Consider the following 72,089-nt stretch of genomic DNA (forward strand, 5'->3'; position numbering starts at 1 on the left):
GGGGGATGCAGGGACACCGGAGCTACCGGGAGGGAATCAGGGGACCACATTTCTCTCTCCTCAGATGTGCAATCACATCAGAAGAGAGAGAAATTAAATGGGAATTCAGACTTTTTTGGCGGTCGCCGTTATTCAATATATAATGGCGATCTCAACACTGGGGTCAGTAAAAAACCCCGGTTGCTGAGACCACAGAGAAATTCCGACTCTTGGGGATGCTAACAACTTATTTCTCAATGTCGTTAAAAAGCGGATCTGAGGCATAAGTACCCTTAACTGCCGCTGTTAAAAGGTGTATCATGGTCGTTAGGAGGTTAACCTCTCTACATGCTCCTGTGAACTAAACACACCCCCTCCCCTCATCAAACTTGTCCCCCCACTCCCACGGTCATCATACAGCAGCACTATCATAGCCAAAGTAATAACAAAAACATTAGTGGAAATGCGATGATTTACCGAACTGTGACCGACTTTGAGTAAAAATGCTCATGAAAGCAAACACGAATCTGAATGTGCTACATTTGTGCTGAATTTGAGATTGGCAAATGCTTTCCTAACGTGTACGCTCATCTTTACTCTTAAGCACCCATGTCTAGGGTTGAGCGACTTTTATTTTTATAGGATCGGGTCGGGTTTCACGAAACCCGACTTTCTCAAAAGTCGGATCGAGTGAAATCGGCCGATCCTATAAAAAAGTAGTTTTTTTTTACTGACCCCAGTGTTGAGATCGCCATTATATATTGAATAACGGCGACCGCCAAAAACGCGAAACCCAATGCAGTGCAATGGGATACTATGGTTCCCAGGGTCTGAAGGAGAGGAAACTCTCCTTCAGGCCCTGGGATCCATATTTACGTGTAAAATAAAGAATTAAAATAAAAAAAATTGATATACTCACCCTCTGACGCTTCCTGGTAGTAACCGGCATCTTCCGTTCCTAAAAATGGCGCTTGAAAGACCTTTCAAATGCTTCACGGCTTGTGATTGGTCGCGGCGGCCCACGTGACCGCTGAGCGACCAATCACAAGCCGGTGACGTAATTCTCAGGTCCTGTTCTGGTTCTCAGGTACATGAGAAGGTCCTTCACGCGTTCATTCTTAAGAAGGAAGGCTGCCGGAAAGAAGCAGGGCGCGTACGAGGGTGAATATATACCTAATAGGAATATACTCACCCTCGGCTTCTTTCCGGCAGCCTTCCTTCTTAAGAATGAACGCGTGAAGGACCTTCCGATGATGTCACGGCTTTGTGATTGGTCGCGGCGGCCCACGTGACCGCTCAGCGACCAATCACAAGCCGTGACGTAATTCTCATGTACCAGAACAGGACCTAGAATTACGTCACCGGCTTGTGATTGGTCGCTCAGCGGTCACGTGGGCCGCCGCGACCAATCACAAGCCGTGAAGCATTCGAAAGGTCTTTCAAGCGCCATTTTTAGGAACGGAAGATGCCGGTTACCAGCGGCGATGTCCAGGCTGCGTCGGAGAGGCGAGCATATCAATATTTTTTATTTTAATTCTTTATTTTACACTTAAATGTGGATTCTGATACCGATTTCCGATATCGCAAACATATCGGAACTCGGTATCGGAATCCCGATACCAGATTCAGAAGATCGCCGACCTCATGGCCGACCCCACACAGGGGTCGGGTCGGGTTTCATGAAACCCGACTTTGCCAAAAGTCGGCGACTTCTGAAAATGGTCGACCCGTTTCGCTCAACCCTACCCATGTCTGCTATAGTACTGTGTATAAAAACAAATTTTTCTACTATGCACCCATGTCACTGATAGTATTGTGCATAAAAAATAATGTCCTACTCTTAGGCACAAATGTCTGAGATAGTGTAAAGAAATGCAGGAGAGCAATAGTATCTAATCCAGGTTTAAAGTTAGATTAATTAAAGGTAAAATTATTCACCTTGCAAGGTTGTGTGACACACAACACTTAAGGGGCCTAGAGACCAGATGCAGCAGCTTTCATAGAATATTAATAAAAGTAACCGGATTGGATGTGTTTCTATGCTCTCTGAAGTTACGACACAAGTTGTAGAAGAAAAATAGATAAAACTGCAGGTTTATTGTTGTTTGAGAGTCCATTGACTCCTTTCTCAGGACAACCATACAATAACTTCAGAGAGCGCAGAAACACTTCCAATCCGGTTACTTTCACGTCTGAGATAGGACTGTGGGTAAAAACAAATTTTTCTAATCTGCAACCGTATTTGTGGGAGTACTTTGCCTAAAATCCAAAAATAAGGAGTGAATCAAATAAGGGACATGGACGTGGCCATTAAGTTCTTATTTTTTTCCATCTTGTTGTGTTTCTTTTCTTATATCAGTATCATCTGCTGGAAATGAGTGGTCATTATGGTGATATATACCTCTCTCCCACAGTCTATTTATGAATAAGTTTATTCCATATACTCTTTGACAGATTCTTGTTGTGTCATATTGGTATCATCTGCAGCAAATGCATGTTCATTCTTATCACATTTCTTTCACAGTCCAAATCTGGATTGCTTTCTTCTATAGATTCTTTGAAAGTAACATCTGTAGTGATAACATTTATTTATTTTACTCACTTATATCGTGCCAATAATTCTGCTGTACTTTGCAGACATTATCAGCACTGTCCCCATTGGGGCTTCCGTTCTAAATTCAGTTTGTCTTTGAAGTGTGGGAGGGAACTGGAATACCTGGAGGAAACCCTCTCAAACACAGCGTGAAAATACAAACTCCTTGCAGATGTTGTCCCTGGTGGGATCTGAACTCAGGACCCACTGTCAGGCTGCATTGCTAACCACTGAGCCACTGTGCAAGCAAAATTAACTCATTTACTGACCATTTGCAATTTCACTGTACCATCCATGTGTGTGCTGTAATTATATCGATCAGAGCTACATATAAATCAATGCAGAACAACTCCCAATAACGCATATATAATCAGATAACTGGAGTCAGGAGAACTGTTTGTAAGTAAAAGGATATAATGTTTATTAAATACAAATCTTATAACAATACCACAATCTGAATAAATTAATACAAAAAATTGCTTGCAGTTACAAGAAAAGGGTCACTCTCTATATGCAAAGGATCCATGTAAAATCTCCCAACATCCACACTATTGTGGTATGTCCGACCAGAGGTTCAAGTTCACAAAATTGTATATGCTACTATGCAAGGTAGCCACCATTCCTTATTAGTGTTAGAAAGGAGGGGGCTGGAATAGGCAGAGATAAATGGAGGCCCCCCATGACCGTGCTTGGGTCATGGGCTCCCCTTTTTAAAAATAATTGTTTTGCAGGGATTGGTCGTTCCTGTGGGGTGGGAGGGGTTTGTAGGGTGTGGGGGGGTGGGGGCTATATAGGTAAAAGTGCGGGAAAAGTAGGCACATTGCCAGTTAGGAACCCCTGAGAAGAGAGAGCGCACCCCCCCCGCAAATTGTGTCTACCTCACAGTCCTGCAGCGGTGGTCATGGAGTCGGTGGATTCGCTGGTGGGGCGACTCAGGGAGGCAGCCAGGTCCAGGAGAGGAGGGTGGTTGGAGGAGCAGCTCTCAGCGCTGCTCGGCACAGCAGGAGCACCGGAGTCCAGCAGCAGGAGAGGCCGGCGCACGAGGCCCCCACAGCGTCTCTCACCAGAGGTGAGCGCGCGCGGTCGGCGCAGGCTTAGGAGCCCCTCCGGGGACCCTGCGGTGGCTGGGTGCAGCGGTGCGGCGTCCCCCCGCTGTGCCCCCTCCGGCAGGAATCCTCCTTGCCGGCCGGCTGGCGCTGCTACGAGGAGTGGTGCGCAGCGAGGAAGAGCTGCGCCGGAAGTGAGGGCTCCAGCAGTGCGGTCCATGGCACGGAGGAGCGGAAGAGCAGCGGTGGCAAGACCGGAACCCAGGAGCAGCGTCAGGGCGGCCAGGCAAGATGGGAGCGGTTCTGAGGTGGCAGTCTCCGGCGCCAGGGAGGAAGATGCGGTGAGCGGTGGGCGTTCGACGGCAGGAGCAGGACCGTGCAGTGGGCGCACAGGACGTCGGCGGGCGGCGGACGCCGCAGGGCAGGCGGCGTCTGAGCTAAGGACAGCGACAGACAAGCTTCGGTCAGGAAGAGCGGCGGGCAGTGGGGCTCCGCTGCCTGGCAGGAGGAGTGGTCGGGTGCCAGAGAGGGAGCAGAGACCTTCAGAGCAACTACGGTCCAGGTCTGGGAGAAGGTCGGTTGATGGAAGTGCAGCTGACGCTCCGGTCCCCCCTGGTGACGTGGAGGCCAGGGGCGCGGGCTGGGAGCAGCACGATGGTGCAGAAGAATCGTTTTCCGATGGTGAGCTGGACGTTGGGGAAGATCGGCGGGATGCAGGACGCACGGCTGGCAGTTACACAGCACCTGTGCAGCTCGGTGAGTATCACCCTATGTCTAATGTGTCGCCCGGAGGGGTTTTTTGTGGGGAGGTTATAGCGGATCAGGCGGCAGGTGGGCGCGCGTCTGATATTAGGGGGAGCGGTGGTTTGTCGGAGCCTGCATTGAGGGATGTATTGGCGAGTGTTTCGCAACTTTTGAGCAGTTTACAGAGCGGGGCGGGTAGAGAGACGGGGGTATCACCGGCCAGGGCATGGACCCCTGGGTCTGGGGTTGTGGGCCCGTCCTTAATTGATGCGGGAAGTTTGTTAACGGGCGAGCAGTCGCCATCGGCGTCTGGTGTGTCAGTATCCGTGCAAACGGAGAAGAATAAAGGGGACACTGTGAAGTTGGACGATAGAGCTAAAGGCGAGGTGTACGTTTGCTTTGAGGGGCCGTTGGGGGCTCATTTAAAAAAGGAGGTTAAAGAAAAGATCTGGCGCGATGATTATGTGGAGATTTTTTCCTTACTCCCGCTAGAGAAATTTAATCTTGATAAAGGGAAAAAGGATGATAGTAAGAAAGAGGAAGAGGAGAAGAGGAGATGGCGGCTTATACCGCAGACGTTTGTTAACTGGTTACAAGCGTTTGCAATACTGGCAAGTGTGATAGGTGAGAAGGCCCCTGAGAATTGTTCAGGCTTATTTTGTTATCTGGATGCGATTGGGGAGGCGCAACGTACATATGGGGGACAAGCATGGTTGCGCTATGACGAACAGTTCAGGCAGAGGAAGGCGGTTCGGCCTGAGATACGTTGGGATCAAAAGGACATAGGGCTCTGGTTAAAACTGATGGCTCCAAGCAGGTACGGGCAGTCCTTTCATGGGAGCGGGAGTAATGCCGGACAGCAGGCAGGACATAGCAGCAGTGGTCAGGGAGGACAGGGATCTAAAGAGAAAACGGGAACATGCTGGCAATTTAATGAGGGCCAGTGTAAATTCGGCAACACCTGCAAATTTAAACATGTGTGTTCCCATTGCAACGGAGTTTCACACGGGGCTTCCAAGTGCTTCAAAAAAGCAAGAGGCAAATCGGCAGTGGGTGCCGGTCAAGGGGGTGACGCCGGTGAGGCTGGAAAAGATGGCCCCCTTTCTAAGTAGGTATACGGATCGGGAGAAGGCTAGTGTGATTACTCAGGGTTTTGCTGACGGTTTTCGTATCCCTCCCCCTGAACATGTTGTTCCGTTTGGGATTAAAAATTTGAGGTCGGCTGTGGTTCATGCAGGTGTGGTGGATGACAAGTTAAAAAAAGAGGTGGAGTTAGGGCGAATTGCTGGGCCGTTTCCTTGTTTACCGGTTGAGGGGATGATCATTTCCCCGTTGGGGGTGGTCCCCAAAAAAGAGCCGAATAAATTTCGTCTGATTCACCACTTGTCATACCTGAAGGGGTTGTCTGTGAATGATGGCATTTCACAGGAGTTATGTTCAGTTGTTTATACGTCATTTGATATGGAAGTTCATTGGGTGCGTTGTTACGGGAGGGGAGCTCTGTTGCCTAAGACGGACGTGGAGTCTGCTTTTCGTTTGCTGCCTATTCATCCGGACAGTATACCGTTGTTGGGTATGTTTTGGAATGGTGGTTACTACGTGGATAGATGTCTACCGATGGGTTGTGCTATTTCGTGTTCCTTGTTTGAGACTTTCAGTACCTTTCTGGAATGGGTTGTTAGAGAGGTGGCTGGTGTTTCATCGGTCATTCATTATTTGGATGATTTTTTGTTCATAGGTCCTCCGGATTCGAATGTGTGTAGGAATTTGTTGGCGGCCATGGAGTGGGTGGCGGGTCATTTTGGGGTTCCCCTTGCGAAGGAAAAAACCGAAGGCCCTTGTACGGTCTTGAGTTTTCTTGGGATTTTGATAGACTCAGAAAACATGGAATGCCGGTTGCCTGATGATAAATTGTTGGCTCTGAAGCAAGAGGTTGGCCGCATGTTCAGGCTCAAGAAGGTCACATTAAAAGATTTGCAGTCTTTGCTTGGTCGGCTGAACTTTGCGTGTAGAATTATGCCCATGGGACGCATATTTTGTCGGAGGTTGTCCAGGGCGACGGCGGGGGTGCGTGCTCCGCATCATTTCATTCGACTGAGTCGGGAGCATAAGGACGACTTGTTGGTTTGGCACGATTTTTTGGTGCATTATAACGGTCGCTCTTTGATGCAGCAGCAGGTGGTCAACAATTTTGACAGTGAAATTTACACGGATGCAGCAGGCAGTGTAGGTTATGGGGCCTATTGCGCTGGTCAGTGGAGTGTTGGAGCGTGGCCAGACTCCTGGCGCGCGAGTGGTTTCACAAAGAATCTGGCGTTGTTGGAGTTGTTTCCCATTGTTGTGGCAGTCTTTATTTGGGGGGACGCTTTTGCTAATCGCAGGATTAGATTCCATTGTGACAACATGAGTGTGGTGTCGGTGATCAATTCGCTGTCGGCATCGTCTCCGCCGGTGATAAAATTGGTAAGAGAACTTGTTTTAAGGTGCTTGAGGATCAATACGTGGATTTCAGCGGTGCATGTTCCGGGCGTTCAAAATTCGTTAGCGGATGCATTATCTCGTTTACAGTTGGAGCGTTTCCGGGAGCTGGCACCAGAGGCGGACGCGGCAGGAGCAGTATGCCCTTCTCACTTGTGGCGGATTCCTATGGAGGAGCGGGACGGTTGATTTGGGCCTCGGTTACGAGTCAGACTTGGGCGGCATATGAAGCTTCCTGGCAGGTTTGGCAGAGTTCGGTTTTGGAGCAGTGGGACTTGGAGTCTGATGAGGACAAGTTGTTAGCCGTTTTGTTCTTGGTCGAAAGAGCGGCTGAGGCAGGTTGGTCGGTTTCTAAGGTTAATAAGTTCGTGACTGGGTTAGCGTTTGGCTTTAAGCTGGAGGGCTCGGTAGATGTGACGAAGAATTTTCTGGTGCGTCAAGCATTAAAAGGTTATCGTAGGGATATTAGAACGGTTGATGGGCGCAGGCCTATATCATTTCAGGTCCTGGAACGTTTGGGTGGTGTTTTGGCAGGTTTGTGCAGCTCTCATTTTGAAGCGGTGTTGTTTCGGTTGGCTTTTTCTCTGGCCTTTTTCGGGGCATTACGAGTTGGGGAGTTGGTGTCACGCAGCAGGGTTACTGCTGGTGGTTTATTGGCCCAAGATGTGGATTTTTGGACGGGAGGCATTGTATTTTGGATCCGGCGTTCCAAGACGGATCAAATGGGGGTTGGCAAACGGGTGGTGTTAGGAAGAGTTCCGGGGTCATTCATGTGCCCGGAACAATGTTTACGGGATTATTGGAGTTTATGGGCCGGTCGTTCTGGCCCACTGTTGTGCCATCAGGACGGATTTTTCTTGTCCCGTTTTCAATTTATTGCGATTCTACATATAAGTTTGAAGGCCTTGGGTTTTTCGCGGGGCGAATTCGGATCACATTCTTTCAGGATAGGGGCAGCGTCGGAGGCGGATGGCTTAGGTTTGGGGCCTGATGTTATAAAACGTATTGGTCGCTGGAGTTCAAGCCGTTATCGGTCTTATATTCGGCACTAAAGGATTGTTTGTGTAATTGGCATTTTTTGTTAACGGTTACTGTTATTATATATTGCAGGTCATGATCCTTATTTGGTCTGGATATTCGGACACTCCTTTGTTTATTGGGGGGCGCTTCGGGCGGACGCCAGGCCAGACGGTAGGCAATTGGGTTTCTGCCGTAAGGAAGTGTTAATTCGGTGGCTTGGTTTCCGGGGTATGGCTCGGAGTAGGGCGATTCATTATTTTTCTCGTGCCGCCCGCTTGAATGGAGCACCAGATATTGTGGTGTTTCATTTGGGTGGGAATGATTTGGGGTCAAAACCGGTGAAGGACTTGATACGGGATATTCGTTCCGATTTTCTACGGTTGTGGATGTCATTTCCCAAGGTTATGACGGTGTGGTTGGATATTGTCCCTCGTAAGAAATGGAGGGGTGCGCGTTCCGTCAAGGGGATCAACAGGGCGCGAGTGAAGCTAAATAGGGCTATTACCAAGTTTGTATCCAGAAATGGAGGAATATGTGTTCGGCATTTCGAGTTGGAGTCAGGTGTTGGTGAATTTTGGAGGGATGATGGGGTACACCTGAACGAGATTGGCATTGATTTATGGGCCTTGTCTATTCAAGAAGGAATTGAGAAAGCATTGTTGGCTTTGGGGCACTCGCAGGCATGAGGTGTTCAGGGCTGCGAGTTTGTGGCGGGGGGTGGGGTTCTTGGAGTTTATGCGGATTCAGCGGCTAAGGAATTTGAAGGAAATTCCGGACAGTTAAACGGGTTTGGTGTTCTGGCATTTTTGGTTACAGGCTCTGGACGGGGTGTTTACCCTGGGAGCTGGTGGTGGTTAATTTCTTCCCAAAACGGGAATTATGGTGCCCTCGAGCTGGTGGTACGGCTGGGGGTAAATTGAGGTGTTCTTATGTTTTTTGGTTTTGCCAAAAATATTTTAAGCCAGAATTTTCCCGTTGGGCTCCAAGAACCCTCCCTTCTAATTTTGCATAAAATTATGCTAATGTTTAATAAAATGTTTTTGTTGTTTGTTAATAAACTGGCCGCTGTGGCCATAATTATCCAAAATTGAAATTGGTGTTACGTTTTTATTTGTATTATTGATTGGTTATCAAAAAATGGTGGGTGAGGTTGGGATATTAGGGGGAGCCATATTGACCATACACGGTCAAGGAGGGGGCTGGAATAGGCAGAGATAAATGGAGGCCCCCCCATGACCGTGCTTGGGTCATGGGCTCCCCTTTTTAAAAATAATTGTTTTGCAGGGATTGGTCGTTCCTGTGGGGTGGGAGGGGTTTGTAGGGTGTGGGGGGGTGGGGGCTATATAGGTAAAAGTGCAGGAAAAGTAGGCACATTGCCAGTTAGGAACCCCTGAGAAGAGACCCACCCGCCCTCTCTCTTTTTTATAGTGTTTACAGGGTCAGTGGTAGATGGGGTTGGCGGGGTATTTTGAGTTAGAGCAGGGATCGTTAGTAGGTCAAGTTTTTTAAGGTTGTTAATTTTCTTGTCACAGTGGCTGTTGCGGGGGGTGGGGTTCTTGGAGTTTATGCGGATTCAGCGGCTAAGGAATTTGAAGGAAATTCCGGACAGTTAAACGGGTTTGGTGTTCTGGCATTTTTGGTTACAGGCTCTGGATGGGGTGTTTACCCTGGGAGCTGGTGGTGGTTAATTTCTTCCCAAAACGGGAATTATGGTGCCCTCGAGCTGGTGGTACGGCTGGGGGTAAATTGAGGTGTTCTTATGTTTTTTGGTTTTGCCAAAAATATTTTAAGCCAGAATTTTCCCGTTGGGCTCCAAGAACCCTCCCTTCTAATTTTGCATAAAATTATGCTAATGTTTAATAAAATGTTTTTGTTGTTTGTTAATAAACTGGCCGCTGTGGCCATAATTATCCAAAATTGAAATTGGTGTTACGTTTTTATTTGTATTATTGATTGGTTATCAAAAAATGGTGGGTGAGGTTGGGATATTAGGGGGAGCCATATTGACCATACACGGTCAAGCATAAAAATAGTTACAAGATTGAACCTCACCCATGATAGTCGTAGTGTGGATGTGGAAGCACCAGCCCCTATGCACGTTTCGCGTAGGCTTCTTCGGGGGGCGGTATAGAGTGTGTCATAATGGAGTCATTAAATAAGGCACCCACACCTCATGTGAATCACCGGACCTATAGAGCGGCGCATGTACACGCGACACAGGCGCCGGAAATTGCATCACCACTCGGCTTCCCGAGTGACGCGCGAGGACAGGGAACCATAACCATGGTAACCATGTCCAGCGCGCCTCACCCAATGGGCACTGACAGCGATGCTCCGGAATGCCGACGTCACGGGCATGCGCACAAGTCCGTGATCAACAGAAAGAGCGCGGGGATAAGTGTCGAATGTCATGTGAAATAAGATGCTGAGTATGTGTATAAAGTGCAGAGTGCTGTGCAAAAATTAAGGTGAACTATTCATAATAGATTATAAGATAAGACAAATACCACTTATATATATTCTGTATAAATAATGGCCAGCATTAAGCCCAACACATCAATTATATAAAATTAGACATAGACACTTACATAATACCATCAGCTCAAAAAAAGCGAACACATACATAATTAATTACACAATATAAATGTCCCGTGACAATTCTTGATCAGTGGAAATAAGGTAGTCAATCAAATTCCCGCATCAACACTCGTTCTTTCAGTGGGATAGGTGTCAAAAGTGGATATGGTCCCTTTCTATGTAGCTAGAAGTACAATGAAAGATAAAAATTAAAACATAAATTAAAACATAAAAAGACACACAACTAGTGTTGAGCATTCCGATACCGCAAGTATCGGGTATCGGCCGATACTTGCGGGTATCGGAATTCCGATACCGAGATCCGATACTTTTGTGGTATCGGATATCGGTATCGAAACAACATTAATGTGTAAAAGAAATAATTAAAATAAAAAATATTGCTATACTCACCTCTCCGATGCAGCCTGGACCTCACCGAGGGAACCGGCAGCGTTCTTTGCTTAAAATGCGCGCGTTTACTTCCTTCCGTGACGTCACGGCTTGTGATTGGTCGCGTGCCGCCCATGTGGCCGCGACGCGACCAATCACAGCAAGCCGTGACGTAATTTTCAGGTCCTCAATGCCTAATTCTAGGCATTCAGGATTTTAAAATTACGTTCCGGCTTGTGATTGGTCGCGTCGCGGTCACATGGGCGACGCGACCAATCACAAGCCGTGACGTCACGGGAGGCAGGAGACGCGCGCATTTTAAAATTACGTCACGGCTTGTGATTGGTTGCATGCCGCCCATGTGACCGCGACACGACCAATCACAGCAAGCCGTGACGTAATTTCAGGTCCTGAATGCCTAATTCTGCATTCAGGACCTGAAAATTACGTCACGGCTTGCTGTGATTGGTCGCGTCGCGGTCACATGGGCGGCACGCAACCAATCACAAGCCGTGACGTAATTTTAAAATGCGCGCGTCTCCTGCCTCCCGTGACGTCACGGCTTGTGATTGGTCACGTCGCCCATGTGACCGCGACGCGACCAATCACAAGCCGGAACGTAATTTTAAAATCCTGAATGCCTAGAATTAGGCATTGAGGACCTGAAAATTACGTCACGGCTTGCTGTGATTGGTCGCGTCGCGGCCACATGGGCGGCACGCGACCAATCACAAGCCGTGACATCACGGAAGGAAGTAAACGCGCGCATTTTAAGCAAAGAACGCTGCCGGTTCCCTCGGTGAGGTCCAGGCTGCGTCGGAGAGGTGAGTATAGCAATATTTTTTATTTTTATTCTTTCTTTTACACATTAATATGGATCCCAGGGCCTGAAGGAGAGTTTCCTCTCCTTCAGACCCTGGGAACCATCAGGGATACCGTCCGATACTTGAGTCCCGTTGACTTGTATTGGTATCGGGTATCGGTATCGGATTAGATCCGATACTTTGCCGGTATCGGCCGATACTTTCCGATACCGATACTTTCAAGTATCGGACGGTATTGCTCAACACTACACACAACCTTAAAAACTAAATCCAGAAACATTCGTTATAATTAAAGAAATGAAGCGAAACTCAGTTGTTCGTTGTTGTGCCTCTAGTTTTTCCTAGAGGCAAGCAATCTTGATCCGGACGTCCGGGAGCTGGTGTTGGATTTGTTGCGGTTCATCCTGGAACATTATTTTTTTATTTTTAAGGACCGTTTTTTCCTGCAGAAGCGAGGGACCGCGATGGGGGCAGCATGTGCGCCTTCTTATGCTAATTTATTCTTGGGATTTTGGGAGAGGGAGATCTTTCCCGATGACGCACTTGCCGCCCCCCAGATCCTTAGTTGGTACCGCTTCATTGATGACATCTTTTTTATCTGGCAGGGATCGGTCAGTGATTTGGATTCTTTTGTTTCCGGGTTGAACCGCAATGACTTCAACATCAGACTCACATACGCTTACCATCCTAGTGAAATCTCTTTTTTGGACCTTCGAATACAGGTACAGCCTGATGGTTCACTGGGCACTGATGTGTATAGGAAAGACACATCGGTGAATGCACTTCTACATGCTTCATCTGCACATCTGGGGTCAACCATCAAGGCTGTACCTGTAGGTCAGTTTCTTAGGATGAGGAGAATATGTACCTCTGAGGAGGCATTTGAGCGTCAAGCTGTGGACCTTGGGGAGAGATTTAGTGAGCGTGGCTATAGCAGGAGATGTATTAAAAAGGGCTATAAAAGAGCCAAACAAACATCTAGGACCTCTCTGCTATCTCAAGACCAATATAGACAAGAGTCCAATAAAAGGGGTGGAGATAAGACACATCAAGTGGCAACAAGATTTATTACTACTTCCAACTCCAATTGGGACGAACTACGTTCCATCTTAGCCAAATATTGGTCGGTTTTAAAAACCGACCCAATACTGAAACAACATCTATCAGAATATCCACTGATGACGGCGAGATGGAGCCAAAACCTACGTGACATTCTCGTCAAAAGTCACTATGTGGCAAAAAATCCTTCCCCCACAATTTTTGGTATGGGTAAACCAAGAGTGGGGTTCTTTCCCTGTTTTGATTGCCTTGCGTGCAAGAACCATCAGAGAGCTTTCTCTTTTCTGTCCTCAGATGGGGTGCAGGAGTTTAAAATCAGAGAATTTATAACATGCAAAAGCACTTTTGTTGTGTACTATGCGAAATGCACCTGTGATCTTATATACATAGGTCTTACCTCGCGTGAATTACGTGTGAGGACACGTGAACATGTGAGGGAGATCATTGCAGCAAGGGATGAAATCGAGATTGGAAATTTAAAAACCATTCCAAAACACTTCAGGGTAAAATACAATTGCAATCCTAATGACCTGAAGGTATATGGTATTGACAGGGTTCACGCTGGAATTAGAGGCGGAAATCTAAAACGCCTGCTTTTCCAGCGTGAATGTAGGTGGATCACTGTTCTCAATACATTAGTACCCCATGGATTAAACGAACAACTGAGTTTCGCTTAATTTCTTTAATTATAACTAATGTTTCTGGATTTAGTTTTTAAGGTTGTGTGTCTTTTTATGTTTTAATTTATGTTTTAATTTTTATCTTTCATTGTACTTCTAGCTACATAGAAAGGGATCATATCCACTTTTGACACCTATCCCACTGAAAGAACGAGTGTTGATGCGGGAATTCGATTGACTACCTTATTTCCACTGATCAAGAATTGTCACGGGACATTTATATTGTGTAATTAATTATGTATGTGTTCGCTTTTTTGAGCTGATGGTATTATGTAAGTGTCTATGTCTAATTTTATATAATTGATGTGTTGGGCTTAATGCTGGCCATTATTTATACAGAATAAATATAAGTGGTATTTGTCTTATCTTATAATCTATTATGAATAGTTCACCTTAATTTTTGCACAGCACTCTGCACTTTATACACATACTCAGCATCTTATTTCACATGACGTTCGACACTTATCCCCACGCTCTTTCTGTTGATCACGGACTTGTGCGCATGCCCGTGATGTCGGCATTCCGGAGCATCGCTGTCGGTGCCCATTGGGTGAGGCGTGCTGGAGATGATTACCATGGTTATGGTTCCCTGTCCTCGCGCGTCACTCGGGAAGCCGAGTGGTGATGCAATTTCCGGCGCCTGCATCGCGCGTACATGCGCTGCTCTATAGGTCCGGTGATTCACATCAGGTGTGGGTGCCTTATTTAATGACTCCATTATGACACACTCTATACCGCCCCCCCGAAGAAGCCTACGCGAAACGCGCGTAGGGGCTGGTGCTTCCACATCCACACTACGACCATCATGGGTGAGGTTCAATCTGGTAACTATTTTTATGCTTTCTAACACTAATAAGGAATGGTGGCTACCTTGCATAGTAGCATATACAATTTTGTGAACTTGAACCTCTGGTCGGACATACCACAATAGTGTGGATGTTGGGAGATTTTACATGGATCCTTTGCATATAGAGAGTGACCCTTTTCTTGTAACTGCAAGCAATTTTTTGTATTAATTTATTCAGATTGTGGTATTGTTATAAGATTTGTATTTAATAAACATTATATCCTTTTACTTACAAACAGTTCTCCTGACTCCAGTTATCTGATTATATATGTGTGTGCTGTAGTAGTGGGAGGCCTCAGTGTATGCTACTGGAGCTGGAATTACCGTGGATGCTGGCACCAGATTTGCCCTCCAATAGATTTTCATTAAAGGATTAAACTATTCATTCTAATTACAGTGCCTCTAATTGGTCTTGGATAGCTATTTTGCCTTGCAACATCACCTGCTAACTCAGTTGAGAAGTGGCTAATTTGCTTGACTGCTTCCTTCCTTGGATGTGGTAACTGTTTATCAAGCTGCATCTCTGGAATGGAACCCTAATTCTCTGTCACCCATAGTCACCATGAAATGGAGTCCACATGGCACAGAGGGTGATCGGCAGGGATAGTGGCTCGCTGTGGCAGGCATACAGGAAAAACCCTTTCAGATGGAGGGGGAGATGAATGGCCTCCAGAGGACACCATGCCCACCCTGCCTTGTAATTCACAGCACCCAAGACAACGCACATGAGAGGCGAGAGGACATGAGGGTTAAGTGTGGCCCTTTCTCATGTTTAGACCTGCCTCCGCCTCATGGATCTTTTTATTCATTTTATGTTATTAAGTAATTTCCCTATCCACATTTGTTTGACGTTAACTTGTCCTGCTCTTACCCCCATTTTGCTAACTTTTACAGACCCCCTAGCCCTTACTTTCTATGACCATTTTACAACCATTTTAAATCACCGAAGTTCGGGTCTCTGTCTTCTATGAGATTCAGGGTCAAATTCGTAGTCAAGTTAGGATACTGAACTTTAAACTCCAGTTCCGTCAAACCCTAACATCTACGGGTCTGCTCATCCCTGGTCATTAGTACATTTTTTTCACTATTGAAAGTATTTTTTTTCTCATTTTACATTACATTACGTTAAAGTGAACAGTGTCAATGAAAACTACAATTAGGCCTGCAGAAAAATAAGTCCTTATACAGCTATGTTACCATTTCAATAATAAAATAAATTAAAAAAACAACATCTTATGGCTATTGGAAGGGGAGATGTAAATAAACCAGGCAGAAAATGAGAATTGGTAGGGGCTAGTGTTGAGCGATACCTTCCGATATACAAAGGTATCGGTATCGGATTGGATCGGCCGATATCCAAAAAATATCAGATATCGCCGATACCGATACCCGATACCAATGCATATCAATGGGACACAAAATATCGGAATGGTTCCCAGGGTCTGAAGGAGAGGAAACTCTCCTTCAGGCCCTGGGATCCATATTCATGTATAAAATAAAGAATAAAAATAAAAAATATTGATATACTCACCCCTCTGACGGCCCCGGCTCTCACCGGTCCAAGCGTCTGCCTCCTTTCCTAAGAATGCAGAGTGAAGGACCTTCGATGACGTCGCGGCTTGTGATTGGTCGTGTGACCGCTCATGTGACCGCTCACGCGACCAATCACAAGCCGCGACGTCATCGAAGGTCATTCACTCCCTGCATTCTTAGGAACGGAGGCACCGCTAAGAGCCAGGGTCCGCCGGAGGGGTGAGTATATCAATATTTTTTATTTTTATTATTTATTTTTTACATGAATATGGATCCCAGGGCCTGAAGGAGAGTCTCCTCTCCTCCAGACCCTGGGAACCATACGCACTGTACACTTCCGATTCCGATTTCCGATATCGCAAAAATATTGGAACTCGGTATCGGAATTCCGATACAGTAAATATCGGCTGATACCCGAAATTTGCAGTATCGGAATGCTCAACACAAGAAGGGGCACAACCTCTACTTATGGTACAAATGTATTCTAAACACAGTTGATTTGATCACTAATAATGAATTGTAATTAATCTTCATTCTTTATTATTATTATTATTATTTATTATTATAGCGCCATTTATTCCATGGCGCTTTACATGTGAGGAGGGGTATACATAATAAAAACTGGTACAATAATCTTGAACAATACAAGTCACAACTGGTACAGGAGGAGAGAGGACCCTGCCCGCGAGGGCTCACAATCTACAAGGGATGGGTGAGGATACAGTAGGTGAGGATAGAGCTGGTCGTGCAGTGGTTTGGTCGATCGGTGGTTACTGCAGGTTGTAGGCTGCATACTTTCTATAACCTGACCTAAAAGTTAGACAAATATAATAAAACATTATAAATATCCATTTAAAGGATTATTTTTTTTAATAATCAAGTAAACCTTTGCATATGTTTTACAAAGTGTAAATGTGATCAATGTATGTTGCTAATATAGGCATGCTGACACTTTGAAATGCCTTCATTTGAGATGCATTTCAGATCATTGTAATACTTCTTTTTCTTTTCAGAACAGTTACTAAAATAGATCATTCATCATTAACATAAATTGTTAGACCTATTTTCTGAAATAATGACTCCATATTAAAATAAAAAGAGACAGTGCTTTAAGTACAGCCGCCAAATCCTATTACAAATTCAATCCTATTAAAATGTTCTTAGGTTTAAGCCTTCTTTGGAGTTCTTCTCAGAAGTGCATGACCTCTACGAAACTCCAACCTGTGTGGTCAAGGAACTTAGGGAGAATTGTAATAATAAAAAAACCCCTTCAACGCCTATTAATCTTGGCACAGTTAGATATTAGTGCTTCTAAATCAGCACCTAAACAAACACAATAGTTAAAGCTATCAATAGTATTTTAATGAGGCAGATCAAAAACAAATGAAAACAGTAGGACATTGCCATGTGTGAAGACGTGTGGGGGGGAGGGAGGATAGTGGGAAGCACACAAAGTATAACATAAAGTAGAGGCTATTAAAAAATAAAACATTGGTTTGTAGTTTTTTGTCTGTGTAGAGACTGAAGGGTTTTAAAAAAAGAAAGCACTACAGTAGAAATAACTGGCAGCTGGCAATGACTAACTTTTCATAAGCTTCTATACTTAATACATTTGCCAATGTTTTAAGTACTTTCATTTGTGATTCTCATATCTGAAAAAAGTATAAATCGTTAAACTAGAAAATTTTTATATATCTATTTACATTTAAATTTCATATATATATTTAAATTTCATATATTTACACACAGTAAAAGCAGGGAGCGATTACAGGTGAAGAAACATGCATAAATAAGTATATAAGTATATAAATAGTTCAGTTCCATATGTGGTTAAAAATACTGCAATTGCACAATGTAAATGTACTTGCTGCAAAGCCAGGTAAAGTGGCCAATACTGCATAGGAAAGCATTGCCACCTTACTTGGCTTTGCAGTAAGTGTATTTACATTGTCCAATTGCACTTTTTAATCACATATAGAAGTGAACTATATATATATTTTTTTAGAGGAGGAGAAAACAATTTCTAAATACAATCAAATTCATATAGAATTTCCCTTCAATCACAAATTCTACCTAAGGCCAGTTTCACATTTGCGGTTGTATCCGCAGCGTTTCTGACGCATACATCCGCATGCATCTAGATTTAAAATCTTTTACATTGTGGATGCAGGTTCACGCGTTTGCATGCGTTTCCTTATGCATGCGTCTTTTTTGGTGTGCAGCGGGGAGCGGCTAACGCACCATGTTGCAATTTTTGAGGCGGCAAATTTCCGTCAAATATGCGCATGCACATGCAGATGAGTGCATTAGAATCACATTACTGTCTATGGGAACGCATACGTACACATGTATTTGCGTACGCATGCGCTCGCTGCGCTAGCGTACTGCAGACTGCGCATGTCCAGGAACTGATTTAGACATGCCCATTAAGACACACCCTCCTGGAAATATGGAACGCATGCGCATAAAAAGCGCAAGCACATAAGTGCATGCAAAAAGGCATGCAAGAGCAGCTTTTTTTTCCATCATGCGTAAGCTGATGCTGATAAAAAACGCTGCGCTGGCATGCATTGGCATGCGTTTTTGCATGCGATTGCGGTTGTGGACAAGAAGCTGCGGGATCAACCGCAAATGTGAAGCTAGCCTAATCTGATTTATTTATTGGTAGGTCAATTTACTCAATGTGGTCTATTTTGGTGGACCTATAAGTGCTGGGAAGAGGTTAAAGAACATGAAAATAACAAAATCACATACCCCTTCATATATACCTTTTGCTATAGCCCCCCATTGACCCTCTAGACTAGTGACGGCTAGGGCTCAAAATCCATTTTAGCATCAGAAGATGCATTGCCCCAGATGGTCATGGAAGTGCCAAAGAGAAGACTAGAGCCTGAATGTAAACTGAAGCCAGAAGAAGAGCCGAGAGCAGCGGCAGTGGCAGGGTCTGAACAAAGGCAAGATTAGTATGATAGTTTATTGAGTTTTTAACCCCTTCCTTGCTCTTCTGTTTACTATGCTTCAATTCTTAATTGACTTGCTTCAAATAAATGGTGTGCAAATTGAAATTCTTGGCCAAATTTGAAATAATTGCGAAATTAGAATTTTAGTGGATTCACTCATCTCTAATTGTTTTGTGCTTTACACTTTACAATATGAATACAAAGTGGGTTATAAGTTTGACAAAGTGGTAATAGGTTTATTTTAGTTAATTCCTGTATACTCTTTGTTAAATATGTTTGCACATTCTATTAAAACTAGTCATGACTAGGATCTGCATGATCAAGGAAAATAAGTGATTGAATTGCTGCAGTGCCATTAAATAATTTGAACTTTTATGTACTGTTTGAGTTGCTACAATGAGGCTGTTAATGTCATTCCATCAACCTAAATATTAGTTTATTGTATCTGCTTGGATTTAGTAAAGGTATATTTACATGGACCAACCATTGGTACGATGTGACTGTCATTCAGTAAACTTTTACTTTTTCTCCATTGTTGATACTTTGTAATGGCTAACGGAAAAGATGTTATCCATTAAAAGGTATCAACCAGTGAGGACTTTCAAATTTTAATATTTTTTTATGTACCAGCTAACACGGTGCAAAGATACATTTTCCTGTACCAGCAGCATCCATTTCATGAATATAAGTGCAGTTCAGTTTGTGAGGAAAGCTGCACTAACATGAGAAAGTGGTCGAACTCTAACAGTGAATCCGTAAGTGAGCTCATTCTGATGGTCTGGTAGAGCAGTTTGTAACTCTTATCTGTTTTTTTCATGAGCTCCTGTTATCACTCAAGCAATCCAGTATACAACATGCCATGCTGGCAAGCACAACTTATCATTTTCATCATCCTGCTGTGATGTAAGGCCAGCATCATCATAGTTACAAATTTATACAGGTCCTTCTCAAAAAATTAGCATATAGTGTTAAATTTCATTATTTACCATAATGTAATGATTACAATTAAACTTTCATATATTATAGATTCATTATCCACCAACTGAAATTTGTCAGGTCTTTTATTGTTTTAATACTGATGATTTTGGCCTACAACTCCTGATAACCCAAAAAACCTGTCTCAATAAATTAGCATATCAAGAAAAGGTTCTCTAAACGACCTATTACCCTAATCTTCTGAATCAACTAATTAACTCTAAACACATGCAAAAGATACCTGAGGCTTTTAAAAACTCCCTGCCTGGTTCATTACTCAAAACCCCCATCATGGGTAAGACTAGCGACCTGACAGATGTCAAGAAGGCCATCATTGACACCCTCAAGCAAGAGGGTAAGACCCAGAAAGAAATTTCTCAACAAATAGACTGTTCCCAGAGTGCTGTATCAAGGCACCTCAATGGTAAGTCTGTTGGAAGGAAACAATGTGGCAGAAAACGCTGTACAACGAGAAGAGGTGACCGGACCCTGAGGAAGATTGTGGAGAAGGACCGATTCCAGACCTTGGGGAACCTGAGGAAGCAGTGGACTGAGTCTGGTGTGGAAACATCCAGAGCCACCGTGCACAGGCGTGTGCAGGAAATGGGCTACAGGTGCCGCATTCCCCAGGTAAAGCCACTTTTGAACCATAAACAGCGGCAGAAGCGCCTGACCTGGGCTACAGAGAAGCAGCACTGGACTGTTGCTAAGTGGTCCCAAGTACTTTTTTCTGATGAAAGCAAATTTTGCATGTCATTCGGAAATCAAGGTGCCAGAGTCTGGAGGAAGACTGGGGAGAAGGAAATGCCAAAATGCCTGAAGTCCAGTGTCAAGTACCCAGTCAGTGATGGTGTGGGGTGCCATGTCAGCTGCTGGTGTTGGTCCACTGTGTTTCATCAAGGGCAGGGTCAATGCAGCTAGCTATCAGGAGATTTTGGAGCACTTCATGCTTCCTGGCACCTGCTCACAGTGCCAAAACCACTGGTAAATGGTTTACTGACCATGGTATTACTGTGCTCAATTGGCCTGCCAACTCTCCTGACCTGAACCCCATAGAGAATCTGTGGGATATTGTGAAGAGAAAGTTGAGAGACGCAAGACCCAACACTCTGGATGAGCTTAAGGCCGCTATTGAAGCATCCTGGGCCTCCATAACATCTCAGCAGTGTCACAGGCTGATTGCCTCCATGCCACGCCGCATTGAAGCAGTCATTTCTGCCAAAGGATTCCCGACCAAGTATTGAGTGCATAACTGAACATTATTATTTGATGGTTTTTTTGTTTGTTATTAAAAAACACTTTTATTTGATTGGACGGTTGAAATATGCTAATTTATTGAGACAGGTTTTTTGGGTTATCAGGAGTTGTAGGCCAAAATCATCAGTATTAAAACAATAAAAGACCTGACAAATTTCAGTTGGTGGATAATGAATCTATAATATATGAAAGTTTAATTGTAATCATTACATTATGGTAAATAATGAAATTTAACACTATATGCTAATTTTTTGAGAAGGACCTGTATAGGTTGTAAAATAAAATGTAGGACCATCAGGTTCAACCTTTTATACATTCTTTATCGCAAAATTATTTATAACTGACAATGTCATTTTTTATGATAATATATCAGCATTTAAAAAATAGCTGGATGCTTTTATCTGCCATTGCCATTTCTTATTGTAACTGTAAAGAACTATTTCCTATTTAGCTGCCAGAATCGCCTTTCCTCCATATATAATGAGTGCCCCCTGGTCCTTAGCATTGTCTTTGGAAGTAATATGTTATGTGCAAGTCCTTTGTATTGACCAACCACACATACTTAGAAAAAAACATCTCAGAGGAAATCTCATTTATAAGCTAAACAAGCCCAACTTTTCTAACCTCTCATTATAGGAGAGACCTTCTATACCATATATTATTCTAGTTAATCTTTCAACTGACTCAACTTCCGAATAGTCTTCTTGACATACGCAGCCCAAAACTTAATCTCATATTCTAGATTTGGCCCTACAAGTAATATACAGTGGGGTAATATACATTGGGATCAGTGGATTTTACCTTTCCTTTACGTACCCTAAAATTTTGTTTGCTTTTACAGCTGCTGCCGGACATTGAGTGCAGCTGCCTAGGATATTTGTCATCAGAATAACCAAATCCTTCTGCTCTGTAATTCCTAGTACATTTCCTTTTAATGTATATGCATTAAGAGTGGTGGGCTATACTAAAATGTTCCTACCCCTGAAGTCACCAATCGTGTCATGTGTATAGTATTACACATTGTTAGGGTTGGCGGAATGCACCGAGTAAATATATATTGAATAGTGGGTGCATTCGCAACCCGGGGTCCACCGTGCAGGATAGAAACCTGCTGCTTGTAGATGGCGGTACTATTTGGCAGAATAAGCGAACTCTGTTACTTCACAGAGATGCTTGAGAAAAGAGAACGCTGTGCCCTGTTAACCTGATAGGGGATAGAGTAAACAGTGGTCATGCAGTCAGCAAAGCTTACACTCAACTCCTCACCGGAGGTGCCGGTATTCTAGGGGCTTATTTCAGCGGGGCCCTGAATCCACTCACACAAAATTCCTCACCAGAAGTGCCAGTATTCTAAGGGCTTATTTCAGCCGGACCCTGAATCCACATGCATAAGGCCGGTTTCACACTTGCGTTTGGAGCAGCTGCGGAGGGCTGCAGACTTCCTCCGTGAAGCCCCGCCCTCCGCCGCTAGCTCCGCCTACTTCTGCATGCGGCCGGCATGCGGCCTGTGTACCTATATTTAACATTAGGTACGCAGGTCGTGCGGCTGTATGCGGAGGCTGCCGCATGCGTCATTTTGACGCAGCGGCGGCCAGCGTAGGACGCAGCCTGTAGCATTTTTTTTTTTTATCCGCAGCGTCAAAACGACGCATGCTGCAGCCTCCGCATACAGCCGCACGACCTGCGTACCTAATGTTACATATAGGTACACAGGCCGCATGCCGGCCGCATGCAGAAGTAGGCGGAGCTAGCGGCGGAGGACGGGGCTTCATGGAGGAAGTCCGCAGCCCTCTGCAGCTGCTCCAAATGCAAGTGTGAAACCGGCCTAAGACCACACTGGCGCAGAGCACATCACTTTAGTTGATACTAGCGCATGGCGGTGCGGCCATGCAAACCTTTTATAGCTGCAGCAACTTCAGGACCTTCCTAGAGGACCAATGGGAGTTGCTACAGTACCTGAGCAACTTCAGGACCTTCCTAGAGGACCAATGGTAGCTGCTGCAGTACCTGAGCATGCAACCCCTGACCTCCAATGAGAGGTCTTACCTTGGGCATGCTCAGAAAAGGAAAAGCAGGACTTAGTCCCAGAGACGTCTGCTTGCCGCTGACCAGTAACCATCCACACAGTATCAGGCTGAGTCAGACACTGGGACCGACGTCTCCGCTGAGCAGGCTCCACTGTGGCTGGAGAAGAATGGGAGACTGCAGCGGAGATGGCCCGAGATTCCCCCTGTGCAGAGGTGGGAACTCAACCCCTAACACATGTCTTTTGTATATCTTGGTAATGTATAGTGAATGAGTAATATTGAAGTAATGCATGCAGAAAGTGTAACATGTATATTGTGAACAGACTGTGATATGGTAGTGTACAGCACAGGGTAAGATATAGGGATGTGCGAGCACTAACATGCTGGGGTGCTTGTTACTCGAGTCAAGCAAATCATTTTCCCCTTGTGCTTGACCTGAGTAACAAGTATAATGGAAGTCAGTGGGAAAACTTGAGCATTTTTCCAACAGCCACCTGGAGGACTGGAGTGTATCTAAAAATTGCTGAAACCGATGGAAACAGCACTGAAATGGCATGGGAACAGCATGGGGAAGACCTCTGGAAGCAACTCTGAATCCCAGGTCGGTGCTGAGAGCAATGTTGTCAGCAATGTTGTCAGATTATTATGCCACTTCTACGGACTGACACTAAAACATATGCAAAACCGCACTTAAAATTGATTTGACTGGAAAATTAGTTAAACATTATTTCCATGATAATGCCTTGCATATAAGGCAGAAATAAATAAGAGAAAAAAAATGCTACTCCACACCTTGTGCTAAGTTCACACGCAATGATTTAACGTCATTTTTGCACATTTGCAATTCTTTACATGGTTAAAAAAAAAAATTCAAAAGGAAATGTAATTTTATCATGCTAATACTTTATCTGGCCATGTGGTGTGTGAAACGTGATTAGACACAATGAAAGTCTTTTTTTTTTTGCATGGCCATCATTATTTGTTTGTTGAGGACCATAAGGCAACCCTTTCTATTGTTAGTGGGCCAGCAGGCGTCTTGTTAACAGATGCAACAGACACAAGATAGAAGTTTTCAGGCAAATCACATAATTCTACTGTTTACTGTAATTGGAATGAAGCCTCTAAATAAAAGAACACAGTTTTTCTTATGGTCCCAATGTATTGCCCGGGAAGAAAGCTGAGTTTGCATCATAGTAGTTCATTGATCTTCCAGCAGGACAATGACACCAAACATACTTCAAGAACCACTCAGAAATAGATGTAAACAAAGCAGTGGAGAGTTAAGAAGTAGTAATTCCAGCTTCAGTAGCTTAAAGTCTCCTACTATTACATCTTACATACAGATGCTACAGGGAAACTGTGAATGGACACATTAAATCAGTTAATTTTGCCTGCTTTGATGAATGATCCTTGACGGGATGCCTGTCACATGCTATTCCTACTGCCACACCTCACCGTAGATGAATATCAGATAAAAGTGGTATTCTTGTAGAATACAGAAGGGATTTCAATCAGCCCTGATAAGTTTTTTTTCTTGCACGTGGCAGTCACAAAGTCTGGAGGAACGCAAGCAACACTGCCAGCTTTGATGAATTTCTGAGTAAAGATAAACAGTAAAAACAAGGCTTACAATTTATAAGGCAATAATTCTTGACTACATGCCAGTCATGCGCTATACCTATTGCAGTGTCTCACTGTAGATGAATTGCAGATAAGAGTGGTATTATTTAGTGATGAGCGAGTAATATTGTTGCTCTGGTTTTCCCGAGCATGTTCGGGTGGTCTCTGAGTATTTGCCAGTGCTCGGAGATATAGTTTTCATCGCCGCAGCTGAATGATTTACAGCTGATAGACAGCTTGAATACATGTAGGGATTCCCTAGCAACCAGGCAACCCCCACATATACTCAGGCTGGCTAGCAGCTGTAAATCATGCAGTTACGTCAACAAAAACATAATCTCCGAGCACTTACAAATACTCGGAGACCACTAGAGCATGCTCGGGAAAACCCGAGCAACAAGTATACTTGCTCATTACTAGTATTATTATAACAGAACATAATTTATTTGATTTAGCCATTAAGAAAGTGATTAGTTTAATTCAGCAGCATCAAGGACTGTTAATTCATCAACCGTGCTGGGGAATATAGTGAAGCATTTCGCATTTAATCAGCCTGATATGGAGGAGACCAGGATCTTCTGTACTTACTGTACTAAGTCTCCTGTCTCGGCTGTGAAATCCTGTATTTCCCAATTTTACGACCACCTGACAACCCACAACAATGCACTGGATCATATACTAAATACAACCTATATGCACTTTTGGTTTAAAATTTTTTCCCTGGAAAAAGGAACAATCCCACCACATACTGTATTCCTTCTCCTCCTTCTGCAGTCTCCAGAGGGGATCTTGGTATTATCCCTGTCAGTCTCTGTTACTAGGATGATCCTGGCAGCCCTGTAGATTAGCCAGGCCTTGACTGACCCTGTGTGCCTCACGCTGCATTTGCTCAACACTATGATTCATCAGGGCATATGTAGTCCCTATCAAGAATAACCGAGCACCATATCCCTCCACCCAGGGATATCAGAAAGGCAATGGCATCGAAAAAAAGTTACATACACCCCTTTTTAACAAGCGTGTTTTATTAGGATCCAAAAGTCAAACACCTGGATTATACTATGACAGGATTTCATAGTATAGCTGTCCTTGCATAGCTGTCCTTGCGCTGCATGTCATCTTCCTAGGTTGGGTCAGTGACTTCATCGTCCACCACCTCGTCTTCCACTTCTGTACCCTGGTCCTCCTCCTGACTTGCTGACATAACAACACCACCTGCTGGCAATTGTGTCTCATCATCATCCAACTCTTGCAACAGTAATTGCATTTTCCCACTGTCACCTTCTTGTGAGCATAGCTACTCAAATATTTGAGCATCACAACATGCAATCTCCTCATGTCCTGCTGGAAATCGACAGGGCAAGAGGCCATAATCTATAAATAAAAATGTGAACTGCTCTTTGGAGTGTCCAAGTGTGGGATCACTTGTCTCCAGGTAATCATCATGGTGGAGAAAGGAACACCATGGTGGGGATTATATGGTCTAGAATCATGGCTACTGAGAATGGTAGACAGGGTGGTGCTGGCAAAGTGACTGCTGCGTTGTCTTCTATCCATCCAACAACCTTTTCACACTGGTGATCTGTGGTCCTCTGCAAAGAGGGACAAGAAGCTAGATCTACATGATGTGTGTTTGTTGAGCTCGTTTGGCAGGCACAGTTTCACCTTGCCCATGGCCTCGACCTCTGTTCTCACCATCAGCATGACATCCACTTCCCTATCTCTTACCACATGCCTTGCCCATTTTAAAATACATATTATATATCCCTATTGAGAAAACATTGCAGACAGTATTACAATGTCAGCAAAATTTGCCCCCTTCAGATGGACGTATAAGACTGCTGGATCATTATAGCAATGCGATTAATTTTGCAAACAATTTTTTTGGGGGGAGGGGGTGAGGTCCAACTGTAGGACAATGAATGCCATATAAAATTTCACAGCTCAAAAGAAAATGCAGTATTACAGTGCCAGCAAAATTTGACCAATTCAGATGGACATAAGAGACTGATCGCTATAGCAATGTGATTTATTTAGCAAACAATTTAATTTTGGGGGGGAAGTTTGAGGCCCAAATGTAGAACGATGAATGCCATATAAAATTTCATAGCTCAAAAAAAATGCAGTATTACAATGCCAGTCAAATTTGCACACCTCAGATGGATGTATAATACAGCAGTATCAATATGGCAATGCTAATGAGACCCAACCAAGTCTAGCTGTATGCCTTTAACGCACAACTAGCAAATCTGGTGTGTAATATTTCCCTGCTTGGAACAATTTGCAGGATTAAAAGCAAAAGGAATATTATTAGCCCTACAAAGAGGTTTTGGTACCAGTTGCTGGCTGCAGCATAACGAACTTGTTATTCACCCCATCCTGTCCTATACAATCCCTTCAGCACAATCTCTACCTAAGTGCTACTAACAGCAGTATTAATATTAATTATAATCAGCCCTAAGAAGGACTGTTATTGTACTTCACAGAAATATAACTGTGCTTGAATCCCTGGCAAATATGCAGTTACAATTCTGTCCCTATCTCATCAACACTTCTCTCTACGCTGCTTGTGTCTGGTATACAGTGTACGGAGCATGGTGTCATGGGTCTTATATAGACCTGATGAAGTTATGCAGACAGACAATCACAGGAATGCCACAACCAAGATGGCTACGGCATTGCAGTGACTATCAGGCAATCCCCACATGTTCATTGGCTGTCTACAAAGTGCTAAACATGTGGGGTAAGGGAGTCGAGCTTCAGCTTGAACATTCAAATGATACTTGCCGATTAACGAGAATCCCAAGCACACTGATGCTCAAGCGGGTAATGAACCAAACGAAAAAACGGAAGTCAAAAGGCAAACAATTCTATGTAGTAATGCATTATAGTAAATTTTATTTACACAAATAGTAGAAAAATAAAATAGTAGAAAAATAAAATGAGAAAAATCATAGGGTGTCATACATAACACATGGACAATATACAGTATACGGGGTACCAGGTAGATCATGGAGTATAGAATAAACCGTGGAACACAGAACTGATATAGCAAAAATGCAGAAAAAATGAAAAAAACATTCTGCAAAAAATAATAATAAAGACAGGGTGCTACAATCCAATGCTCAAAATAACATGGACAAATCCAAAATAAAGTTACAACATTGTAGCCCATAAGTCCAGCCGATCATAAAATATAGTTAGTAAACCCCAAAGTCAAAGGACAGTTTGGCTGATTAGAGAACCTATAAACCTGACCTTCCTTTAAGCCAGTTGAGAATCTGCAGCTTTACATTTGTTGCTTCCATTAAACTCTCAAAATGGCCAGGACTTTCATGAGAAACTCGACAGTCTATTCTTGTTCTTAGAAATGAAGGCTTTTCCATGCAAGAAATTGCCAAGAAACTGAAGATTTACTACAATGGTGTGTACTACTCCCTTTAGAGGAGAGCACAAACAGGCTCTATCCAGAGTAGAAAGAGAAGTGCGAGGCCCCGCTGCACAACTAAGCAACAAGACAAGTACATTAGAGTCTGTAGTTTGAGAAATCGACGCCTCACAGGTCCTCAACTGGCAGCTTCATTAATAGTACACGCAAAATGCCAGTGTCAACATCTACAGTGAAGAGGCGACTCCAGGATGCTGGCCTTCAGGGCAGAGTGGCACAGAAAAAGCTATATGTGAGACTGGCTAATAAAAGGAAAAGCTTAATATGAGCAAAAGAACACAGACATTGGACAGAGGAAGATTGGAAAAAAAGTGTTATGGACAGACAAATCCAAGTTTGAGGTGTTTGGATCAAACAGAAGAACTTTTGTGAGATGCAGAACAACTGAAAGATGCTGGAAGAGTGCCTGACGCCATCTGTCAAGCATGGTGGAGGTAATTTAATGGTCTTGGGTTGCTGTGGTGCAGCTAAAGTGGGAGATTTGTACAAGGTATAAAGGATATTGAATAAGGAAGGCTATCACTCCATTTTGCAACGTCATGCCATACCCTGTGGATAGTGCTTGACTGGAGCCGATTACATCCTACAACAGGACAATGACCCAAAGCACACCTCCAAATTATGCAAGAAGTATTTAAGGAAGAAGGAGGCAGCTGGTATTCTATCTGTAATGGGTGGCCAGCGCAGTTCTCAACCCCATTGAGCTGTTGTGGGAGCAGCTTGATCGTATGGTACGCAAAAAGTGCCCATTAAGCCAAACCAACTTGTGGGAGGGGCTTCTGGAAGCATGAGGTCAAATTTCTCCAGATTACCTCAGCAAATTAACTGCTAGAATGCCAAATGTCTGCAATGCTGTAATTGCTGCAAAGGGAGCATTCTTTGACAAAAGCAAAGTTTGAAGGAGAAAATTATTATTTCAATTAAAAATATTTTTTTCGAACCTTATCAATGTCTGGACTAGATTTTCAAATCATTTGGCAACTCCTTTGATTAATAAAAGTATGAGTTTTCATGGAAAACACAAAATTGTCTGGGTGACCCTAAACTTTTGAACAGTAGTGTACTAGTAAAGCAAAGTTAGGGTATGTTTCCATGGTCAGTAAATGCTGTTGGTTTGACACTGCATACAGCTGCAGTGTCAAACCTGCAGCATCAAGATGATACAGCATATTGGAGGGGATTTCAAGAAATCCCATCTCCACTATGCATTAAAAGATGGTTCCCTGCGTAAATGGACATGTGGCATGTCTTTCCAGACTGCAGCATGTCTATTTATGTTGCAGAGACGCTCAGTCTCTGCCACATAAATTTCCCATAGATGAACATTAGATGCAGTAAAACCGCATCATCTTTATAGTCACATGAGTAGTAAGTGTGGAAGCGCAGCTTACTATGCATGTGTACTAATTTAAATAATGTGCAAAAAGAAAAAAAAGAGCATGAACCGCACATCCCAAAATCATACGTTGATCTAAAGCCGCTAGGCAAAAATTTAAATACTGAACATGAGGTTTTCAGTTTAACATTCTGATCAGACTGTATGAAGCCCACTGCCCCTTCACGGCAAACCTCGTAGTGGGTCCTAACGCCCTAACGGAGCGGAGCCGTGCGGCGACCACCGCCGCAGCGGCCATGCACCAGCAGGGCGGATGGCCTGTTGCCCCACAGCACCCATGCTGCGAGACTGAGTCCCCAAGACTCCAGACCGTGCCGCCCCACCAGCACAAAGCCACAGCAACAATGGCCGCCACACAGCACCAGCACCAAAATGAAGGGAGCATTTAAACTCACCTTCCTCCAGCTCTTCAGTGAGAGCCAAAATGGGCTAGACCCCTTACTTTGCAGTCTCCTGCTAATTAAAATCACCTGAGCCAAATGGGAGGAGTGCTGGTCCAAAAAAAGAGACAAGTACATGCTATGTGCAAAAAGAAAAAAAAGAACATGAACCGCACATCCCAAAATCATACGTTGATCTAAAGCCGCTAGGCAAAAATTTAAATACTGAACATGAGGTTTTCAGTTTAACATTCTGATCAGACTGTATGAAGCCCACTGCCCCTTCACGGCAAACCTCGTAGTGGGTCCTAACGCCCTAACGGAGCGGAGCCGTGCGGCGACCACCGCCGCAGCGGCCATGCACCAGCAGGGCGGACGGCCTGTTGCCCCACAGCACCCATGCTGCGAGACTGAGTCCCCAAGACTCCAGACCGCGCCGCCCCACCAGCACAAAGCCACAGCAACAATGGCCGCCACACAGCACCAGCACCAAAATGAAGGGAGCATTTAAACTCACCTTCCTCCAGCTCTTCAGTGAGAGCCAAAATGGGCTAGACCCCTTACTTTGCAGTCTCCTGCTAATTAAAATCACCTGAGCCAAATGGGAGGAGTGCTGGTCCAAAAAAAGAGACAAGTACATGCTATGTGCAAAAAGAAAAAAAAGAGCATGAACCGCACATCCCAAAATCATACGTTGATCTAAAGCCGCTAGGCAAAAATTTAAATACTGAACATGAGGTTTTCAGTTTAACATTCTGATCAGACTGTATGAAGCCCACTGCCCCTTCACGGCAAACCTCGTAGTGGGTCCTAACGCCCTAACGGAGTGGAGCCGTGCGGCGACCACCGCCGCAGCGGCCATGCACCAGCAGGGCGGACGGCCTGTTGCCCCACAGCACCCATGCTGCGAGACTGAGTCCCCAAGACTCCAGACCGCGCCGCCCCACCAGCACAAAGCCACAGCAACAATGGCCGCCACACAGCACCAGCACCAAAATGAAGGGAGCATTTAAACTCGCCTTCTTCCAGCTCTTCAGTGAGAGCCAAAATGGGCTAGACCCCTTACTTTGCAGTCTCCTGCTAATTAATTTAGGGCGTTAGGACCCACTACGAGGTTTGCCGTGAAGGGGCAGTGGGCTTCATACAGTCTGATCAGAATGTTAAACTGAAAACCTCATGTTCAGTATTTAAATTTTTGCCTAGCGGCTTTAGATCAACGTATGATTTTGGGATGTGCGGTTCATGCTCCTTTTTTTTTTTTCTTTTTGCACAAAGCATGTACTTGTCTCTTTTTTTGGACCAGCACTCCTCCCATTTGGCTCAGGTGATTTTAATTAGCAGGAGACTGCAAAGTAAGGGGTCTAGCCCATTTTGGCTCTCACTGAAGAGCTGGAGGAAGGTGAGTTTAAATGCTCCCTTCATTTTGGTGCTGGTGCTGTGTGGCGGCCATTGTTGCTGTGGCTTTGTGTTGGTGGGGCGGCGCGGTCTGGAGTCATGGGGGCTCAGTCTCGCAGCATGGGTGCTGTGGGGCAACAGGCCATCCGCCCTGCTGGTGCATGGCCGCTGCGGCGGTGGTCGCCGCACGGCTCCACTCCGTTAGGGCGTTAGGACCCACTACGAGGTTTGCCGTGAAGGGGCAGTGGGCTTCATACAGTCTGATCAGAATGTTAAACTGAAAACCTCATGTTCAGTATTTAAATTTTTGCCTAGCGGCTTTAGATCAACGTATGATTTTGGGATGTGCGGGTCATGCTCCTTTTTTTTTTTTTTCTTTTTGCACAAAGCATGTAATTTAAATAATGTCTTCCCTTGTTTCAGCTGGAAGTTTGCGTACACTGCAGTTCTCGAGATGAGATCAGCTGACCGCGAGAACTGCCGTGCACATGAGTGCCGAGGTTATCTCTGGTCACTAGGAAAGTTCTCACCGTCAGGTGGTCAGCTGATCGTGAGAACTGAAGTGCAGGTGACCGCCGGAGACCAAGTTATCTCCGGTGATCATCTACAAGCTCAGTTGTGTTTGGATGTCAGGCTAGATGGCATATTGCCACTGATCAGCCAAGGGCATCCAGATGTAACAGAGCTGGACTCATCGTGCGACACTCGTTAATTGGTTTACGTCAGACAGGGAGTATTTGTGTTGGTTTATGATTTTATTTTTTTGCAGGAGATCGAGGGCGTCGAGAATTAGGCAATGCATTAAGTATGGTTAATTAAGATTATTAAAGGACGTTATTCTTGCTGTGTCTTTATTGACCATATAACTATAGGATTAGCAATGGATAGGTGTCTTACAGATGACTCTCCATTACTAATCCGTGGGCTTGATGTCACCGGACTATACAAAGGTGACATCAACCCCACAAATATTACCCCACTTGCCACCGCTACAGAGCAAGTGGGAAGAGCCATCTCTGGATGCACCAATTTTGGGGCAGTTGCGGGCTGCTATTTTTAGGCTAGTGAGGCCAAAATCCATGGGCCTCGCCAGCCTGAGAATACCAGGCTGCAGCTGTCTGCTTTTTCCTTGGCTGAGTAAGAAAAATAGGTGGACCCCATGCTTTGTTTGGAGGGGATCCCAATATTTTTGCTAACCATCCAAAGTAAGCAGACTGCTGTGGCCTGGTATTATCAGTCTGGTAAGGTTCATGGATATTGGATCCTTACCAGCCTGAAATACCAGCCTCCGTAGTCCACGCTATTGTTTTTAAAAATAATTTATTTATTAAAAGGAGGGGCCCTCTTTCTGTGCTTTCCTCCACTTCCTGTGATGTGCATGTCTGGCTGTGTCAAATGATGCGCCATTATGTAAATTAGTACACATGCATAGTAAGCTGCGTTACCACACTTAACATGCATGTGGCTAGGAAGATAATGTAGTTTTACCACATCTAATGAAAGTGTAAGGGTAATTTACGCAGCAGAGATGTAGCGTCTCCACTACATAACTTGATATGCTGCAGTCTGGAAAGACAAGCCACATGTCCATCTCTGCGGGTGAGCCGCAGGCATCAGTGCACGCATAGTGGACATGGAATTTCTTGAAATCCCATCCACTATGCTGTAACAGCTGGACGTTGCAGGTTGGACTTGCGGATGTACACAGCAAAAGCATCCAACCTGCAGCGTTTACAGACTGTGGAAATGTATCCCAATATATCTGCAAGTAGGAAATCACTTTTTTTCCGTCCCAGAAGCCAACCTTCAATTAGCTTTTTTTCAAGTGACAAAAAAATGCATGCAATGGAAAAGCTAATCAAAAACACATGCAAAAAAAACCACATAAAAAATGCAGGTGACCTGCCAGTGACCTCAGATGCAGATTTGGTGCTGGTTTTACCTGCATCAAATCCTGAGCAAATACTGAGCCATTCCTGACCATGAAAACATAAGGTACCATCACATTAAGCGACGCTGCAGCGATATAGATGCGGAGCGCCCCCACACCGCCGCAGGGCCGAGGGGTACCCGGAGCCGGGCCTCTAGGTCTCAGTCCTGGGGTTGTCACGGTGGCTAGACCCGGTCCGTGGCCCTGTCCGTCAGTGGGGGACGTCCGGTGAAATAGGTGGTGATAACGGTGGTGTAGCGGTGCAGTTGTGGGGTGCAGGTCGCGGTAAATAATGAGGACACCAGGTTGCAGTCTCTTTACCTCTTTACTGGAGATCTCTGAGTCCTCAGTCCAGAATACGGTTCACCAGGCTGCGCAAGTCCGGCCGGTCCAATGGCACCTCCAGAGTTCTCTTCACAGGTGGAAATCAGTGCCTTCCTTCTTAGCGCTTTGTGTTGTAGTCCTTCCCTGCTGTGCTTACGGAAAGTACCCCACAACTGTTGTGTCTGTTTCTTAAGTTCCCTCACAACTCGATTAACTGATCTTCTGCTAATCTTCCGTCCCTTCCTGATGTTACAGTAAGAACGGCACCCGTTTGTCAGGTAGGCCTGGAGTTCTTCCGGGACCCTAGAGACGCCCCTCTCCCGCAATTGCCCCCCAAGACTTCATAGGTGATATGTGGTAGACAGCCCGCCTGAGACTGACTGTCCTGCCGCTGTTTGGAGTATGGCTTAAAGCTGTATATTATTCCACTCCCTCGGCGTTCCGGCCACCGGTAATGCGCCTCAGCAAGGTGCTGCCTCTTTCAACAAAACCCCTGCTGGTATTCTCCTTCTGCTTGATTTCGTTTCTCACTCAGCACAATCTATCTCGCTTCTAATCCTTTCTTAGGGCACCGCCGCTATTCTGAGCAGGCACGGTCCCGTTACGTTCTTTCAATGCCAAGCCTCTGCCAGGATCCCACCCCTGGCAGAGACCCTACTGTCTCTTCCTCCACAACACCCTCTCTCACTAGGTGTTGCTTCGTTCGATCCAGTCAGCTTTCTCTACTAACTTCCTGCCTGACCCCCAGTTTACCCACTATGGTGGGGAGTGGCCTAATGAATAGCACCCTTAGCTCCCCCCGGAGGCCCAGCTGTGAAACATATTGGTGTCTGTGATACCTGATTGGAGGAACTCCTTCAGTGCCATCGAACGCACCATGGCTCCCCTTAGTGGCGGAGCCACAGTACTGCAACGACCAGGACTCTGGGGCTCTGCACTCCCCCCTGGTTAAACACAGTACTCCGGGACTGGGAAGAAAACAACAATACAGGTTAGCAAAAAGACATACAAATTTGTTGAGTGCAAAACAATAAGCATACTTGAACAGGCTTCCCTTTATGGGAGGTGAGGACACTTTAACGTTACAAAACATAATCAAATATCATAGCAACAGGCTACAATTAACTCTCATTACCCAACCGGGTATTCTACTAAGTGCAAATGCTGGAACAATAAATTAACATTGCCTTTAAGAAACATACACTCTTAGTTTATCAAAGGCCTTCCTATAATCACATTACAGGGCAAGGTAACTTCACATTCTCCTACTTTGAACCTGCAGGACCGCCTGTCCCTATGGCACCAGACCTACTGCCTCTCTTTTCTTTTACAGGACCGCCCCGTTCAGCCAGGGCCTACTGCCTTTCTCTACTATACATAGTATAGACATAACATTCCTTTCAGTTTGAGAACATGGAGCCCACTCTGCCTGGCTCCTATAAGGACTCACTCACTAACCCCTACGGGTCTACTTTCTGTCCTTAGTAACGAACTAACTTTCTATGGGGACGCAGGGTTTACCTTCTATCCTCACCTTCATTATTACTTTCTTAGGTTTCTAACCATGCAGAACTCTAGTCTACCTCAACAGGCTTTCTGCATCATTCCTTTTGAAGAACATTATTCAAGCTTCACATTTCAAACATATTAAACACATATAACTTTTCATGTAAAACGGTTACATTTCTTGCAAAGCATCATCATGACATTACTGTTCCAAAACAGTATCACTTTCAGGTTCAATTCCCACCTCCCCTTTAAGAGGAGATCAAGTCTTTCTGAGGTAGCTCTTCTTCTCAGCCTACCAGTCCATACCAGAGCTCCGGAATGGCATCTTCGCAAAGTGTCTTTAACTAAAACCAGTAGGAAGCACCTTTAAGAAGGTGCAAACTATTTACAGGAAAGTTTGAATCATGCACAGTCCATGATTACTGCAGTTCGTGTAACTTTGTGCAAAACATCAAGAAAACAACAATAGTGACCCCGGGTCAACAAAGGGGTCACCTTTTTAAAGTTTACCCTGAACGGGTTTAGCAGCAACAGGAACAAAAGAACAAACAGTAACTATTTACATTTTCAGGTTTCCGAGGTTTACTCTTTCTCAGGTGGCTCGGGCTCTTGCCCCCCGACCACCGTGGTGTCAGTGTCCGCGGTTCGAACGTGCAAATGAACTCGACTGGCCAACTCGGTGGCCGCTACCAGATGCACTGTCGCGATGGTGACAAGGTCGGGTGCTCCTGGGACCAGGTCCGAGGTGGTAAGGGTCGCGGCTCCAAACATACACCGCCGAACATTCCATGCATACCACCCGAGCGGGTTCTGGTGGCGGCTGTAGGTCACCTGATCCCCCTTTTGCAATGGTTCTCCACTTCGGCCACAGCAGGGAGCCCTCACGTTACAGTGCGCAACAAAAACGTCAGTATCCAATCCCGGCTCGTGTATGAGGCCCCACCCTCTTCTTGCATGGTAGGCCAACACAGTGCCCCGCCTTATCACGTCTCTGTCATCCCATGCCGGAGGGGATTGTTGTATTTTCGATGGACCCATCAGCTCGGCCTCTTTCCGGCCTTTCCACTGTAGAATCAAGCACTGTCTATATTGTTCCCACGTAAGCACCGCAAGAGTGAACCCGTTCTCCTGGGATCCATCTGTCCCAACCCAGGGGCTGTCCCACCGAAGAACTACTCCATCTAGACTCACATCCACGGGCTCTCCCACTCTAGTCGACAGCGCTGGCACCATCCTCCCCAGGTCACCAGGGGATAACACCATTAACCCTGCCGAGAAGGGTCGCCCTTTACTGAGATGGAGGTGGGTCGTGGAAGCGGACTCGTGAGGGGGAGCAGGGGCGTCTTCCGTACCTACGCCTGATGTGGTTCCACCGATGTCGATCCGGTCCGCTGACAAGAACGCTGGAGTCGGCTGCTGCTCGGACCGAGGCTCTTCCGATGCGGCCCCCGAACGCTGCTCCGCTCGCTGTGGTTCCTCCTCCACGGACTCCAAGGTCAGGGTTGGTGGACTCAGCTCTGCTATCTGTTCCAGGAGTTTCAGGTCCTCCGGCTGCAGGGGACATAAGTCCGTCTCCGGTGAAGAGGGGCAAGCCGGAGTCGCATCTTCCTCGCTCAGGCACTTGCTGTTCATCATCGCTGCCTGATAGTCGGTGGCAGTGCATGCACCTGACTCCGCCATTTCTCCGAGGTCGGGCTTCTCCATCTCCTGCTTCCCGCCGTTGCAAATCAGGAGGTTGTCTTCTGCTTTGGGGCAGGTCATCTCCTTGCAGCCCGAAGCGCAGAGGGCGGTATCCATTTCTCGCGCCATTCTGGTAGTCTCCTCCCATAGCACGCCCTCCTTCTTCTCCAAAGTAGCAATGGCGGCGGCTTTTGGCGGGAACTTCTCTTGGTCAATGGTAACACACAGTCTCTCAATAAAGCTACAGTTCATGCACAACAAATCACAGTCTCTAGGCACACATGACCTGATTCTTCAGGCTTAAGTAGATCCTGTTCGTGACGCCAAGTTTGCGGAGCGCCCCCACACCGCCGCAGGGCCGAGGGGTACCCGGAGCCGGGCCTCTAGGTCTCAGTCCTGGGGTTGTCACGGTGGCTAGACCCGGTCCGTGGCCCTGTCCGTCAGTGGGGGACGTCCGGTGAAATAGGTGGTGATAACGGTGGTGTAGCGGTGCAGTTGTGGGGTGCAGGTCGCGGTAAATAACGAGGACACCAGGTTGCAGTCTCTTTACCTCTTTACTGGAGATCTCTGAGTCCTCAGTCCAGAATACGGTTCACCAGGCTGCGCAAGTCCGGCCGGTCCAATGGCACCTCCAGAGTTCTCTTCACAGGTGGAAATCAGTGCCTTCCTTCTTAGCGCTTTGTGTTGTAGTCCTTCCCTGCTGTGCTTACGGAAAGTACCCCACAACTGTTGTGTCTGTTTCTTAAGTTCCCTCACAACTCGATTAACTGATCTTCTGCTAATCTTCCGTCCCTTCCTGATGTTACAGTAAGAACGGCACCCGTTTGTCAGGTAGGCCTGGAGTTCTTCCGGGACCCTAGAGACGCCCCTCTCCCGCAATTGCCCCCCAAGACTTCATAGGTGATATGTGGTAGACAGCCCGCCTGAGACTGACTGTCCTGCCGCTGTTTGGAGTATGGCTTAAAGCTGTATATTATTCCACTCCCTCGGCGTTCCGGCCACCGGTAATGCGCCTCAGCAAGGTGCTGCCTCTTTCAACAAAACCCCTGCTGGTATTCTCCTTCTGCTTGATTTCGTTTCTCACTCAGCACAATCTATCTCGCTTCTAATCCTTTCTTAGGGCACCGCCGCTATTCTGAGCAGGCACGGTCCCGTTACGTTCTTTCAATGCCAAGCCTCTGCCAGGATCCCACCCCTGGCAGAGACCCTACTGTCTCTTCCTCCACAACACCCTCTCTCACTAGGTGTTGCTTCGTTCGATCCAGTCAGCTTTCTCTACTAACTTCCTGCCTGACCCCCAGTTTACCCACTATGGTGGGGAGTGGCCTAATGAATAGCACCCTTAGCTCCCCCCGGAGGCCCAGCTGTGAAACATATTGGTGTCTGTGATACCTGATTGGAGGAACTCCTTCAGTGCCATCGAACGCACCATGGCTCCCCTTAGTGGCGGAGCCACAGTACTGCAACGACCAGGACTCTGGGGCGCTGCACAGACAACGATGCCGATCGCTGCAGCGTCGCTGTTTCGTCGTTGTGTGGTCGCTGGAGAGCTGTCACACAGACAGCTCTCCAGCGACCAACGATACCGAAGTCCCTGGGTAACCAGGGTAAACATCAGGTTACTAAGCGCAGGGCCGCGCTTAGTAACCCGATGTTTACCCTGGTTACCAGTGTAAATGTAAAAAAAAAAAACACTACATACTTACATTCCGGTGTCTGTCGCGTTCCCCGGCGTCCGCTTCCCTGCACTGTGTAAGCGCCAGCCGTAAAGCAGAGTGGTGACGTCACCGCTGTGCTCTGCTTTACGGCCGGCCGGTGCTGACGCAGTGCAGGGAAGTGGACGCCGGGGGACGCGACAGACACCGGAATGTAAGTATGTAGTGTTTGGTTTTTTTTACATTTACAATGGTAACCAGGGTAAAAATCGGGTTACTAAGCGCGGCCCTGCGCTTAGTAACCCGATGTTTACCCTGGTTACCAGTGAAGACATCGCTGAATCAGCGTCACACACGCCGACTCAGTGATGTCAGCGAGTGATCCAGCGACGAAATAAGGTGCCGGCCTTCTAGCTCCGACCAGCGATATCACAGCGGGATCCAGATCACTGCTGCGTGTCAAACACAATGATATCGCTATCCAGGACGCTGCAACGTCACGGATCGCTATCGTTATCGTTGTTAAGTTGTTCAGTGTGAAGGTACCTTTACTGTAGCTAGCTTGGGACATATGATAAGGTATGGCTAGTGTTTGGAGCTATCCCACAATGGGATGGAGCTAATGCTATTATAATAGCAGTATACTTCTTGATCGGTACTGAAATAGGAAAGTGGGGGGTCTACCTAGAATCCTTTGCGGAGATTCCAGAAATGTCCGAAGCTAAGGGCTCAGAATAGGTACAAGAAGGAGTGCCTCTTCCTCTGGCGTACAGAGGATGATAGACGTGGAACCACGCGAAGCATAGGTAACGGATCCCGGGTGCACTGCAGGATTGGGCAGCAAATCCCAGTGCACACAGGAAAAGCTAAAGTAGGAATAGTCCAGGAGGAATGGATAGCAATGATCGAAATGTACTCTATTAGGGAAACCAGGAACAAGAAGTTTTGTGCCCAATTCTGCATGTTGCAATGTGATAATCTTGAACTGTCCAATAAACTGTTGCGTAAACTATGAACTCTGTGTCCCTCGAGTAATGTGAAGTGGCCCTGGAAGGTGGATGCCTGGAAATAGCAGAGGCCTGTAGCTTACACATAAGTGTGATGCAACCCACACTGAACAGCGCATTGGAACTGGGGCATGATTATCCTGTAAATTACCGCACCTCTGTCATGGCTAAGGCTTGTGGCCAATTTACAATGCAGCAATATGTTTACAGCGGCCTAGGTGTATTACTTTACATATATAAACAGTAAACTTCATCTGCCACGAGTTTGCCCATACAGACATATTATCCAGATCATTTTGTAATGTTAGACTATGTATACACATTCTTTTTTTTGCAGCATTTGTTAATTCAAATGAAAAGCTGCTTTTTACAGTACGCAAAAATTAAATTGGATTTAATATATCTAATGCACATGCATTTTATCTTTTTCCTAACTGAATTGGAAAACTGCAGTGTTTTTTTAAAAATCCACAGCATGTCAATTCTTTCAATGTTTTGCAACATTTTTTCACCCATTTAAAGCAATGAGGAAGTGAAAAAACACTGCAAAAAACTGCAACTGCATTTTTTTGTGGCGTCTTTAAGGAAGATTTAAAAACTTTTGTGTATAAAACTATTAATTATGTACTGTAGACAATGAACACATGTAATTTGCACCCAAAAAAACAGCAAAAATGCTGAAAAATGGAGACTTAATGCCAAGAGAGCAGGTTTTGGCTGCATAAAAAAAAATGCAACAAAAATTATGCATGTGTACATAGCAATACCCCTTCAAGCTAAGTTTTTGTTATCCTGCATAGTTTTGCATCATCAACAAAGGCTGACACTTTCCTCTCAATCTCATCCACAAGTTTACTAATAAAGAGAATAAAAAGAATTGGAGATCCTTGTGGTAACCTTCTATTGACTTTAATCCATTTGGAGAACTTATTATTTGTTTTCGACCCCTTAACCTGTTTTAACCTATAATGTTATAGTGTCTCCTAGTTTCTGCTTCTGGAGCTCAAGTATAAGTGGGGTAAAGTATGGAATTCCTTTGCAAAGCCCAGCTATGACACATGCATGACCAACATCCAGATTTGCAATTATCTCATGGAATCCTAGCATGATAGTTAGTCCCAACTTCTCTTCCATGAATCTATGCTGTTTTTTCAGTTATTCTCTTCAATATATTTTTGCAAGTCATCTCTTAAAATGCCCTCAAATATTTGCAAACCACTAATGCTAAACTGACCAGACAGTAGTTTCCTGGATCCACCTTCTTACTCTTCTTAAATATTGGTACCATGTCAGCCATCCTCCAAGTCTCTGACACTGACCATGTTACAAGAGAGTCTAAGAAGATGAGCTATATTGGTCTGTCAATTACTGAGCTCAACTCCCTGAACATCCAAGGATGAATTCCATTTGGCCAAAGGGTTTTGTCAATATTTTATTTGCTTAGACACAGCTGTACTGCTTGAGTTAATTTAGTTATATTTTGTGTTGAATGACAAGTAGCACTTCATTGGAGAATACAGATGCAAAATACATGTTTAATAGCTCAGCCTTCTCTTTGTCCTGTATTATATTACTATGATTATCTTTTATGAGGCCCATGATTTTTTTTGCTTTTTGGAATTAATATATTTATTAAAATGATTTTAATTTATTTTAATGTTATTGGCTATCTGTTTCTCTGTAGCTAATTTTGGTGTCTTGATTCTATTTTACATTTTCTATTATACTCAAAGGAGTCTGTTTCTGACTTCTTGGCCTTCAAGGTTTTAAATGCCTTCTGTTTTTGTCTTATTATACTGCATACTGCCCCTTTTAACTGTAATGATTTCTTTTTATTCCTGGATATTTTATTACCAAAGGATATCTAGCCATCATTATTTTCTCTGTCAGCTTTGCCCACTGCCTGAACCAAATCTATATCTCCCTGCACATCCATTTGCTACTCGTCCTGCACCATTTCCTCCTCATCCAAATACTGCAACAGGTAAGGCTGGTTTCACATTTGTGTTTTTTGCTGCTGCATTTTAGCGCAAAAAAACGCATGCTTTTTTTCCCCATATTTAACATTAAAAACGCATGCTTTTTTGTATGCGTTTTGCCGCGTTTGACGACTCATGCAAATGCATGCAGAAATGCAACATGTATTAATTTCTAGAGGCTTTTTTTGCGGTAAAAAAAGTATTGCTGTCTATGTAAACGCATGCGTTTTTAAGCACATGCGTTTGGTTGCGTTTTAAACGCATGCGTTTCCATAGAAAAAAACAAGAATACACACTGATAAGCCACACCCCATCATCAAGGTGATAAAGGGATCCAAACCCTACCCCTAACCCTAACCCTAACCCTACCCCTAACCCTAGGGATACTAACCCTAACCCTAACCCTACCCCTAACCCTACCTCTAACCCTAGGGATCCTAACCCTACCCCTAACCCTAAAGATACTAACCCTAACCCTACCCCTACCCCTAACCCAAACCCTACCCCTAACCCTACCCCTAACCCTAGGGATCCTAACCCTACCCCTAACCCTACCCCTAACCCTACCCTACCCCTAACCCTAACCCAAAAAAACAAGAATACACACTGATAAGCCACCCCCCACCATCAAGGTGATAAAGGGATCCAAACCCTAACCCTAACCCTACCCCTACCCCTAACCCTAACCCTACCCCTACCCCTAACCCTAACCCTACCCCTAACCCTACCCCTAACCCTAGGGATACTAACCCTAACCCTACCCCTACCCCTAACCCTACCCCTACCCCAAACCCTACCCCTAACCCTACCCCTAACCCTAGGGATCCTAACCCTACCCCTAACCCTACCCCTAACCCTAGCCCTAACCCTAACCCCAACCCTAGCTATTTCTTTTTATAGTGGGTTTTCTTGTTGATTTTGATGATTGGCAGCTGTCACACACTTCTCAGCATGCGTTTCAAAAACGCAAACGCAGGAAAAAATGCATGTAAATGCGGCAAAACACCGCGTTTTTTTCACCGCATGCGAAAACGCATGCGTCTAAAAAACGTAGCATTTGCACGCGTTTACATGTGTTTTTTTCACCACCTGCGTTTGCGTTTTAAGCGCTGCGTTTATAAACGCAAATGTGAAACTAGCCTAAGATGATTTTTGAGGGTCCTCAACTCACTCAGGGCAGCAATGATCAAGTGCAAGTTGCTATTCTTCCTCCATCTCCTCTTGCATTTATGTTAGTGTTTTTTCCAGGATAAAGTTTAGTGGCAAATCAACAGATTTCTAAAAAGTGTACATACAGTATGATTCCTAAACACACAATCTGGGATGGATTTTTGCTGCTGTAACGCAAGAGAAGGAGGAGGCATATCAAGACATGAAAAGCATTAGTGGTAGATGAAAACAATGATGGTGATGACACTGACCAGGTATTACTTGAGTGTGAGGACTGACTAACATAAATATCAGCACAGCGAGAAGAGGAAGGAGTTCAACTTTAACCCCTTAGTGACGGAGCCAATTTGCAGCTTAATGAAATGGCCAATATTTACAATTCAGACCACTGTCTCTTTATGAGGTTATAACTCTAGAACACTTTAGCGCAGGGGTCAGGAACCTTTTTGGCTAAGAGAGCCGTAAACGCCACATATTTTGAAATATAATTCCGCGAGAGCCGTACAATATGTTTAAAGGGCCATTGACAGATCAATCGCTCCAATGTTCACTTAGTACAGCAAGGAATGCTCCTCCCTACTGTATAAAGCCACAACTGGACTGAAACAATGGTAATTAGCAGTAAAAAAATTAAATAAATAACTTACATTGTGAGCTTGCGATGCATGACATCAGTCCAGCAGTCTGGCTTCTTCTTTTTCCTGCGCATGACTGGAAGCTGGCATTCTTCCCACCTGATGTTGAGAGAATGCCAGCTTTGAGGCATTCACAGAAGAAAGAAGCTGGAATGTTGGACATGTCACACAACGCATTGTCAGTTATGTCAATTATCTATTTTATTATTTTACAGCGAATTATTGTTTAGGTCCAGCGGTGGCTTAGTGCAGCAGAGAGGAACACTCCTTTGTGTACTAAGTGACCGCTGGAGCAATTGTATCTGTCAGTGGCCCTTTTAAAAGTGTTGGTCTTACAGAAAATGAACAAAAAAGAGAGGCTCAAACCCATAGGGAACTAAAGCATTTACTACTTAAAGTGGTACATACAAGCAGGCACACCCAGCGTAATAAATAATTGAACTTTATTAAATAGTCTCACTGTACATAAAGTGCACACATTGACTTGTATTTAATTTTAAAGAACAACAAATCTCCGAACTCTTTTTTTTATAACATAATAACGTTTTAATGCTGTTGCTAACCAACGATGAATAGAATACTTCCTACCATTAATGTGACTTCTGGTGCTGCATGGATTTGCTGATGGCTTTGTAATCTGGTTCATACGTGGTGAGGTTTAGCTTCATGCAGGCGTTGAGACTTCCATCCGTTAAACGTGAACGTATGTTAGTCTTGATGTGCTTTAGATGTGAGAAAGACTGCTCGCATGCATAGGTAGAGCCAAACATTGTCAGTACAGCAATACCCACACGCTGCAGTGTTTGGTATGTGACAGGAAGTGCATTCCAAGTTTTGACAATCAGCTGGTCTGCATGTTGGAGTTGTTTCATTTCTCTCCACTTGTGTTTGCTTGCCAACTCTGCTTGCTGTCGTGCAAGTTTTTCCAAATCTTCATTAAGTGATTTAAACTTATTCACCCACATGTCTGAAGCCTTCAGGTCAGCAGCTTGTAGCTCAAAATCTCTGATGGAGACACCAGGGATATAACTCAGGTCAGTGCTGTCCAGTGCACACTCATGTGGATGAGTGATGAACTTAAAAAGACGAGTGTGCTCACGAAATTCTCCAAAGCGCGCTTTGAATGATTGCAGGAGATTGGATGTAAAGCCTGCTAGCTGCTGAATATCAAGATGTTGTGCAGGGTCATTTGCTGTGCATGCATCTTTAAACTCTCCCAGTTTTTCAAAGTGTATTAAACGACCTGTTTCAATGTCTGCGATAAACAGTTCCAGCTTATTTTCAAATGCAAACACAGCTTGTTGAAGCGATAAAACTGTATTACCAACGCCTTGCATTTTCACATTGAGCTGGTTCAGATGTTCAGTCATATCTACAAGATAGAAGAACTTCAGGAGCCACTCAGTGTTGGACAACTCAGGATGGTCAACGTTTTTCATTTCAAGAAAAGTTCGTATTTCACTCAGACAAGCTGCGAAACGGCTGAGCACCTTCCCTCTTGACAGCCAGCGCACGTTGCTGTGCAGAAGCAGACCAGGATAATTATTCCCAACTTCATCCAGGAGTGTTTTAAACTGGCGATCATTTAAAGCACGGGCAACAATAAAGTTGACCACCTGAATGACAAGTGACATCACCTCACCAAGCTGCTCACCAAACATCTGAGCACAAAGTGCCTCCTGATGTAGGATGCAGTGAAAACTAAGGATAGGTCTTTTTTCATGTTCACGAAGAAGCGCTACAAATCCTTTGTTTTTTCCTACCATGCATGGAGCACCATCAGTACACACTGAAATAAGTTTATGCATTGGTAGATTTTTTTCTTTAGTGAACTCAGTGAATGACTTGAACAAATCATCCCCTCTTGTTGTCCCTTTCAGAGGCAAAACAGCAAGACTTTCCTCATGTAACGTGTCACCGACAGCATATCTTGCAATGATGCTGAACTGAGATATATGGCTTACGTCAGTTGATTCATCCAAAGCAAGAGAAAAGAACAGAGCTGTATTTATGTCCTTCACTTGGGATGCCTCAATCTGATTTGCCATCATGATGGCACGGTCATGAACTGTTCTTGCTGACAGAGGCATGTCTTTTATCCGTTTGATAATCTTGGCTTTATCCGGAAAATCATCAAAAAGTTCATTGGCAACATCAAGCATAAATGTTTTGGCATACTCCCCATCTGTGAATGGTTTTCCATTTCTGACAATTGCCAAAGCACCAACAAAGCTAGCCGAATTTAAGTCACCTTGTTGGGTCCAAACTCGAAGTTGCTGCTGACTAGCTTGCACTTTGCACAGCAGCTCTTGACAGGCTTTCTTCCTGCTGTCCCCTGCAGGATATTTCGATGCAAATGAAGCATGGCGTGTGTCAAAGTGGCGCTTTATATTTGACCACTTCATGGATGCAATTTTATCATTGCATATAAGACAAACTGGTGAACCTGCTCTCTCCACAAAGGCAAATTCGTCTGTCCACTCCTGCTGAAAAGTACGATACTCCTCATCCTTCTTTCTTTTAGCCATCTTCTTCAATAAAGGGCAGTACTGTGGGGGTGAATAGAAGGCTCTGAGTCATTATTTCTTTAATTTGTGGATTTGTCTGCAAGCAGGGCCAACTCCAGGTTTCTTTTGGTCCTTGTGCTATAGAACTTTAGTAGACCTCTAGAAGAGCTGTCTTCTTTTCGTCACGGGTTAGTCGGGTGCTGACGCCGGCCGTGTTCAGCTGTCACTTTCAATACCCCAGCATGGCCCACCATATGGGTAAGATGTCAGCTGTAGGGATACCTACTACACCCCAGTAGCCCCCCCCCATCCAGTGACTACAGGTGGTGTGCCCTTACCCATACCTATTACACCCAGTGACTACAAGCAACATCACCCACCCCTGCCCACGTACCTATTACATTCAAAACATCATAATTTTATCTAATAAAGCCCCATTTGTGTTTAGATATTTTCTTACCTCAAATTTTATCCTTGGGGGGAGTCTGCAATTTGATTGAAGGTCGCTTCTTCTCAACTTAGTGTTCTTCACCAATATGGCACAGATAGCTTCACAACTTCCAGTCTTTCCGAGGAAAAAACAGTCACTGAGCAAAGAAGAGACACTGTGACAGGAACAGTCAAAACTCCTCTTCTGGGACATAAATCTGAGGTCAGAACAATAGGTAAAGGGGCTTTATTAGCTAAAAGGAGCAAGTACTTCAGCAGTGAATGTAGCTCATTGCTGAACTAATAACTCTGTTTTTGTATCAAAGTGACATTCATTTTAATTTAACACAGCTTATCTTGATCACTTTATTGAGAGTTTGTCACACAAGCTTATTGTTTCTCAAATTTTCCCATATATAGAATAACCCACATTCACACAGAGTAATACAGCACAGAAAATTGCACTCCTCAGTGCTGCCTGCGTGAGGCTAGAAGCACAAGGGCTGTGTATACTGCCCAATTTCAGTCCAGAAATGCTGCAGCATTCCTCCTGCCACTGAGCTCCTATTGACATAAAGACCCTGACAATAAATGTTGCAGGTCTGCGCTGACCTCCTGTTATGCTCAAGAGGAGCTCAATGGGAGCCCACAGGACTCGCAGAAGCATTTCTGCACTCAAATTGGGCAGTATACACAGCCCATGTTCATCGCGCCAACACTGAAGAATGAAGTACAATTTTCAGTGCTTCATTCCTCAGTGTGAATAGGAGCCTAAGTGTGCCAAAAATCTAGTTTCTCTGAGAATAAGACAGTCTTATATTACTGTCACCCAAAAACGTGGGGTGTCTTAGAAAACACCTGGTGGAAGCGGTGGGCTTCTAACAGTAGAGGACCACCACTGATGTCACAGTCCCATCACTGCTATCCGCTGCCTGTATACCGCTGCCTGGAATAGTGTAGGCTGCAGCGCTGGCTGTGATAGGATTGTGCAAGATGTCACATCCTATCACCTCCACCGCAATCCTGGAAAGCACAGGGGTATCACTGCCTTAAGTGCTGTATACAGGCATCAGTTAGCGGTGATTGGCCTGTGACACTATTAGGCTATTATAATTACTATTATAATGTTCACCTTCAAAGCAGCAGCACAGCCAGGGGTTTCTGGAACGTCCAAGGGAGACACAAGGGAGGAGGCAGATGCCGCTTCACTAGGGGACGCAGGTGCGTGCTTGCAGACGGCGCGGCTATGCAGGGAGTTATGGGAAATGTAGTCCATGCTCCCTGCCGCTCACCACTGCCACCAATGCTTATCAGGCCATCAAAGAACTACCAATATCAGCGTGCACCGCGGCCTGATGGAGCGCGGTGCATGCATCCTTCCCATAGACAGGTAGGAGCCCTGTCTGCGAGCCAGATACGGCCATCAAAAGAGCCATATCTGGCTCGCGAGCCATAGGTTCCCGACCCCTGCTTTAGCGGATCCCTCTGATTCTGAGAATGTTTTTTTCGTGACATATTGTACTTCATGTTAGTGATAACATTTCTTCGATATTATTGCATTTATTTATGACAAAAACGGAAATATGGCAAAAAATTTAAAATTTTGCAATTTTCTAACTTTGAATTTTTATGCCCTTAAATCAGAGAGATATGTTACACAAAATAGTTAATAAATAACATTTCCAACATGTCTACTTTGTATCAGCACAATTTTGGAAACAAATTTTATTTTTGTTAGGAAGTTATAAGGGGTAAAAGTTGACCAGCGATTTCTCATTTTCCAACAAAATTTACAAAACCATTTTTACAACACATTTTTTTTTAGGGACCAATTGACATTTGAAGTCACTTTGAGGGGTGTACATGACAGAAAATACCCAAAAGTTAAACCCTTCTAAAAACTGCACCCCTCACGGTGCTCAAAACCACATTGAAGAAGTTTATTAACCCTTTATGTGCTTCACAGGAACTGAAGCAAAGTGGAAGGAAAAAATTAACATTTAACTCTTTACAAAAATTTTACTTCAGACTCGTTTTTTTATTTTCAGTATAAAAAGAGAAAATGAACCACAATATTTGTTGTGCAATTTCTGCTTAATACATCGATACCCCATATGTGGGGGTGAACCACTGTTTGTGCGCATGGCAGAGCTTGGAAGAGAAGGAGCGCCATTTGACTTTTTCAATGCACAATTCGCTAGAATTGAGATTGGACGCCATGTCGCATCTGGAGAGTCCCTGATATGCCTAAACATTAGAAACCCCCCATAAGTGACACCATTTTGGAAACTAGACCCCTTAAGGAACTTATCCAGATGTGTGATGAGCACTTTGAACTCCTAAGTGCTTCACAGAAGTTTATAACGTAGAACCGTGAAAATAAAAAATCATATTTTTTCCACAAAAATTATTTTTTCACCCCAAAATTTTTACTTTCACAAGAGTAACAGGAGAAATTGAACCCCAAAAGTTGTTGTCCAATTTGTTCTGAGTATGTTGATGCCCCATATGTGGGGTAAACCACTGTTTGGGTGTACGGCAGAGCTCAGAATTGAGGGAGCACCATTTGACTTTTTAATCGCAAAATTGGCTGGAATCAATGGTGGCACCATGTCGCATTTGGAGACCCCCTGATGTACCTAAACAGTGGACACCCCCCAATTCTAACTCCAACCCTAACCCCAACACACTCCTAACTCTAATCCCAACCCTAACCATAACAGTAATCACAACCCTAACACCAACACACCCCTATCCCTAATCCCAACCCTAACCATAACCCTAATCACAACCCTAACCCCAACACACCCCTAACCATAATCACAACCCTAACCCTAATCCAAACCCTAATCCAAACCCTAATCCCAACCCTAATCCTAACTCTAACCCTAATCCCAACCCTAATCTCAACACACCCCTAACCCTAATGCCAGCCCTAACCATAACCCTAACCACAAACCTAACCCTATTCCAAACCCTAACCCTAATCCCAACCCTAACCCTAATCCCAACCCTAAACCTAATCCCAACCCTAATCCCAACCCTAACCCTAATCCCAACCATAAACCCAACCCTAATCCCAACCCTAATCCTAATTCCAACCCTAATCCCAACCCTAATCCTAACGCTAATCCCAACTCTAATCCTAACTTTAGCCCCAACCCTAACCCTAACTTTAGCCTAACTCACTTTAGCCCAACTGTAGCCCTATTGGGAAAATGGAAATATATTTTCTTCATTTTATTATTTTTCCCTAAGTAAGGGGGTGATAATGGAGGGGTTAATTTACTATTTTTTATTTTGATCTCTGTGATAGGGTCTATAAAAAGTGAACAAAATGAACCAATAGGAAAAATATTCCTGTTGTTGCTGGGTGCTTGCAGGCAGATATCGTCAGGCGCACTGCACACTGTGCATGCGCCTGCCATTTTCTTACTGGAAGACACCAGAGGCCGTGCGGGGAAGCAGGAGGACCCAGGGACACCTGGAGACACCGCCCAAGTGCTTCACAGAAGTTTACAATGCAGAGCCGTGAAAATAAAAAATATTTTTTTCCACAAACATGATTTTTTAGCTCTCAATTTTATATTTTCCCAAAGGATAACAGGAGAAATTGAACATCAAAAGTTGTTGTCTAATTTGTCCTGAGTACGTTGATGCCCCATAAGTGGTGTAAACCACTGTTTGGGCATACGGCAGAGCTCAGAAGGGAGGGAGCATCATTTGACTTTTTGAACACAAAATTGGCTGGAATCAATGGTGGCGCCAAAGCCACGAAATTTGTCTCGATCACCATTAAATCTGAATGAGGCAACATAGGTGGGCTAGCTGGTGGCGGTTGCCCAGAGGGAAAAGTCGCTTGTGCAGCTATTTGCATGCTTATGTCCTGAAAAGCCCATCCATACTGGGACTCTATGCCAGCAAGTTTGTTTTCCTGGGCTGCCATGCGGGTGCTTAAGTCCTGCAAAGTCTGTCCAAACACTTGTTGATTGTGTTCAAAGCTTCCAAACTTCTTTTGCAGACCTTCCACATCTTTCTGCAGTGATCAAATTATGGAAAACACCTGCTCTAGTCTGCTTTCGGCAGTCATTGTTCCGGCAGTCTCCTTTTTTTTTTAGGCTAGAGTATCCTGTAATAATTATAGGGGATAACTCAGGATACTCTTTGCATGGAACAAGACAACTACAGGACACAGTTTTATAAGTGGTAAAGGTAAAGTCTATATTATCACAGAGTGATTCAAACAGGTGCAGAGAGAAACTCAAGTCCACAACACTTGGTGCAAATATCAAATGCAGCTCAGCAGTCTATAGGAAACTTCAGAGGAAAATGCAATCACGCAGAAAGTCTATGAAGTACAATTATTCTTGAGGATACTTGACATGAATAAGTCCTTGCTTAGTCCAAAAGACAGATAGATATGCTTATAAGGCAGTTCAAATAATATCTTAGCTCAACCAGGGAGGTCTGGGTAATAGTCTCAGGTTCTTGCAGAGCAGCAACAGCTTACATGTCAAGCAAATGCAGATGGAAGTAAACAGGAGCAGCAGATGAAGGAGGATTACTGGAAACTGGTGTATGCAGCAGGAACTCAGTGCAGAGTAGCAGGATAACCCCACAGGTTCACAGGAGCAGGTATATAGCCAGGGAGTCACCAGAGGTCAGGAGCTGGATGCAAGGCAGAATACTCTAGCACAGACTGAAGGCTGGGGTAGAGTTTTATAGCAGGAAGACACAGTGCACATGAGACCAAAGACGCCATCTTGGAAAAGGGCAGTAATGCACAAAAAGGAAATAAAAAATCCTGACAATGACCCAAATCATGTTCTCTGCCGGGGATAGCCGAGACCCTGGAGAAAATCCAACTCTGGGGGACGTTATGCACTTTTTCCACAGCGCCATTAATTAGTGGCGCTGTAGTTTAAGTACCCTTAACTACCACCGTTAAAAGGCGTTTGGGCGGTTGTTAAGGGGTTTAGCTTGCTCTAAATGCTGTCAGTTAGAGTTTGCCAAATGAGCAGGTGATGTCGCTTCACAAACTGATGGAGAGACATAGTTCCTAGTGTCACAGATTTACCATGACAGAGAAGAGCCAGAAGACCACAACATCTGAGTTCTCCTACTCCTACGCTGAATAGAAGCACTTCACCTTCTTAAAAAATGGTGTAAATTTCTTTGGCAGTGTAGGGGCTAAACTGCTCTGTTGAGAACTATTGGAGATAAGACCGTCAGCTGAGCACTGTTAACCACTTCCATCCCCTATTTATTTTGGTCCCGACTAACACACATCGTCAGAGCTAGCTTGTGCTGCATGGCTTGGAAGATTGTTGTTTGGTGATTATTTGAGTAGGCGGTTGGTGGATTTATCTGTGACTGTTGCTTGGTTGGTGAGTGTGACTATTCACTTTCTTCTCCAATTCTGGTTTAACCCCATCCTCCATTCCTTGTTGCATTCCTCTGTTATGTGTGATTGTATATTTGTATGTTTTGCATTTTCTGTTACTCCTGTTCGTATTAACTTGTTAGTCTAGTTGGTGTACTTTGGTGCACTACTACTCCCCTGTTACCTTGGTAGGGCAGATTTGGAAGTTAAGGCAAGGTACATGGCCTCGGCATCTTCACCTCCGGAAGGAACCAGGGAAACAGGGAGTGCTAGGGTGCCCCTAGCTTAAGGGACAAGGAAGGAGCACATGGTCACTTGACAACAGAGTTATGACTCCTAGTCTATGTGAGCTGGGACATCAGTGGATTATTTTTCTGTTTTATAATCAACCTACTGCCAAAATAATTATCTGGCAGTAACATGCAAAGGAACTCTTACACACACTGGAAGCCCAGAGCTGGCTGCTTAAAATTATGATTTTTGCCTAATGGAATATTAACCACAAACTCCTCCAAGAACTACACCTCATCAGCACATCTGACTGGTTCCCAGGTCTTACCTACCACAGAATCCTAATCATCGTCATATCTGATTCAGCTAACAGCTGATTTGGTATGTGAAATGGCCTGAACTCTTTGCCTGATTCTTACATCCAGATTTACCCTGGCTCAGAGGGCTACTATCATTACCAGTGTCCCTAATATCAAGCCTCATAGAGTCGGCATCACAATGTGGCATGTAGTTTTCTCTATCTCCACTTCATCTGAGTACGAAAGCTGACTTTTTTTATCTTCCAATAAATCAACTGGAAGATGTTGCTTCGGAGTAGCATGTTCCTTAGCACCTGGGGTACTCTGGCTTTGATGACTATGGGGCAGAACAGATACAATTTCATTGACTGAATGGAATTCCACATTGTACAATATTAATTATTATGATGGTAGAGGAGTTTTCTGAGGCTACTAGGACCGTGGGGTACTCGGTACCGGGTCGGCTCAGTTCTTAAGGGGGTGTGTCAAGGCAACGATGACGAAGTCTGTGGCCCTGGGCATCCAATAAAAGGGAAAAAGGTGTAGTTGTGGCCAGGATTTGTTTAACAGTCTCTTTATCAGTGTCTCCGGCCAGGACTTTACTTCCCTCTGGGCCGCACCAGTTAACTGACCAAAGAGGATGCTGACATTTTGCTCCTCAGACAGGGTGTACACTTTAAACAAACTGCAGAGTCTCTCCTAAAAATCACTCAGGGTGAGTGACTTTCCTGAGTACTGCGGTAACAAGGCCGCTCTCGGCATGTACAGCATTGATAGTGGCATTATGGGGACTGCGGCAACGGTTGCCAGATCTTGCCCCCTTCTGGAGGCTGCGGCTGCGGCTGCCACTGGATTCTGCTGTACTATGTGGGCTGCGGCTATGTCCACTGCTAGATCTCCACCTGAGTTGGACATGTCCTTCCACCCTAGTTAAACTCAGCCAGGCTCTGGGTATCATTGCAGTAGTCAGTGGCTGCTACTCCGATGGGATGAATTGCGCTCCTGTCGGATTCCAGTTGGGGCCTCTGGCTTTTTCGCCCGCTGATAGCAGAGCACGGAGCATGGCTTGCTTCGAGCTCTTTCTCTTAGCTGAAGGCACACCTCCTCGGCTCCTTGCACTCCATGTGGTGCGACAATGGCGGTTATCACACAGCTTAATAAAGTTTATGGCACACAAGACCTGGTTGTACTGGGCTGCGAATTCTGTTTGTGAAGACAAAAATGGAGAGCCCGCTAGGGCCATGGGGTACTCGGGCCGGGTTCTGTGGTACTTAAAGGGGTGGTCACAGTGGCAGTGACCAAGTCCATGGCCTTGGGCATCCAGCTAAAAGGGATGAATGGAAGTAGAGAATAAATTCTATAAAGGATAATTTGTGATGCCACCTGTGGTATTCGGCCAGGGATGGCCGACGCTGCTTAAAGGGGTTCACTGGGGCTGATTGATTTGCAGAAGAGTTGGTATATCTCCACACAGGTAGAGCTTAGTCCCTATAGCTACCAATACAGTTGGTAAGAGGGATGATTGATGTTGGGGTGCGGGACTGAGGGTGCAGGAAATAATTGAAGGACACAGGGATAGCAGTTTCCTTTACCTTTTACTGATGAAATGCAGGTACAGTCCAGGTGACAGCCTGGGGTCCAGGCAGCCTGGAAACAGCTTGGGATCAACAGCCAGTGGGTTCAGAGGCCATCCTTCTGCGATGTATACTATGACCTTTCCTGCCTGAAGCTCTGCACAAGTCCTCTCAGTGTCTGTACTCCCAACCTGTATGGCTGACAGCCTGAAACTTTCAAGGGCACTGTCTTCTCACTGCTAGACCCAGGCTCCTGACATGCTGTGGTACCTTCAGGTTTTAGATGGGACAGGATACCTGCATTCTCCTGCCCTCCGGATTCAGTGGCTGGGTATACAATTCCCACACCACCATGGACTCCGGTGTCTGGTCTCTCGGTGCATTCTTCTGGGGTGAGCCCAGTCGCAACTCCAGACTCCAGGCTCCTCTCCTTTGCTACTTCTCCTCTCACTGTCCCTGCACACTCTAAATAACAGACTGTCTAACCCCGCCCCAGGCTAGAATTTTAAAGGAAAGCACCCCTGAAACTGGGTTTAGACCCCTCCCTTCTGGATTGGAGTCAGGACAGTGTTGCATGTCAGTTTTACCCTCCTTACTTCCAGGCATGACATCACCCCCCACGTGAGGAAGGCAATGCCATTGTTGCACCCGGACTCCTGGGGTGCCACATTACGTCATCCTGCTGTGATTTAAATGAGTGTTGACATAGATATTCCACTACACCTTCCATTTCTTTCCCACTTATACTCTTGGCAGAGGCAAAGGAGGCCAGATGTGGGATATTTTTTATTTGCCATTACAGCTTGAATGGTTGCTCTCAGCACTGCTAGTACATTTTTTTCCCATGATATTCTTTTTCCCCCTACTACATCCATTGCTTGTGCCTAGTTTTTTGTTTTAACATACAATTTTTTCCAGAAGTAGAGCTTTTAATTCATGTCCAAAACTTTGGCATCGCATGTAGAAAACACCGGTAAAATATGAAATGCACCAAAAACGCTAAAATCTGTCCATAAACTTAGCATGGCATGTAGGGGTCTCCAATTTGACAATTTAAACAGGTATGGGAAAACAGACCTGCACAGATAAATGTCTAGATTTACACTGTATTGTATTAAAAAATCAGTCCAATTTTTTTCCAGAAAAGTAGGATAATTTTTTTCTCACTTGTCATCTGTGTGCAATTTGCATGCAATGCGTTTTTTTTTACTCAGCAGGTATTAATTATTTAGAGGACCATTTGTGATGTATCCATAACCGATGCTATACTGTAGCTCCGTACGGCATCTGAGTGAAATCCCAGCACGCTGCATTTTTTTTCCACAGATTTTGTGAAACAAGAAAAAAGCAAGAAAAAGGGCTGAAAGGTAGCATTTCTGAGGAGGGTGTAGGACAAAAAAAAACAACAGAACACTTACACTAAATAGATATCTTGAATGTCTACAACCTTGTTACAGCCAGGGCCGTATTTGCCACTAGGCACTTGAGGGCGCCAGGATGCGAGGGGGCGCACTTAAGCTAGGTTTTTTTTTTATAAAAGTCCGGGGTCAAGTGACCCAAGTGCATATTCATCACCTTAATGAGCAGTACCACATGACCGCTCATACAGGAAGGAAGATGCTGCAGAGATGCCTGGAAGTTCTGCGCCGCTTGGTGAGAGGTGAGCATGACAGGGGAGAAGGATGGGGGAGCCATGCACGCAGGGGAGGAGGATGGGGGAGCCATGCACGCAGGGGAGGAGGATGGGGGAGCCATGAATGCAAGGTGACGAGGATGGGGGAGCCATGCACGCAGGGTGAGAGGATAGAGGAGCCTTGCGCACAGGGTGGGAGGATGGGGGAGGCATGCACGCAGGATGGGGGAGCCATGCATGCAGGGTGGGAAGATGGGGGAGCCATGCACGCAGGGTGGGAAGATGGGGGAGCCATGCACACAGGGTGGGAAGATGGGGGAGCCATGCACACAGGGTGGGAGGATGGAGTATAAATATGGAGTATAAATACTGGGCCCTATAGGGGGGACACAGTGTGAGAGGACAGTGTGAAGAGGGGGGCCGGTATAGAAAGGAGATGTCTGTGTGAAGAGTATCTGCCATAAGAGGGACAGTGTGGGGGTCATATTTTGTGCAGACAATATAGTGAGGGGCAATTTTTTATTCAGGAGCATTATAATGACACTTGTATCTTTAAGGGCACCATGTGGAGATTTTCTGCAAAAGAGTGGAGAAGATGGAAGTCTGCAGAGACGAGCTGTGGATGAGACAACTCATCATGTGGTCTGGACAAGATGAAGAAAAGAAGAACGGCTCCAGAGGCGATTTCATCTATAAGGTACCTGATGTAAATGTTATTTGTGATACTAACTAACTCTCGTGTTTTTATTTATGTTAGGAGCATTAAAGGGGATGTCCAGGTTTGTGATGAGTCTGCAGTCATTCTTTGTGACTGCAGACTTCTGAATTCTCACAGTGCGCACTGCACGCTGTCAGGATTCTCTCATGCTGGGGATTTAAATTAATGCGGTCACATGCTGACTAGACATGTGTGGCCTCCGTCAATGAAAATGAACTAAGCGAGGCCGGGCACATTTAGTCGGAATGTGGTCAGAAGTATACAAATCGCATGCTTGTGCTGACATGACCGTCCACCGGCAAGGGAGAATCCTAAAAGTGTGCAGTGCATGAGTTGTGAGAATTCAGAAGCTGTGATGTCAGGTTCCAGTAGTCGTCAGATGGACACTTCACTCATATGTGATTTTCATATTCATGGTCCTGTGACAACGAGCTTCTCTTCCCACTTCTCTCAGTTTTTCACTGAACATTGAGAGCATTATGGAGAGCAGCTCGTGGGCACATGACTGAGTGTGCAAATCGCATATGTCCTTGGAGGAGGGGGGGCACCAAAAAGAATTCTTGCCCCTGGTGCCAGAAAACCTAGATACACCTCTGCCGGTATGCTACTGCGAGCGGCGATTACCGGGTCTGGTGGAGGGAGGTCTGTGCACTGTGCAGCACAGGCAGTGACTGAAGGTGTACACAGAGAGAATGGAGACCCGGAGACTGCCCGTCCCAGTCTACTCCGTAGTCTGGAGCCCTCATTATCATAGGAATATGTCAGTTAATAAATTGTTTTTCTAAAGCTTTATAGTGTAGTTTTAGGTCAGAGGGATGGTTGGGATGAGCTAGGAAGGTGCAGGGACAGGTAGTGATGGCTACTTGCGGACATGTGCAATTGCGGTTTTGCGGTTCTGCTAGCAGTGTTTTTTTCCATTGCTGCAAGTACCCGATTTGCCAGATCGCTGCAAAACCGCAAGTGCCGCACATGTCTGCAAGTCCCATAGGGAATGAATGAGGCTGAACACAGTGTTGCCGTAAGTGATCCATTACGCGGCAGATGCGGAAAAACTGCCGGATCTGCTGCAAAAGGCGACTTTCACACCAGTGATTTATGGCAAAGTCACTGCCGATAGTGTCATACTCACCAATGGGGGAGGCAGCACTAAAAGTGCCTAGGGCAGCAGAAACTCTAAATACGGCCCTGGTTACAGCTCTTCCTCCCCCTACATAGTAAGTGGAGCTTCAATCCTTCAACTCCCCAACTCCTCATGTGGATTCACTATGTTCTTCGGCTGGCGCTCCTTTTTTGTTTGTTTGTCTCTTTTTCAGCTGTCTGTCAGGGAATAGAAATGGTTTTCAACACTGGCCAATTGAATATCATCGGTCTGAGATCTTTCTAATAAAAAAAATGGAATAGCACTCATCTGAATTATGGAGTGGTGTGGGCGAGCCATTACTGTATTAATTTCTTTCCAAATTTTTGGTTAAAGCACATTATTTCACCCTGGTTTGAACAACATAAAAACAAATGATAAGTGTCTATAATACTGCAACATAACACATTATAGCTGTGTGGTGTGATATTCCTAAACTGATATATTAAAATAGGTGTCACGACTCTGTTGTCGGGTGTCAGCTGGCTCTGACAATGAGGGCTAGCCATGGTGCAGATTATGTAGGAGATGGGAGTGGCTAACAGTGCACAGCTGAGCCTTAATGCAGGAAAGTTTCCAGGAGCTTGCAATGAAACAGATTTACCCCTGCACTGCTGAAAGAAACTTGCACCATTTAATATGAATGTGAAATGCTTCTAATCAGTGCAGGAGTAGGAAAAAGGAGATGCTGAAGTCTTCTGGCTCCTCTCCGTCACAGTAAACCCATAACAATAGGTATGCAAAATAGAAATCTGTGTAACTGTGTATAGTTTTTGTTTCATAATTATTATTTTTTTCTTGGGGGAAGGGATGGATAGATCATTTTTGTTTCAAGTCTCCTTCTCCTTAGCAAAAATTGCTTAATTGAATTGTAAAAAATTAGGTAGCTATCCTAATTTGTGTCCAAACACTAAAATTTGACTTTTCTTTAAAAGATTTTAAAAAATAAAAATAATAAAAAAAATAAGGCCACACGCCTCCATTTACAAAAATTGTCAGGGCAAGAAAAACTACATAGATGCACATTCCAAGCGAAAGCACCTGCAGCAGACAGCTGTATTCAGGTGACGTTTGTATAGGTATAATATAACTTCATTTTCACAACAACATTGCGAGGTAGACAGTTGTGCTTACAGTGTTTACTTTATAATTTTCATAAATCATTAATTGAGATCTTTTAAAATTCAAATTTGAAAGATTTGCAGGATTCGCCACCCAAAATTGAAAGCATTGTGGAGAAAAGAGCACAGGCACGCAATACGACATTTGCTTGCTCAGCAATGGTGTCAGACAAGAGAGTGACTTCTGATGTTTAATATCATTCATACAGTATCTTCCATTTATCTGTGGAATCTGGAGATGCAAACCCACTTTGGAGGACATTATGAAGAAGTGAACACTCTTAAATGCCAATTGGCAACACTTACTGACTGACCACCAGTGTACAATGTATCATAATCCAATAAGTGTAGCAACAGCAGAGCATTGTAAGAAAGCAAGCCCAGTCATACAAAATGATATTAGCCTGTTTAGTGATGGTGCTGGGCAAGGTATTTTTATATTTTCAGTGTTCAGATTCTCACAGAAGTGCAAATTTCACAAAAATCAACTCAAACTAGAGAACTCTGCGAAGTGATCCCTTGAGCTCTAAGGAATAGTACATATAAAAAATGCAATTGTTTAATATATCTTATTAAGTAAATTGGTTTTTTTCTCCTCCTGAGCTAATCATTCATTAGAAAAATTTCCAACTCATGTTTAAAATGTATCTTCAGTGAGTACAGATGACAGTTGGTGGTGTGAGGCAGTGACCGGTGTCACATGAGAGGGTTGCTGTGTGTTCCCCCCAGGATGCATATTGAGGCCATGAGAGTGCATTGCAGTCACAGGCATAGCTGTGATTACAATGCAAAATAAAAGTGAGTATTGGTCTTGGGCATGCTAAGTGTCCATGGCAGATTTAAGAAAACCTGCTGGGCTTTCATTTTCTAAACAGACTACAGGTTGGTAGTGGGGCTGTCAGTTTCCTTCCTGGCCTGGTTTTCCATGTGACCGGAGGCCACGGGTTACTTGTAAAAACCCCTGAAGCAAAGGGTTTGGGTGTGTCAGGGTCAGAGTTAGTGTCAATTTGGTGTTTGCTAGAGTGCAGACCAGAAGGCTCTGCAAAGCTCCACCTGCATGATGCAGCACAGGCAAACAGATCCAAACAGCCAGGGGATTTGAGAAGCCTGGCACCCACAGTGTACACGGCGGTGCAGTCACCCCCGGCAACTTATCTCAGTGGACTGGCATGTTTATTGGCTGCAATCTGGAGGCTATGGTTCCAGGCTGCAATCTGGAGGATATCGTGTACTGTGTAATGCTTTAATGAACAGTAAATAAACTTTTGTTTTGAAGTTTGCTGGATCACTGCCTCATCACTGCACAGCGTGAATACCGCTGCACTACAGCGGTAAAAAATTTCTATGAAGAGCTGTAATTGTCATTTCAGGAGAACTTGCAGCAGAATGCCTGCCTTTCACTCTAGTTGCTTCCTTCTCCTCTCCAAATAATTTTAAAAGCATTGTCATCACCTATCTCCATAATAGGAATGTTACTGACTACAGACTTTACAGATTTTGGCCATGAATGCAGAGTAAAAGTTTAATCTAGGAAGAGAAAGAAGCACATTTTTCTGATAAGATATATTAAAAGTTGCTAATTTTCATGTGTGCTGTTTTTGCGTGAATTAAAAATAATAAATGAGGGTTACTCTACATTTCTGGCATATGGAGATTTTTCTTGCCTGTCTTAAAATGTAGAAAGCACATTGGCTGTGCCTGACATCATTAGCCCACTCTGAGTATTCAGCAGTGTATCAAAATTGCACCAGGCATTTTTTTGAGGGAGCGATCTTCGCAAATTGAAACAGTGTCTCCAAATTTTGCAGGAAAAAAATTTTACTCAAAGGCTACTTTCACACTAGCATCATACGACGCACGACGCAATGCGTTGTGCCGACGTACCGACGCATGCTGTGAAAAAAAGCACAACGGGGCAGCGGATGCAGTTTTACAATGCATCCGCTGCCCGATTGTAATGTCCGGGGAGGAGGGGGCGGAGTTCCGGCCACGCATGCAATGTGTCACTAATGCAAGCCTATGGAGAAAAAACGCATCCTGCGGGCAACTTTGCAGGATGCGTTTTTTCTCAAAAACAACGCATTGCGACGTGCGTCGTATGACGCTAGTGTGAAAGCACCCAAAGTTGATCTGCTCAACTGTACAGAAAAATCAACAAGATCCACTGCTTAAAGCACCCTTTATAATTGCCAACCAATGACATCCCAGATAGAATCCAAGTCCAGAAATGCTGCTGTCCATGGTAGAATGTTTAGGCCCTGGCTGACTGTTCAGAGTAGCATGAGCAATATGCAGTCTAGCATATTCATGTTGATAATGACTCCTGGGACAATGATGACAACTGCTTCAATGATTAATTTATTCTGAATTGCAAGAGAAATTGGACATCATATACCAAGCCTAAGGCATCAATATGTACCTAAACCAACATAAGACATTTTATAACTTTGGGCTATGTCAGTTATACCTCTCTAAAAAGGCTATCATGTTTCAGTTCAACGTGGCAGTGGAGGCTGGAATGGATGTCTATCCTCTTCAGTGATGATTCTCACTAGGGTTGAGCGACTTTCATTTTTTTAAGATCGAGTAGGGTTTTGGGAAACCCGATTTTGTCCAGAGTCGAGTCGAGTGCAGTCGGCCGATTATCGCTAAAAGTCGGGGATCGACCGAAACACGAAACCCAATGCAAGTCAATGGGGAAGCATAGTCGGCAGTGAGTGGAGGCCAGGAAAACACCTACAGTGCCCATTTTAATGCCAAAAACATCCATTCTTGTTTCTGAAGCTTGCCAATCTTAATTAACTGTATAATAATAGTTGGGCATAGGGAATTGGGGGAAAGTTGTGGGGGGAGTAGGGCTGGCTCAAGTTTTTCGTGGGCCCAGGAAATGCGGACTACGTCACGGCGGTGTTGCAGGGAAAGGTAAGTATTTAAAAGTTGCAAGTGCTGTGATCCTGAGCAAGCAGGGGGGGGGCCCACTCGTTCGCATTGCCACTGGCACAGGGCCCCTCAAAGTACGGCGGTGTGTTTGCATGGCGGGGGCGCCTCCCACCAGCAGCGACACTTTTGCGTACTCTGAGGGGCCCTGTGCCAGTGACGTCGCCAACGAGTATGCCCCCCCACCTGATGAAGGAACCTGCACTTTCATCTGCACCTTCCTCTTTGTCCCTGTGTAAGGTGGTATAACATGCGGGAAGGGGAACCTTACTTTCAGCAGGGACAGATTCTGGCTGTGTAGAGTACAAGGGGAATGTAGTGGTCTAGGTCAATGTACCAGCAGACTCATTTAGCAGTGGCTGGGCAATGGGCAGGATGAGGAGGAAACAGATATAGGGCCAAAGAATAAAGTAGGCTACATGCAGTTCAAAATTGGTAACAGGACTAAACAGGCGGCATTGCTTTGTTCAGTGGAGTAGCAAACCCAAGAGCAGCAGACACTGTTTCAAGGGCCTAACCACACTAGTAGGCCAAATGCAGTTTAATATCTGATAGTATAGGGCGAAAGCCAGAATGTGGAAGCTCAGCTTTGTTCAGTTGAGGACAACACCAGGGAGGGGCAGACACCTTTAGTAGGCCGGAAAAGCCTATTGCATTTTTTAAAATGGTAATTTGGAGCAGAAGGTTGAAGCTCAGCTTTATTTAGTTGAGGGCAACACCAGGGAGGGGCAGAAGCCGTTAGTAGGCCCTAACCACCATTTTTTTTTTTTTTAAAACCACTTAATGAGAGCCGGAAGGTTGAAGCTCAGCTTTATTTAGTTGAGGACAACACCAGGGAGGGGCAGAAGCCGTTAGTAGGCCCTAACCACCATTTTTTTTTTAAAACCACATAATGAGAGCCGGAAGGTTGAAGCTCAGCTTTATTTAGTTGAGGACAACACCAGGGAGGGGCAGAAGCCGTTAGTAGGCCCTAACCACCATTTTTTTTTTTTAAACCACATAATGAGAGCCGGAAGGTTGAAGCTCAGCTTTATTTAGTTGAGGACAACACCAGGGAGGGGCAGAAGCCGTTAGTAGGCCCTAACCACCATTTTTTTTTTTAAAACCACATAATGAGAGCCGGAAGGTTGAAGCTCAGCTTTATTTAGTTGAGGACAACACCAGGGAGGGGCAGAAGCCGTTAGTAGGCCCTAACCACCATTTTTTTTTTTAAAACCACATAATGAGAGCCGGAAGGTTGAAGCTCAGCTTTATTTAGTTGAGGACAACACCAGGGAGGGGCAGAAGCCGTTAGTAGGCCCTAACCACCATTTTTTTTTTAAAACCACTTAATGAGAGCCGGAAGGTTGAAGCTCAGCTTTATTTAGTTGAGGACAACACCAGGGAGGGGCAGAAGCCGTTAGTAGGCCCTAACCACCATTTTTTTTTTTAAAACCACATAATGAGAGCCGGAAGGTTGAAGCTCAGCTTTATTTAGTTGAGGACAACACCAGGGAGGGGCAGAAGCCGTTAGTAGGCCCTAACCACCATTTTTTTTTTTTTTTAAAACCACTTAATGAGAGCCGGAAGGTTGAAGCTCAGCTTTATTTAGTTGAGGACAACACCAGGGAGGGGCAGAAGCCGTTAGTAGGCCCTAACCACCATTTTTTTTTTAAAACCACTTAATGAGAGCCGGAAGGTTGAAGCTCAGCTTTATTTAGTTGAGGACAACACCAGGGAGGGGCAGAAGCCGTTAGTAGGCCCTAACCACCATTTTTTTTTTTTTTAAAACCACTTAATGAGAGCCGGAAGGTTGAAGCTCAGCTTTATTTAGTTGAGGACAACACCAGGGAGGGGCAGAAGCCGTTAGTAGGCCCTAACCACCATTTTTTTTTTTTTTAAAACCACTTAATGAGAGCCGGAAGGTTGAAGCTCAGCTTTATTTAGTTGAGGACAACACCAGGGAGGGGCAGAAGCCGTTAGTAGGCCCTAACCACCATTTTTTTTTTAAAACCACTTAATGAGAGCCGGAAGGTTGAAGCTCAGCTTTATTTAGTTGAGGACAACACCAGGGAGGGGCAGAAGCCGTTAGTAGGCCCTAACCACCATTTTTTTTTTTTTTAAAACCACTTAATGAGAGCCGGAAGGTTGAAGCTCAGCTTTATTTAGTTGAGGACAACACCAGGGAGGGGCAGAAGCCGTTAGTAGGCCCTAACCACCATTTTTTTTTTAAAACCACTTAATGAGAGCCGGAAGGTTGAAGCTCAGCTTTATTTAGTTGAGGACAACACCAGGGAGGGGCAGAAGCCGTTAGTAGGCCCTAACCACCATTTTTTTTTTAAAACCACTTAATGAGAGCCGGAAGGTTGAAGCTCAGCTTTATTTAGTTGAGGACAACACCAGGGAGGGGCAGAAGCCGTTAGTAGGCCCTAACCACCATTTTTTTTTTTTAAACCACATAATGAGAGCCGGAAGGTTGAAGCTCAGCTTTATTTAGTTGAGGACAACACCAGGGAGGGGCAGAAGCCGTTAGTAGGCCCTAACCACCATTTTTTTTTAAAACCACTTAATGAGAGCCGGAAGGTTGAAGCTCAGCTTTATTTAGTTGAGGACAACACCAGGGAGGGGCAGAAGCCGTTAGTAGGCCCTAACCACCATTTTTTTTTTAAAACCACTTAATGAGAGCCGGAAGGTTGAAGCTCAGCTTTATTTAGTTGAGGACAACACCAGGGAGGGGCAGAAGCCGTTAGTAGGCCCTAACCACCATTTTTTTTTTAAAACCACTTAATGAGAGCCGGAAGGTTGAAGCTCAGCTTTATTTAGTTGAGGACAACACCAGGGAGGGGCAGAAGCCGTTAGTAGGCCCTAACCACCATTTTTTTTTTAAAACCACTTAATGAGAGCCGGAAGGTTGAAGCTCAGCTTTATTTAGTTGAGGACAACACCAGGGAGGGGCAGAAGCCGTTAGTAGGCCCTAACCACCATTTTTTTTTTAAAACCACTTAATGAGAGCCGGAAGGTTGAAGCTCAGCTTTATTTAGTTGAGGGCAACACCAGGGAGGGGCAGAAGCCGTTAGTAGGCCCTAACCACCATTTTTTTTTTTTAAAACCACTTAATGAGAGCCGGAAGGTTGAAGCTCAGCTTTATTTAGTTGAGGACAACACCAGGGAGGGGCACACAGACAGACACCTTTAGTAGGCCTGAAAAGCCTATTGCATTTTTCAAAATGGTAATTTGGAGCAGAAGGTTGAAGCTCAGCTTTATTTAGTTGAGGGCAACACCAGGGAGGGGCAGAAGCCGTTAGTAGGCCCTAACCACCATTTTTTTTTTAAAACCACTTAATGAGAGCCGGAAGGTTGAAGCTCAGCTTTATTTAGTTGAGGACAACACCAGGCAGGGGCACACAGACAGACTCCTTTAGTAGGCCTGAAAAGCCTATTGCATTTTTCAAAATGGTAATTTGGAGCAGAAGGTTGAAGCTCAGCTTTATTTAGTTGAGGGCAACACCAGGGAGGGGCAGAAGCCGTTAGTAGGCCCTAACCAAAGTTGAAGGCCAAATGCAGTTTAATTTCTGATACTATAGGCCGAAAGCCAGAAGGTGGAAGTTCCGATTTAGACAGTGGAGGACAATTTGAATTAGGGACTGCAGACAGACTTAGTAGGCTGTCCCCTGTGGACCATGCATCCACCACATTAACCCATTGCGCCGTAATGGACACGTAATCTTCCGTGGCCATGCCTACAGGTCCATGCGTCTGTTGTCAGGTGCACCTTTGTACTCACAGATTGCCAGAGTGCATGGACAATGCGGTCTTCTACATGCTGGTGGAGGGTTGGGATGGCTTTTCTCGCAAAAGAAGTGTCGACTGGTTAGCTTGTAGCGTGGTACAGCGTAGTCCATCATGGCCTTATTAATAGTAAATAAAATATATAACTAGGCTCTATGAACTTTTAAATAGGTTCCAGGGGTACACGGGCAGCATTGGTGTGGTCAGTGGAGGAGTATTGCAAGTAGGGGCTGCAGACAGGCTATCAAAGGCCTAAAATAACAAACAGTAGGCAGTCATGGCAGTTTTACATCGGTTACATGGATACACAGGCAGGCACTCCAGGCAGCATTGTGCTCAGTGGAGGAGTATTGCAAGTAGGGGCCGCAGACAGGCTATCAAAGGCCTAAAATAACAAACAGTAGGCAGTCATGGCAGTTTTACATCGGTTACATGGATACACAGGCAGGCACTCCAGGCAGCATTGTGGTCAGTGGAGGAGTATTGCAAGTAGGGGCCGCAGACAGGCTATCAAAGGCCTAAAATAACAAACAGTAGGCAGTCATGGCAGTTTTACATCGGTTACATGGATACACAGGCAGGCACTCCAGGCAGCATTGTGGTCAGTGGAGGAGTATTGCAAGTAGGGGCCGCAGACAGGCTATCAAAGGCCTAAAATAACAAACAGTAGGCAGTCATGGCAGTTTTACATCGGTTACATGGATACACAGGCAGCTAGGTGGTGAGTGGAGGAGTATTTAAAGTAAGGACCGCAGACAGGCTATCAAAGGCCTAACATAACAAACAATAGGCTCATGGCAGTTTTACAGCGGTTACATGGATAGACGGGCAGGCAGCTTGGTGGTGAGTGGAGGAGTATTTAAAGTAGGGACCGCAGACAGGCTGTCAAAGGCCTAACATAACAAACAATAGGCTCATGGCAGTTTTACAGCGGTTACATGGATACACGGGCAGGCAGCTTGGTGGTGAGTGGAGGAGTATTTAAAGTATGGACCGCAGACAGGCTTCGAAGGCCTAACACAATAAAATGGGCTGGCTGTAGGCACTTTAAAATTGGTTCCAGGGGTACACGGGCAGCAGTGGTCTGGTCAGTGGAGGCCTAGTGGAAGGAGGGACCGCAGACAGGCTTCGAAGGCCTAACACAATAAAATGGGCTGGCTGTAGGCACTTTAAAATTGGTTCCAGGGGTACACGGGCAGCAGTGGTCTGGTCAGTGGAGGCCTAGTGGAAGTATGGACCGCAGACAGGCTTCGAAGGCCTAACACAATAAAATGGGCTGGCTGTAGGCACTTTAAAATTGGTTCCAGGGGTACACGGGCAGCAGTGGTCTGGTCAGTGGAGGCCTAGTGGAAGTATGGACCGCAGACAGGCTTCGAAGGCCTAACACAATAAAATGGGCTGGCTGTAGGCACTTTAAAATTGGTTCCAGGGGTACACAGGCAGCAGTGGTCTGGTCAGTGGAGGACTAGTGGAAGGAGGGACCGCAGACAGGCTTCGAAGGCCTAACACAATAAAATGGGCTGGCTGTAGGCACTTTAAAATTGGTTCCAGGGGTACACGGGCAGCAGTGGTCTGGTCAGTGGAGGCCTAGTGGAAGTATGGACCGCAGACAGGCTTCGAAGGCCTAACACAATAAAATGGGCTGGCTGTAGGCACTTTAAAATTGGTTCCAGGGGTACACGGGCAGCAGTGGTCTGGTCAGTGGAGGACTAGTGGAAGGAGGGAGCGCAGAAAGGCTTCAAAGGCCTAAAATAACAAACAATAGGCTCATGGCAGTTTTACAGCGGTTACATGGATACACGGGCAGGCAGCTTGGTGGTCAGTGGAGGAGTAGGGACCGCAGACAGGCTATCAAAGGCCTAAAATAACAAACAATAGGCTCATGGCAGTTTTACAGCGGTTACATGGATACACGGGCAGGCAGCTTGGTGGTGAGTGGAGGAGTATTTAAAGTATGGACCGCAGACAGGCTTCGAAGGCCTAACACAATAAAATGGGCTGGCTGTAGGCACTTTAAAATTGGTTCCAGGGGTACACGGGCAGCAGTGGTCTGGTCAGTGGAGGCCTAGTGGAAGGAGGGACCGCAGACAGGCTTCGAAGGCCTAACACAATAAAATGGGCTGGCTGTAGGCACTTTAAAATTGGTTCCAGGGGTACACGGGCAGCAGTGGTCTGGTCAGTGGAGGCCTAGTGGAAGTATGGACCGCAGACAGGCTTCGAAGGCCTAACACAATAAAATGGGCTGGCTGTAGGCACTTTAAAATTGGTTCCAGGGGTACACGGGCAGCAGTGGTCTGGTCAGTGGAGGCCTAGTGGAAGTATGGACCGCAGACAGGCTTCGAAGGCCTAACACAATAAAATGGGCTGGCTGTAGGCACTTTAAAATTGGTTCCAGGGGTACACAGGCAGCAGTGGTCTGGTCAGTGGAGGACTAGTGGAAGGAGGGACCGCAGACAGGCTTCGAAGGCCTAACACAATAAAATGGGCTGGCTGTAGGCACTTTAAAATTGGTTCCAGGGGTACACAGGCAGCAGTGGTCTGGTCAGTGGAGGACTAGTGGAAGGAGGGACCGCAGACAGGCTTCGAAGGCCTAACACAATAAAATGGGCTGGCTGTAGGCACTTTAAAATTGGTTCCAGGGGTACACGGGCAGCAGTGGTCTGGTCAGTGGAGGCCTAGTGGAAGGAGGGACCGCAGACAGGCTTCGAAGGCCTAACACAATAAAATGGGCTGGCTGTAGGCACTTTAAAATTGGTTCCAGGGGTACACGGGCAGCAGTGGTCTGGTCAGTGGAGGCCTAGTGGAAGTATGGACCGCAGACAGGCTTCGAAGGCCTAACACAATAAAATGGGCTGGCTGTAGGCACTTTAAAATTGGTTCCAGGGGTACACGGGCAGCAGTGGTCTGGTCAGTGGAGGCCTAGTGGAAGTATGGACCGCAGACAGGCTTCGAAGGCCTAACACAATAAAATGGGCTGGCTGTAGGCACTTTAAAATTGGTTCCAGGGGTACACGGGCAGCAGTGGTCTGGTCAGTGGAGGACTAGTGGAAGGAGGGAGCGCAGAAAGGCTTCAAAGGCCTAACATAACAAACAATAGGCTCATGGCAGTTTTACAGCGGTTACATGGATACACGGGCAGGCAGCTTGGTGGTGGTGAGTGGAGGAGTATTTAAAGTAGGGACCGCAGACAGGCTATCAAAGGCCTAACATAAAAAAACAATAGGCTCATGGCAGTTTCACAGCGGTTACATGGATACACGGGCAGGCAGCTTGGTGGTGGTGAGTGGAGGAGTATTTAAAGTAGGGACCGCAGACAGGCTATCAAAGGCCTAACATAACAAACAATAGGCTCATGGCAGTTTTACAGCGGTTACATGGATACACGGGCAGGCAGCTTGGTGGTGAGTGGAGGAGTATTTAAAGTATGGACCGCAGACAGGCTTCGAAGGCCTAACACAATAAAATGGGCTGGCTGTAGGCACTTTAAAATTGGTTCCAGGGGTACACGGGCAGCAGTGGTCTGGTCAGTGGAGGCCTAGTGGAAGGAGGGACCGCAGACAGGCTTCGAAGGCCTAACACAATAAAATGGGCTGGCTGTAGGCACTTTAAAATTGGTTCCAGGGGTACACGGGCAGCAGTGGTCTGGTCAGTGGAGGCCTAGTGGAAGTATGGACCGCAGACAGGCTTCGAAGGCCTAACACAATAAAATGGGCTGGCTGTAGGCACTTTAAAATTGGTTCCAGGGGTACACGGGCAGCAGTGGTCTGGTCAGTGGAGGCCTAGTGGAAGTATGGACCGCAGACAGGCTTCGAAGGCCTAACACAATAAAATGGGCTGGCTGTAGGCACTTTAAAATTGGTTCCAGGGGTACACAGGCAGCAGTGGTCTGGTCAGTGGAGGACTAGTGGAAGGAGGGACCGCAGACAGGCTTCGAAGGCCTAACACAATAAAATGGGCTGGCTGTAGGCACTTTAAAATTGGTTCCAGGGGTACACGGGCAGCAGTGGTCTGGTCAGTGGAGGCCTAGTGGAAGTATGGACCGCAGACAGGCTTCGAAGGCCTAACACAATAAAATGGGCTGGCTGTAGGCACTTTAAAATTGGTTCCAGGGGTACACGGGCAGCAGTGGTCTGGTCAGTGGAGGACTAGTGGAAGGAGGGAGCGCAGAAAGGCTTCAAAGGCCTAAAATAACAAACAATAGGCTCATGGCAGTTTTACAGCGGTTACATGGATACACGGGCAGGCAGCTTGGTGGTCAGTGGAGGAGTAGGGACCGCAGACAGGCTATCAAAGGCCTAAAATAACAAACAATAGGCTCATGGCAGTTTTACAGCGGTTACATGGATACACGGGCAGGCAGCTTGGTGGTGAGTGGAGGAGTATTTAAAGTATGGACCGCAGACAGGCTTCGAAGGCCTAACACAATAAAATGGGCTGGCTGTAGGCACTTTAAAATTGGTTCCAGGGGTACACGGGCAGCAGTGGTCTGGTCAGTGGAGGCCTAGTGGAAGTATGGACCGCAGACAGGCTTCGAAGGCCTAACACAATAAAATGGGCTGGCTGTAGGCACTTTAAAATTGGTTCCAGGGGTACACGGGCAGCAGTGGTCTGGTCAGTGGAGGCCTAGTGGAAGTATGGACCGCAGACAGGCTTCGAAGGCCTAACACAATAAAATGGGCTGGCTGTAGGCACTTTAAAATTGGTTCCAGGGGTACACAGGCAGCAGTGGTCTGGTCAGTGGAGGACTAGTGGAAGGAGGGACCGCAGACAGGCTTCGAAGGCCTAACACAATAAAATGGGCTGGCTGTAGGCACTTTAAAATTGGTTCCAGGGGTACACAGGCAGCAGTGGTCTGGTCAGTGGAGGACTAGTGGAAGGAGGGACCGCAGACAGGCTTCGAAGGCCTAACACAATAAAATGGGCTGGCTGTAGGCACTTTAAAATTGGTTCCAGGGGTACACGGGCAGCAGTGGTCTGGTCAGTGGAGGCCTAGTGGAAGGAGGGACCGCAGACAGGCTTCGAAGGCCTAACACAATAAAATGGGCTGGCTGTAGGCACTTTAAAATTGGTTCCAGGGGTACACGGGCAGCAGTGGTCTGGTCAGTGGAGGCCTAGTGGAAGTATGGACCGCAGACAGGCTTCGAAGGCCTAACACAATAAAATGGGCTGGCTGTAGGCACTTTAAAATTGGTTCCAGGGGTACACGGGCAGCAGTGGTCTGGTCAGTGGAGGACTAGTGGAAGGAGGGAGCGCAGAAAGGCTTCAAAGGCCTAAAATAACAAACAATAGGCTCATGGCAGTTTTACAGCGGTTACATGGATACACGGGCAGGCAGCTTGGTGGTCAGTGGAGGAGTAGGGACCGCAGACAGGCTATCAAAGGCCTAAAATAACAAACAATAGGCTCATGGCAGTTTTACAGCGGTTACATGGATACACGGGCAGGCAGCTTGGTGGTGAGTGGAGGAGTATTTAAAGTATGGACCGCAGACAGGCTTCGAAGGCCTAACACAATAAAATGGGCTGGCTGTAGGCACTTTAAAATTGGTTCCAGGGGTACACGGGCAGCAGTGGTCTGGTCAGTGGAGGCCTAGTGGAAGGAGGGACCGCAGACAGGCTTCGAAGGCCTAACACAATAAAATGGGCTGGCTGTAGGCACTTTAAAATTGGTTCCAGGGGTACACGGGCAGCAGTGGTCTGGTCAGTGGAGGACTAGTGGAAGGAGGGAGCGCAGAAAGGCTTCAAAGGCCTAAAATAACAAACAATAGGCTCATGGCAGTTTTACAGCGGTTACATGGATACACGGGCAGGCAGCTTGGTGCTGAGTGGAGGAGTAGTGCAAGGAGTGTCTGTCCCAGTACTCCCAAAATATAAATAGATGTTAATGTCTCGCAAAACAACCAAAACAAAAAAAAAGGTGGCATACTTAGGTACAGGGGTGGGCTCATCTGCTGTGTTTCTGACATAGTAATTTGGCAGTAACTATTTAATGGTGCCAATATAGGACACAGACACAGACTACTTTAAGTTGCATCATAGATGTCTACAAATTTGTATTGTCAGTGCCAGACATTGAATGATGTCAGCGAATAGACTAAAGATTGGTGGAGCTGTGCGACATAATTTTGCACGTGGTAGAGCCCAGTTTGAGCTGGGGTAGGGGGGAACTCTCTTGAGGCCGGCGGGACCGCCCCAGGGCCACTCATGTTACAACGGTGTGTCTGACGTTGGGTGCGCACCACCACCGCCAGAGACACTACATTGTACTATGAGGGACCCAGTAGCAATGCCGTCAACCAAAAGCGAGCACACCCACCTCTTCAGACAAACAGCAGTCTCACGGGTGCTTGCGCCAAGTCGCGATACCACGGCCCCGTGTGGGGAGTTTGGCCATTTAGGGAGGTGTAAACATGTCGTATGCTGTACAATCTGCAGCAGCAAATTAGACATTAGAAAAGTAATTCACAGGCAAGAGCTTTTCATAGGAAAGCTAGGTGTCGGCCGGGCAAGGTGGGGCAAAAGATTTTGAAATCCAGTTGTGGTTCATTTTAATGAATGTTAGATCGTCAACATTTTGGGTAGCCAGACGAGTCCTTTTTTCGGTTAATATTGACCCTGCAGCACTGAATACTCTTTCTGATAGGACACTTGCTGCCGGGCAAGCAAGCTCCTGCAATGCATATTCTGCCAATTCTGGCCAGGTGTCTAATTTGGAGGCCCAGTAATCAAATGGGAATGACGGTTGAGGGAGAACATCGATAAGGGATGAAAAATAGTTAGTAACCATACTGGACAAATGTTGTCTCCTGTCACTTTCAATTGATGCAGCAGTACCTGTCCTGTCTGCGGTCATAGCAAAATCACTCCACAACCTGGTCAGAAAACCCCTCTGTCCAACGCCACTTCTGATGTGTGCACCCCTAACACTCCTAGTCTGCTGCCCCCTGGAGCTCGTGTGAGAACGATCACGTGCGCTGTGTGCTGGGAATGCCTGAAGCAAACGGTCAACAAGAGTTGATTGTTTGGTTGCTAATATTAGTTCCAAGTTCTCATGTGGCATAATATTTTGCAATTTGCCTTTATAGCGTGGATCAAGGAGGCAGGCCAACCAGTAATCGTCATCGTTCATCATTTTCGTAATGCGTGTGTCCCTTTTTAGGATACGTAAGGCATAATCCGCCATGTGGGCCAAAGTTCCAGTTGTCAAATCTCCGGTTGTGATTGGTTGAGGGGCA

General features: G+C 45.4%; 1 protein-coding gene and 1 pseudogene across 1 annotated transcript; both read right to left on the reverse strand.

Annotated features, from left to right (window-relative positions):
* Positions 1-14,536: 14,536 nt before the first annotated feature.
* LOC143810881 (18S ribosomal RNA) lies at positions 14,537-14,951 on the reverse strand (annotated as a pseudogene).
* A 28,756-nt stretch (positions 14,952-43,707) lies between these two features.
* Positions 43,708-45,645, reverse strand: LOC143803946 (protein FAM200C-like). The gene has a single exon (XM_077281699.1). The coding sequence runs from the start codon at positions 45,643-45,645 to the stop codon at positions 43,708-43,710; it is 1,938 nt and encodes a 645-aa protein (XP_077137814.1).
* Positions 45,646-72,089: the final 26,444 nt, after the last annotated feature.

The sequence above is a fragment of the Ranitomeya variabilis genome, chromosome 2 (genome assembly GCF_051348905.1).
Source record: "Ranitomeya variabilis isolate aRanVar5 chromosome 2, aRanVar5.hap1, whole genome shotgun sequence".
Classification (NCBI taxonomy): Eukaryota; Metazoa; Chordata; class Amphibia; order Anura; family Dendrobatidae; genus Ranitomeya; species Ranitomeya variabilis.

What these genes read in the sequence shown, in the direction of transcription:
- LOC143803946 (XM_077281699.1), bottom strand. Translation starts at nt 45,645, where the DNA reads ATGGCTAAAAGAAAGAAGGATGAGGAGTATCGTACTTTTCAGCAGGAG.